The 70,649-nt window shown below is 44.7% G+C and overlaps 5 protein-coding genes and 1 non-coding gene across 11 annotated transcripts; 1 reads left to right on the top strand and 5 right to left on the bottom strand.

The window, feature by feature from the left end:
* Window positions 1-33,042: 33,042 nt before the first annotated feature.
* TRNAQ-UUG lies at window positions 33,043-33,114 on the bottom strand. The gene has a single exon. It is a non-coding gene; the product is annotated as a tRNA-Gln (tRNA).
* Window positions 33,115-35,201: 2,087 nt separating this feature from the next.
* On the bottom strand, window positions 35,202-36,692 carry LOC125522033 (NAC domain-containing protein 105-like). The gene is made up of 3 exons (XM_048687101.1): window positions 36,294-36,692; window positions 35,878-36,185; window positions 35,202-35,763 (listed from the first exon to the last, which is right to left on the bottom strand). Exons 1-3 carry the CDS (start codon window positions 36,457-36,459, stop codon window positions 35,299-35,301), a joined length of 939 nt encoding a protein of 312 aa, XP_048543058.1. The 5' UTR covers window positions 36,460-36,692; the 3' UTR covers window positions 35,202-35,298.
* Window positions 36,693-38,537: 1,845 nt separating this feature from the next.
* On the bottom strand, window positions 38,538-40,766 carry LOC125523970 (transmembrane protein 18-like). Its single transcript, XM_048689039.1, has 4 exons — window positions 40,494-40,766; window positions 39,821-39,926; window positions 39,069-39,217; window positions 38,538-38,961 (listed from the first exon to the last, which is right to left on the bottom strand). The coding sequence occupies exons 1-4, from the start codon at window positions 40,680-40,682 to the stop codon at window positions 38,866-38,868; spliced, it is 540 nt and encodes a 179-aa protein (XP_048544996.1). The 5' UTR covers window positions 40,683-40,766; the 3' UTR covers window positions 38,538-38,865.
* Window positions 40,767-43,838: 3,072 nt separating this feature from the next.
* Window positions 43,839-47,863, top strand: LOC125519708 (receptor homology region, transmembrane domain- and RING domain-containing protein 2-like). Of its 2 annotated transcripts, none has more exons than XM_048684449.1 (5): window positions 43,839-43,980; window positions 44,692-44,959; window positions 45,287-45,511; window positions 45,908-46,312; window positions 46,760-47,863. In XM_048684449.1, exons 2-5 carry the CDS (start codon window positions 44,815-44,817, stop codon window positions 47,530-47,532), a joined length of 1,548 nt encoding a protein of 515 aa, XP_048540406.1. In that variant the 5' UTR covers window positions 43,839-43,980; window positions 44,692-44,814; the 3' UTR covers window positions 47,533-47,863. The 2 variants fall into 2 exon arrangements, with proteins under 2 accessions (XP_048540406.1, XP_048540405.1); XM_048684448.1 differs by lacking the exon at window positions 43,839-43,980 and adding an exon at window positions 44,024-44,293.
* A 4,773-nt stretch (window positions 47,864-52,636) lies between these two features.
* On the bottom strand, window positions 52,637-53,280 carry LOC125521673 (SEED MATURATION PROTEIN 1). The gene has a single exon (XM_048686724.1). The coding sequence runs from the start codon at window positions 53,179-53,181 to the stop codon at window positions 52,879-52,881; it is 303 nt and encodes a 100-aa protein (XP_048542681.1). The 5' UTR covers window positions 53,182-53,280; the 3' UTR covers window positions 52,637-52,878.
* A 2,845-nt stretch (window positions 53,281-56,125) lies between these two features.
* Window positions 56,126-62,147, bottom strand: LOC125519937 (putative pentatricopeptide repeat-containing protein At5g52630). Of its 5 annotated transcripts, none has more exons than XM_048684717.1 (5): window positions 61,509-62,147; window positions 61,263-61,411; window positions 57,390-61,057; window positions 56,546-56,618; window positions 56,126-56,474 (listed from the first exon to the last, which is right to left on the bottom strand). In XM_048684717.1, the coding sequence occupies exons 3-5, from the start codon at window positions 59,333-59,335 to the stop codon at window positions 56,370-56,372; spliced, it is 2,124 nt and encodes a 707-aa protein (XP_048540674.1). In that variant the 5' UTR covers window positions 59,336-61,057; window positions 61,263-61,411; window positions 61,509-62,147; the 3' UTR covers window positions 56,126-56,369. The 5 variants fall into 5 exon arrangements, with proteins under 5 accessions (XP_048540674.1, XP_048540675.1, XP_048540672.1 ...); XM_048684718.1 differs by having other exon boundaries at window positions 57,390-60,436; XM_048684715.1 differs by having other exon boundaries at window positions 57,390-61,411.
* Between the last annotated feature and the right edge of the window lie 8,502 nt (window positions 62,148-70,649).

Raw genomic sequence — 70,649 nt, 5'->3', positions numbered from 1 at the left:
CAAATTTCTTCTTGTTCAGCTTCGCTGACTGTTGGGCAAACTGGAAGTTGCGCTTGAACAGATTGTCGTCACGACACCAGAGTAGTGACGACGGATGTGCATCATCAGGCTGTGGTCCTCGGACCATGCATGGGTAGAAGCCTTGAGCAATGGCTTCATCTCTGGTCCTGGGAACAAGGTTCTTGTATAAAATATCTCCCCATGGTCTTTTAATGGCGCTTTTCTCAGCATACTCCTGGGTGACGAAGCGGTATTTGAACCATTGTTCAGCCCAATAGCGTCGAATCCATTGGATTCGGGTCTTGCGCTGCCCATAACTCTCTTCTGGATCTGTTTTATACATTTCTGCCAGGTCTTCAGGCAGATCTTTGGAAGTTCCTTCACGTCTCTGTCTGCCCCCCTTCCTTGCTGCTGCTTCTGAAGCCATAAACTTTAACTTGAAAGGCTTCAAAACTTTCAAATGCTTCAAAGGCTTTCTTTTGCTGGACCAACAGGAACTGGCTTCAGGAGAGTTTATGTGATGCTGTAGGAATTCTGCAAATGAATGCAGACTATGAGAACCAAAGGATTCTCCCACGGACATGTACCTGTGACAGCATTAAGGTGCGAGGGAAGGGGAAGAGGTCATATGCATTCTCAGAAGGTTTTGAAGATTAATTAGTTTAGAAGACATTGACCTCATCGTGCGAAGACATTCACTCATAGATAAGAAGTTGGTTCCAGATTTGTACGAACCCACAGATCAGTACAAGTGAGGAATCTAACTACTTCATGAAGCACAAGTGAATATACTAGGCATGTTATGAGATGCAGATTGAGAGATCTAACTTGTGTGAAGATAAACTTCTTATGGTAGAAAGTGACAGAACCATGAGATCAAAAGGGGCTGTAAAAAGAGGTTTTATTTACCACACTTGGAACTGCTAGACGGAAGTGGGAGTTGATGCCGAGCAGTTCAGTCCTCCGTGCCCTAACTTGGCGATGGAAGACACCTACGGCGACGGCGGAGAGAACGATGTCCGCAGTCGGCATGAAGACGGCGTCGGAGAGGTTGCGGCAGCGAAGCGCTTCGTAGCCGGCGTCGTCGAGAGCTAGCGGTGGCGCTAGGGTTCGTGCTAGGGTGGAAGAAGGAGATAATGACCGTGGTAAGTGTGAATTTATAGGCTCAGGGGAGGCACTGTGCTATTACACAGGTGCCCCTGGCGATTCGCATCTGAGGAACGCGTGGCCTGTTTGCGGAAGTTTGGGGTTTGTTCCACGTCCCACGCACGCCTAGATTGTCGGGCGGTTGTTCCTGCTTCTCCGGATTTTATGTGGAGGAATGAGCATTGAAAGCGGACTTTATGGTTGTCTTTATATCTTCTGCTGACAAGGACGCAGTGAAGACATTCGACAGGTTCAATAGAATGCATATGACTTGGAGAGATAGAATTTGAGATAGAAAGCATAGAGAGATTAGGGTCCGATCACATTCACTTAGTTCAAAAGATTCAACCAAGAAGACATAGCTATAAGTGAATGCTGTAGAGGACAGAACACTAGTATGTATACATCTATATAGTCAACGTAGTGAAGATAATCATGAAGACATGTTGAGTTCGAAGCCAAATCAAATGTGAAGACATTGCAAGGTAACGCCATGAGTGAAACACTTCAAAATGGAACGTTTGGTGGTGGCGTTACCCACCGTATAGGAAGTATTAGACCCAGCCACGGCGCACAATTATCGTGGCGCTCCGAAGTCAAATTCCACATTAATGTATTCACACTTAGAATGTATGTCTTCATTGATTGAAGATATACTTTACTTTGTGCGTTGCACATCTAAGTCATCATATGCATAAGTGTTAGGATGTGTGCCTGATCACAGGACATTTGAGGATTCCAGGATATTTAGCTCACACCGTAACTTGCAAAATCTCTTCTCATCCAAGGGCTTGGTGAAGATATCTGCCAATTGTTCTTCAGTGTTGACGTGTATGATATCAATGTCTTCCTTCACAACATGATCTCTGAGAAAGTGATGACGAATTTCAATGTGCTTTGTCTTCGAGTGCTGAACTGGGTTGTTGGCAATCTTGATGGCGCTTTCGTTATCGCAGTAAAGTGGCACTTGCTTCAGATGAATGCCATAGTCCTTGAGTGTTTGCTTCATCCACAGAAGCTGAGCGCAGCAAGATCCAGCAGCAATGTATTCAGATTCAGCAGTGGAGAGAGATACACAGTTCTGCTTCTTTGAAGACCAACATACAAGTGATCGTCCCAAAAAGTGACATGTGCCTGATGTAGACTTGCGATCAACTTTGTCACCAGCATAATCAGCATCCGAAAATCCAACCAAATCAAACTCTGAGCCCTTTGGATACCATAATCCTAGAGTTGGGGTGTGAGCCAAATATCGAAGAATTCGCTTCACAGCTAAGTGATGCGACTCCTTTGGTGCCGCTTGAAATCGAGCACACATGCAAACACTAAGCATAATATCTGGCCTAGATGCACATAAATAAAACAAAGAACCAATCATGGAGCGGTATACCTTTTGATCGAACTCTTTACCATTGTCGTCAGGACCTAGATGATGTTTGGCTGGCATTGGTGTTGTGAAGCCTTTGCAGTCTTGCATACCGAACTTCTTCAGGAAATCTTTGAGATACTTCTCTTGAGATATGAAGATGCCATTCCGTTGTTGTCGTATTTGAAGACCAAGGAAGAACTTCAGCTCCCCCATCATGGACATCTGATATTGCTCTTGCATCATATATCCAAACTCTTCATTGTACTTCTGATTGGTGCAGCCGAAGATAATGTCATCCACATATATTTGGCACACAAACAGTTCACCATCATATGTCTTCGTGAAAAGAGTGGGATCCAGGGAACCAGGTATGAAGCCTTTGCTCTTCAGGAAGTATTTGAGTGTGTCATACCAGGCCCTAGGGGCTTGTTTGAGGCCATACAGTGCCTTGTTGAGCTTGTATACCATGTCAGGATGTTTTGGATCTTCAAAGCCAGGCGGTTGTGCAACATACACTTCTTCAATCTTGCCATTGAGAAAGGCACTTTTCACATCCATTTGATATAGAAGTATGTTATGATGATTTGCATAGGCCAGCAGAATGCGTATTTCTTCAAGCCTAGCCACGGGAGCAAATGTTTCATCGAAGTCAATGCCTTCCACTTGAGTATATCCTTGAGCAACAAGACGAGCTTTGTTTCTGACAACTTGACCATGCCCATCTTGTTTGTTGCGGTATATCCATTTGGTGCCTATTATGTTGTGCTTCCGTGGATCAGGATGCTTAACCAGTTCCCATACATTATTCAGCTCAAACTGTTGAAGCTCTTCTTGCATAGCTTGAATCCATTCAGGTTCCATGAAGGCTTCTTCAACTTTCTTGGGTTTTGATATTGATACGAATGCGAAGTGCCCACAGAAATTTGCTAGCTGAGTTGCCCTTGAACGAGTGAGTGGACCAGGTGCATTGATGTTGTCAATTATTCTGTCAATCTGCACTTCATTTGCAACACGAGGATGTACAGGGCGAAGACTTTGCTCTTGCTGATCTGTGTTGTTGTTGGGAGGAATGTCTTCAGGCTGAGCATTGTCTTCATGTTGATCAGGTGCTGAGATGATAAGTTCTTCTTCATGATGTGCTTCAGAAGGTATAATCTCTCCAGTTCCCATAAGCTTGATTGATTCACTAGCTGGGACTTCATCTAGCACATTTGGCAGTTGCTCTCTTTGTGAACCATTTGTCTCATCGAACCGCACATCCACTGTTTCAACCACTTTGTAATGAAAGAGATTGAAGACTCTGTAGGAGTGCGAATCCTTTCCATATCCAAGCATGAAGCCCTCATGTGCTTTTGGTGCAAACTTTGAGGTGTGGTGTGGGTCCTTGATCCAGCACCTTGCGCCAAATACTCTGAAGTAACTGACATTTGGCTTCTTGCCAGTTAGGAGTTCATAAGATGTCGTGTTCAGAAGCTTGTGAAGATAAACACGATTGATTGTATGACATGCAGTGTCAATGGCTTCAGTCCAGAATTTTCTTGGAGTCTTGTATTCATCTAGCATTGTTCTGGCCATCTCAATGAGTGTTCTGTTCTTGCGTTCGACGACGCCATTCTGCTGTGGCGTGTACGGAGCTGAGAATTCATGTGTGATGCCCAAGGTATCAAGATATGTATCAAGGCCAGTGTTCTTGAATTCAGTGCCATTGTCACTTCTGATGTGCTTTATCTTGGCGCCAAAATTGTTCATAGCTCGATTGGCGAAGCGTCTGAAGACATCCTGCACTTCAGTCTTGTAAAGGATTATGTGCACCCAAGTATATCTAGAGTAATCATCAACAATGACAAAGCCATAGAGGCAAGCAGAAGTAGTAAAAGTTGAGTAGTGAGTGGGACAGAAAAGATCCATGTGGAGCAGTTCGAAGGGTTGTGTAGTAGTCATAATTGTCTTCGAAGGATGTTTTGCCCTTGTCATCTTCCCTGCTTCACAGGCACCGCATAAGTGATCTTTCTTGAACTTGACGCCCTCGATGCCTATGACATGCTTCTTCTTCGCAAGGGTGTGGAGGTTCCTCATGCCAGCATGCCCAAGCCTCCGATGCCAAAGCCAGCATTCTGAAGCTTTTGCAAGAAGACATACTGCAAGTTGTGGCCCTGCTGAGAAATCTACCACATACAAATCATCTTTCCGATACCCTTCAAACACTAGAGACTTGTCAGATTCCATTAGTACTAGGCAACGATATTTTCCAAACATTACGATCATGTTTAAATCGCAAAGCATTGAGACAGACATTAAGTTGAAGCCAAGGGATTCAACAAGCATGACTTTATCCATGTGTTGATCCTTTGAGATTGCAACTCTACCTAGACCCAATACCTTACTTTTACCAGTGTTAGCAAATGTGATGTGGCTCTTGTCGGATGGGCGTAAGGTTGAGTCCATAAGAAGGCTTCTTTTGCCAGTCATGTGATTTGTACACCCACTGTCAATAATCCATTCTGAAGACTTTGAAGACGCTGGTGTCGTACCCTACAGTGCAGTTAGGGGGATAGGCTTCACGAAGAGAATTGTGAAGCAAAAACATTTGACGAACCAGTGGGTTATGAAAACTTAGATCCAGATTAGGACTAATAGGGAGAGTAGCATGCGATTCAGGAACGAAGTACATAATGATGCCATTCGGGCATTTTATCTTGCGCCCTACAAGATTTTTAAGGTCCCCAGCATTAGCGTCAGAAGATTTTGTTTTTCTGCTGGAGACCTTTCCCTGCAAAAGAGAGTTAAGCTTTCTTAACCACCCACATCTTCAAGGGTGGCTTAGAAGCAATAAGTCTAAGTGCAGCATCTGAGAATTTTGGCTTTGAAGCCTTAGCAAACAGTCTTGCAGGTGGACAATAATACTCATAGGAATAAGCAGAATAATTTTTGGTCATATGAACATGACGGTTCGATGAACCGCTCTCATATTCATATGCCTGAGTATGGTTTCCCTGCAAAACATTTGCGTTAGTGTGACTCAGGTGATTCCTTTGTTTGTATGAAGCCTTTGGACCGTATGAAGCTTTTGGTCTGAGGTTTGTCTTCTTCAAGTGAGGTGTCATGAAGACATTCACAGGAAGATTTTCCAGACACTTTTTTGGAACCCAGATCTTCTTCATAGGCGGTCCATTCCTGCAGTTAGTACCAATGTACCTGGCAAACACTTCACAATTCTGATTCTTAAACAGTTTATAGTTTGCATCAAAGGATTCATCAATGATAATGGGGTTAGCACAATTGAAGCCAGATAAATTGGATGGATCTGCTGAAAGTTCCTTTGTAGCAACCCATGTGGTTTTGGGGTACTGCTCAGGTTTCCAGTAAGAGCCATCTGCATTTATTTTCCTTACAAACCCAACACCCTCTTTCCTAGGGTTTCGGTTTAGAATCTGCTTCTTGAGGACATCACATAATGTCTGATGTCCTTTAAGACTTTTGTACATCCCTTTTTCAAGCAATGTCTTCAACCTAGCATTCTCATCAGCAATAGCAGTGGTATCCTCAGCAGAGGGGTTAGTTACCACATCAACAGTTGAAGATATTGCAACAGCAGCAGCAGTGGAACATTCAGCAACAGAATTAGCATTATCACGCTCAATGCATTTAAGACATGGTGGTTCAAATCCTTCCTGAGCGGAACTGATCTGTTTGGCGCGAAGTGACTCGTTTTCCTTTTGAAGATCTTCATGAGCCGCTCTCAATTTCTCAAGTTCTTGCTTCCTTTGAAGATAATCATAGGAAAGCTTTTCATGAGTTGTTGAGAGAGTATCAAGATGATCTTCAAGTTCCTGATACTTAATGTGAAGATTTTTTATGTCTTCAATTAAGGATTCAGATCGAGTCATTTCAGCACCCAATAGATCATCGCTTCTGTCTAACAGTTTTTGAATATGTTCCATAGCTTTTTGTTGTTCAGTTGCAATTTTAGCAAGTGTTTTGTAGCTGGGTTTTGAATCACAGTCAGAGTCATCGTCACTGGATGTTTGATAGCGAGTAGTGCGTGTGTTTACCTTGGCACCACGTGCCATGAAGCAGTAGGTAGGAGTGGAGTCGTTCTTGTCATTTGCATCGGTGTCGGTGATGAAGTCATTGTCTTCAGTGTTGAAGATGGACTTGGCGACATATGCTGTAGCCAGACTCGCAATGCCAGAATCAGACACCTCCTCAGACTCCACCTCTGCCTCCTCAGAAGCGGACTCCTCCTCTGAATCCATTTCCTTGCCAACAAACGCACGCGCCTTGCCAGATGAGCTCTTCTTGTGTGATGAAGACTTTGAGGAAGACTTGGAAGAAGACTTTGAGTATTTCTTCTTCTTCTTGTCGTCAGAATCATATTCCTTGCTCTTCTTCTTTCTTCTGTTCTCATTGTCCCACTGTGGACACTCAGAGATGAAGTGTCCAGTTTTCTTGCACTTGTGACACGTTTTCTTCTAGTAGTCATGAGCAGAAGCTTCATCATTCCTTGAGCTTGATCGTGAAGATTTTCTGAAGTCTTTCTTCTTGGTGAATTTTTGGAACTTCTTCACTAGCATTGCAAGTTCCCTTCCAATGTCTTCAGGATCATCAGAACTGCTGTCAGATTCTTCTTCAGATGAGGAAACAGCTTTTGCCTTCAAGGCACGAGTTCGCCCATAGTTTGGACCATAGATGTCTCTTTTCTCAGAAAGCTGAAACTCATGTGTGTTGAGCCTCTCAAGTATGTCAGACGGATCGAGTGTCTTGAAATCAGGACGTTCTTGAATCATCAGGGCTAGAATGTCAAATGAACTATCAAGTGATCTCAGCAGCGTCTTGACGATTTCATGTTTGGTGATCTCAGTGGCGCCGAGGGCTTGAAGCTCATTTGTGATGTCAGTGAGCCGGTCAAATGTGTGTTGGACATTCTCATTGTCATTTCGCTTGAAGCGGTTGAAGAGGTTGCGAAGAACACTGATTCTCTGATCTCTCTGGGTTGAGATGCCTTCATTGACTTTGGAGAGCCAGTCCCAGACCAGCTTGGATGTCTTCAAGGCACTCACACGGCCATACTGTCCTTTCGTCAGATGACCACAGATGATTTTTTTGGCAGTAGAGTCCAGTTCAGTGAACTTCTTGACATCAGCAGCAGTGACACCTTCCCCAGCCTTGGGAACGCCATTCTCGACGACATACCATAGGTCGACGTCAATGGCTTCAAGATGCATGCGCATCTTATTCTTCCAGTAGGGATATTCAGTTCCATCGAAGACGGGGCACACAGCAGAGACTTTGATTATCCCTGCAGTCGACATAGCTAAAACTCCAGGTGGTTAAACCGAATCACACAGAACAAGGGAGCACCTTGCTCTGATACCAATTGAAAGTGCGTTATATCGACTAGAGGGGGGTGAATAGGCGATTTTTATGAAAGTCTTCAAAACATGGGAGTTATGAAGACAAACAGCGAAGATTATGCCTATTACTATGCAGCGGAAGTTAGATTACACTAGGCCAGCCATGGTCAAGTATTCAATAGAGTGAAAGCACAATGACAAATAGCTGTAGTGTAATAAGGATCAGGAAGGAAGAAGTTATGAAGCCAAACAGATCATACATTCATGTTGTGAAGACAAAAGATAGAGCAAGCATGCAATGGCTTCACAAAGAGTAACAGTAAGAAAAAGGAAGTGAAGATGAAACCAGTGACTCGTTGAAGACAATGATGTGTTGGACCAGTTCCAGTTGCTGTGACAACTGTACGTCTGGTTGGAGCGGCTAGGTATTTAAACCTTAGGACACACAGTCCCGGACACACAGTCCTGAACACGCAGCTCGGGACACCAAGTCCTCACCATATTCTCCTTGAGCTAAGGTCACATAGTCCTCGCCCAATCACTCTGGTAAGTCTTCAAGGTAGACTCCCAAACCTTCACAAACTTCGTTCACTGGCAATCCACAATGTCTCTTGGATGCTCTGAACGCGACGCCTAACCGTCTGGAGGATTCACAGTCCTCAAGTGTAATAAGTCTTCAGATCACACAGACAAGAAGACTTAAGTGATGCCCAATGTTCTCTGGCTCTGGGTGGTTAGGGCTTTTCTCCTCGCTAGGAATTTTCTCTCAAAGGCTTCGAGGTGGGTTGCTCTCAAACGACAAAAGCCGTGCACTGAAATCTGAGCAGCCAACCGTTTATGGTTGTAGGGGGTGGGCTATTTATAGCCACTTGGCAACCCGACCTGATTTGTCCGAAATGACCCTGGGTCACTAAGGAACTGACACGTGTCTCAACGGTCGGATTTCAAACTCTCATGGCAACTTTACTTGGGCTACAAGCAAAGCTGACTTGTCCGGCTCTGGTCAAGATTCGCTCTCATTGTCTTCACTCGAAGACATAGGTTTTTGGTTTAGGCATCACTTCGGTCATTCTGACTGGTTCTCCTAGACCCCACTTAACAGTACGGTGGTTCCTATGACTCAACACAAAAGAAAAAGAACTACGAAAGATCTAAGTCTTCGAGCTCCATAGGCTTCATAACGTGTCTTCATTTGTCATAGTCTTCAATGTGAATATCTTCATATACCACCTTTGGCTTCAATGTCTTCATACATTTTTAGGGGTCATCTCTGGTAGTAAAACCGAATCAATGAGGGACTTCTACCTGTGTTATCCTGCAATTCTCACAAACACATTAGTCCCTCAACTAGGTTTGTCGTCAATACTCCAAAACCAACTAGGGGTGGCACTAGATGCACTTACAATCACACCTCCCTACTTGCTGTTCGTGCGCCAAGGGGGACTCCTGAGCATCGCGACTCAGGAGCCTAACTTGTCACGTAGCCCCTCACTCCTTGGTCCCGTCCTGGTTTCCAGTCGGGACTATTGCTGGGTGAGGTACGCGCGGGGCCGGGCTCTGCCGGCGTAGAACCTAAGGAAGTAGGAAGGAAAAGCGCAAATTTCAAGGAGTTCAAAAGCAAATATTACAGTCCACACTGTTATCTCGATGCCCAACGCAAGTTTAAACGCCTCCCCGAGGCATGATACATGTGCAGGAACTAAAAGCAGGACAGGAGCCGCGACGGAGTCACTTATCAGCGGTGGAGCAGCGCGGATCGGGTTCGCCTCACGGAGCAGCGGGGTCGGCAGCACCTTGCTCCGGCTTGGTGCTGAAGGCCCGGAACTTCCCCAACCGAGCCTCCGCGCGACCCTTCACGGCCTCGGCAGCGGCAGCGGCACGCTCACCACTCACTGGCTCCAGTAGGCCGTCGAGGTCGACACCGGGATCGCGAAGGTAGATGTGGGTGAGGACCCGCGTCAGTGCTGCAGAAGACAGGACACGCGCCTCGGCCTCGGCCGTGGGGCCAAGGCCAAGGGCGACATCTTCAAGAGTGTGAACCAGGAAGGGAAGCAGCTTGGCGGGGCCGTCCTCGGGGCCAGCCAGTGGTCTCTCCAGGCCGCTGTCGTAAAGCGTCCTCAGTGAGGAGCGAGCCCTCGCTTCCATCTCCGTGAAGGCCACGCGGTCCTCGGCAAGAACCAGGGCCTCGTCGTCCAGCTTGGCCTTCCTCGCCCCCAACTCCTGCTCCAGCGCGCCTAGGCGGTCGCGGCGCTTCCTGAGCTTGGCCTCCCGGCCCTCGACGGCCACCTCGCGAGCCTTCACGCCTTCTTCCTGCTCTTGGCGAAGGCGGACCTCTTTCGCGAGCTGATCCCGCAGGCCTTGCAGCTCCTCCTCCAGCGCCTTGCAGCGACCACGGACGTCGACCACCTCCCCCAGGGCTGCATCACGAGCAGCCTTCGCCTCCAGGACGGCCTGCTTCTCCTCGTCGCATGCCGTTGAGGCCTGGACCAGCGTTGCCCGAATCGAGGCGTCGGAGCGAACCCATCCTGAAGCCAGCTCCAAGCGCCCGGCCACCAAGCGGGGGTCGGCGCCAAGAAGATCCTGACGCAGTCGGTCCAGCTCAGCAACAGCACGATCCAGAACGGCAGAGGGAGTCGGAGAGACAGCGGCCGGTGGAGTAGGAGGAGAAGGCGGCAGCGCAGCCATGGCATCCTGAGGCGGAGTCTGCCGCGCCCCAACAGCTGTAGTGGCAGCGGCAGGCAAGAGCACCTCGGGATCCACTTGGGCCGTGGGGGCTGAGCTCGCCCCAGCCGGCTCAGCCAGGCCTCGCGAGGACGACCGGGCAGGAGAAGCCTGTGCGTCGCGGTCACCCTCCTTCGCGGGCAGAAGCGCCGCCATGGATGGAACCTCGGGAGCCCCCTTCAGCTTCTTTGCTGCGGGCGCCAGCCTATCCAAAAGAATGCGGACGTCAAGCCTCAGAAGCAGAGCAAGAGATAAAGACAAGAATCGAATGCTTACGGGTCGTCGCCAGTGAGCTCAAGCGGCCTCCGGCCAAATTTGAAGCCTGAAAGCCGGCTGGAAGGGTCAACCTCGGGAAGCTTGGAGGCGGAAGGTGCGTCTGCGGTTCGCCCCGGTGCCGGGGGAGACCCGCGGGAAATCATCCCGGTCCTGTCCTTCTTCGGGATCGAGGGCGAGCTCCCGCCGTCCTGCTCGTCGTTGTCCTCGTCGTTGTCTTTGCCGTCATCCTCATCGTCATCGCTCGGAGAGAGGCGGAGAGCGCGGGACCTGCGCCGGGGGAGGGGAGCCCTCGACTCTCCGTCAGTCGCCTCAGAGTCAGGCCCTTTTCCCCGCTCCCCTCCTTCCTCCTCTTCGCTGGAGTCGTCGGAGGGCACGTCCACCGGTCCCTCAGGAGCTTCCAGGGGCACAGGCCCCTCCCCGTTGAATACGGGCATGGACTTCACCACCCGCTCCCAGTCGTCGCGAAGAAACAAGGGCGTAGGAGCGCCCTCCAACCTTGCCACATTGCCCCCGACCAGAGATTGGAGAACCGCAGCCAGGTCTCCGTCGGCCAAGGCCGCGGGGCTCAGACGGGGCCTCCACATTGGAAGTGAGTACTGCTGAAGCGGAGCCAGCTGGTGCTCCAGGAACTCCCTCAGCAGCGACGCGCCGGTCAGCTTCGCCGCCGCCATGTCGGTCGGCCTCAGATCCGCGTCCATCTTCTCCAACACCATCTTCGCGCGGGGATCCGCAAGCTCCACTCGACCCCAGTCGCTGGAGCTCGTGGGCTGCTCTGTGGGCAAGATCAGCCGAGGGTGGATGCGCCCAGCATCCACCAAGATCCACATGCTCCTGAAGCCCTCAATCCTTTTCCCAGGATTCGAGATAGCAATGGCGCCACCGTACGCGATGAAGCTCGCGCACGCGGAAGTAGGACCGCGAGAGGTCCAGAGGTAGAAGTAGTGGCGCAGCAAGGCCATTGAGGGCTGCACCCCAACGTGGGCCTCGCAATAATAAGCAAAGATTGCCAGGAGAAGGACGGAGTTGGGATGGAGATGCAGGGCCTGTAGCTTGTAATGGCGGAGGACAGAGAAGAAGAACTCGGAGAAGGGAGGCACCCGGCCAGCAACAATGGCACTTACAAAGAGCAGATAGAAGGTGCTCCTTTGACCCTCAGGGGTGGCGGAGCCGGCCTTGAACACCTTCGCCCCGTCGATGCCCCGTGCCGTCGCCATCCGGCGCAACCGGGCAAGGCTCGCCTCCGACACATTCGGCGGGTCCAGGGCAGACGAGTACCAAGCTGCGGCCGGGGGCTGGCGAGGCGCCATGGCTTCCTAGGTCGCACGTGAAGGAAATATGCCCTAGAGGCAATAATAAAGTTATTATTTATTTCCTTATGATCATGATAAATGTTTATTATTCATGCTAGAATTGTATTAACCAGAAACATAATACATGTGTGAATACATAGACAAACAAAGTGTCACTAGTATGCCTCTACTTGACTAGCTCGTTAATCAAAGATGGTTATGTTTCCTAACCATGAACAATGAGTTGTTATTTGATTAACGGGATCACATCATTAAGAGAATGATCTGATTGACATGACCCATTCCATTAGCTTAGCACCCGATCGTTTAGTATGTTGCTACTGCTTTCTTCATGACTTATACATGTTCCTATAACTATGAGATTATGCAACTCCCGTTTACCGGAGGAACACTTTGGGTACTACCAAACGTCACAACGTAACTGGGTGATTATAAAGGAGTACTACAGGTGTCTCCAAAGGTACATGTTGGGTTGGCGTATTTCGAGATTAGGTTTTGTCACTCTGATTGTCGGAGAGGTATCTCTGGGCCCTCTCGGTAATGCACATCACTTAAGCCTTGCAAGCATTGCAACTAAATGAGTTAGTTGCGGGATGATGTATTACAGAACGAGTAAAGAGACTTGCCGGTAACGAGATTGAACTAGGTATTGGATACCGACGATCGAATCTCGGGCAAGTAACATACCGATGACAAAGGGAACAACGTATGTTGTTATGCGGTCTGACCGATAAAGATCTTCGTAGAATATGTAGGAGCCAATATGGGCATCCAGGTCCCGCTATTGGTTATTGACCGGAGACATGTCTCGGTCATGTCTACATTATTCTCGAACCCGTTGGGTCCGCACGCTTAAGGTTACGATGACAGTTATATTATGAGTTTATGCATTTTGATGTGCCGAAGGTTGTTCGGAGTCCCGGATGTGATCACGGACATGACGAGGAGTCTCGAAATGGTCGAGACATAAAGATTGATATATTGGAAGCCTATGTTTGGATATCGGAAGTGTTCCGGGTGAAATCGGGATTTTACCGGAGTACCGGGAGGTTACCGAAACCCCCCGGGGAGCTATATGGGCCTTAGTGGGCCTTAGTGGAAAAGAGAAGGGGCTGCCCTAGATGGGCTGCGCGCCACCCTCCCTCCCCTAGTCCTATTAGGACAAGGAGAGGTGGCCGGCCCCCCTCTCTCTTTTCCCCCTCCGCGAATCCTATTCCAACTAGGATTGGGGGGGGAATCCTACTCCCAGAGGGAGTAGGACTCTCCTGGCACGCCAAGCTTGGTCGGCCAGCCTCCCCCCCTCTAGTCCTTTATATACTGAGGCAGAGGCACCCCAGAAACACACAAGTTGATCCACGTGATCTATTCCTTAGCCGTGTGCGGTGCCCCTAGCCACCATATTCCTCGATAATACTGTAGCGGAGTTTAGGCGAAGCCCTGCTGCTGTAGTGCATCAAGATCGTCACCACGCCGTCGTGCTGACGAAACTCTTCCCCGACACTTTGCTGGATCGGAGTCCGGGGATCGTCATCGAGCTGAACGTGTGCTCGAACTCAGAGGTGCCGTAGTTTCGGTGCTTGATCGGTCGGATCGGGAAGACATATGACTACTTCCTCTACGTTGCATCAACGCTTCCGCAGTCGGTCTGCGTGGGTACGTAGACAACACTCTCCCCACTCGTTGCTATGCATCACATGATCTTGCGTGTGCGTAGGAAATTTTTTGAAATTACTACGAAACCCAACAGTGGTATCAGAGCCTAGGTTATTTATGTTGATGTTATATGCACGAGTAGAACACAAGTGAGTTGTGGGCGATATAAGTCATACTGCCTACCAGCATGTCATACTTTCGTTCGGCAGCATTGTTGGACGAGACGACCCGGACCAACATTACGCGTACGCTTACGCGAGACCGGTTCCCCCGACGTGCTTTGCACATAGGTGGCTTGCGGGCGACAGTCTCTCCAACTTTAGTTGAACCAAGTGTGGCTACGCCCGGTCCTTGCGAAGGTTAAAACGGAGTCTATTTGACAAACTATCGTTGTGGTTTTGATGCATAGGTGAGATTGGTTCTTGCTTAAGCCCGTAGCAGCCACGTAAAACTTGCAACAACAAAGTAGAGGACGTCTAACTTGTTTTTGCAGGGCATGTTGTGATGTGATATGGTCAAGGCATGATGCTGAATTTTATTGTATGAGATGATCATGTTTTGTAACTGAGTTATCGGCAACTGGCAGGAGCCATATGGTTGTCGTTTTATTGTATGCAATGTAATCGCGATGTAATGCTTTACTTTTATCACTAAGCGGTAGCGATAGTCGTAGAAGCATAAACTTGGCGAGACGACAACGATGCTACGATGGAGATCAAGGTGTCACGCCGGTGACGATGGTGATCATGACGGTGCTTCGGAGATGGAGATCACAAGCACAAGATGATGGTGGCCATATCATATCACTTATATTGATTGCATGTGATGTTTATCCTTTTATGCATCTTATCTTGCTTTGATTGACGGTAGCATTATAAGATGATCTCTCACTAAATTATCAAGAAGTGTTCTCCCTGAGTATGCACCGTTGCGAAAGTTCTTCGTGCTGAGACACCACGTGATGATCGGGTGTGATAGGTTCTACGTTCAAATACAACGGGTGCAAAACAGTTGCACACGCGGAATACTCAGGTTATACTTGACGAGCCAAGCATATACAGATATGGCCTCGGAACACGGAGACCGAAAGGTCAAGCGTGAATCATATAGTAGATATGATCAACATAATGATGTTCACCAATGAAACTACTCCATCTCACGTGATGATCGGACATGGTTTAGTTGATTTGGATCACGTGATCACTTAGAAGATTAGAGGGATGTCTATCTAAGTGGGAGTTCTTAAGTAATATGATTAATTGAACTTAAATTTATCATGAACTTAGTCCTGGTAGTATTTTGCAAATTATGTTGTAGATCAATAGCTTGCGTTGTTGTTTTCATATGTTTATTTTGATATGTTCCTAGAGAAAAATTGTGTTGAAAGATGTTAGTAGCAATGATGCGGATTGGATCCGTGATCTGAGGTTTATCCTCATTGCTGCACAGAAGAATTATGTCCTTGATGCACCGCTAGGTGACAGACCTATTGCAGGAGCAGATGCAGACGTTATGAACGTTTGGCTGGCTCAATATGATGACTACTTGATAGTTTAGTGCACCATGCTTAACGGCTTAGAATCGGGACTTCAAAGACGTTTTGAACGTCATGGACCATATGAGATGTTCCAGGAATTGAAGTTAATATTTCAAGCAAATACCCGAGTTGAGAGATATGAAGTCTCCAACAAGTTCTATAGCTAAAAGATGGAGGAGAATCGCTCAACTAGTGAGCATGTGCTCAGATTGTCTGGGTACTACAATCACTTGAATCAAGTGGGAGTTAATCTTCCAGATAAAATAGTGATTGACATAATTCTCTAGTCACCATCACCAAGTTAGTAGAACTTCGTGATGAACTATAATATGCAAGGGATGACTAAAGTGATTCCCAAGCTCTTCGTGATGTTGAAATCGACGAAGGTAGAAAGAGCATCAAGTGTTGATGGTAGACAAGACCACTAGTTTCAATAAAAGGGCAAAGGGAAGAAGGGGAACTTCAAGAAGAACGGCAAGCAAGTTGCTGCTCAAGTGAAGAAGCCCAAGTCTGGTCCTAAGCCTGAGACTAAGTGTTTCTACTGCAAAGGGACTGGTCACTGGAAGCGGAACTACCCCAAGTAATTGGCAGATAAGAAGGATGGCAAAGTGAACATAAGTATATTTGATATACATGTTATTGATGTGTACTTTACTAGTGTTTATAGCAACCCCTCAGTATTTGATACTAGTTCAGTTGCTAAGATTAGTAACTCGAAACGGGAGTTGCAGAATAAACAGAGACTAGTTAAGGGAGAAGTGACGATGTGTGTTGGAAGTGGTTCCAAGATTGATATGATCATCATCGCACACTCCCCTATACTTTCGGGATTAGTGTTGAACCTAAATAAGTGTTATTTGGTTTTTGCGTTGAGCATGAATATGATTTGATCATGTTCATTGCAATTCGGTTATTCATTAAAGTCAGAGAATAATTGTTGTTCTGTTTACATGAATAAAACCTTCGATGGTCATACACCCAATGAAACAAGTTCATTGGATCTCGATCGTAGTGATACACATATTCATAATATTGAAACCAAAAGATGCAAAGTTAATAATGATAGTGCAACTTATTTGTAGCACTGCCGTTTAGGTTATATTGGTGTAAAGCGCATGAAGAAACTCCATGCTGATGGAATTTTGGAATCACTTGATTATGAATCACTTGATGCTTGCGAACCATGCCTCATGGGCAAGATGACTAAGACTCCATTCTCCGGAGCGAGCAACTGACTTATTGGAAATAATACATACTGATGTATGCGGTCCGATGAGTGTTAAGGCTCACGGCAAGTATCGTTATTTTTTGAACTTCACAGATGATTTGAGCAGATATGGGTATATCTACTTGATGAAACATAAGTCTGAAACATTTGAAAAGTTCAAAGAATTTCAGAGTGAAGTGGAAAATCATTGTGACAAGAAAATAAAGTTTCTACGATCTGATCGCGGAGACAAATATTTGAGTTACGAGTTTGGTCTTCAATTAAAACAATGCGGAATAGTTTCACAAACTCATGCCACATGGAACACCACAGCATAATGGTGTGTCCGAACGTCATAACCGTACTTTATTGGGTATAGTGCAATCTATGATGTCTCTTACCGATCTACCACTATCATTTTGGGGTTATGCATTAGAGACAGCTACATTCACGTTAAATAGGGCACCATCTAAATCCGTTGAGACAACACCATGTGAACTATGGTTTGGCAAGAAACCAAAGTTGTCATTTCTGAAAGTTTGGGGCTGCGATGCTTATGTGAAAAAGCTTCAACCTGATAAGCTCGAACCCAAATCGGAGAAATGTGTCTTCATAGGATATCCAAAGGAAACTATTGGATACACCTTCTATCACAGATCCGAAGGCAAGATTTTTGTTGCTAAATTCGGAAACTTTCTAGAGAAGGAGTTTCTCTCGAAAGAAGTGAGTGGGAGGAAAGTAGAACTTGACGAGGTAAATGTACCTGCTCCCTTATTGGAATGTAGTACATCACAGAAAACTGTTTCTGTGACACCTACACCAGTTAGTGAGGAAGCTAATGATGATGATCATGAAACTTCAGAACAAGATACTACTGAACCTCGTAGATCGACCAGAATAAGATCCGCACCAGAGTGGTACGGTAATCCCGTTCTGGAAGTCATGATGCTAGATCATGGTGAACCTACGAACTATGAAGAAGTGATGGTGAGCCCAGATTCCGCAAAGTGGCTTGAAGCCATGAAATCTGAGATATGATCCATGTATGAGAACAAAGTATGGACTTTGGTTGACTTGCCGATGATCGGCAAGCCATAGAAAATAAATGGATCTTCAAGAGGAAGACGGACGCTGATAGTAGTGTTACTATCTACAAAGCTAGAATTGTCGCAAAAGGTTTTCGACAAGTTCAAGGTGTTGACTACGATGAGACTTTCTCACCCGTAGCGATGCTTAAGTCTGTCCGAATCATGTTAGCAATTGCCGCATTTTATGATTATGAAATTTGGCAGATGGATGTCAAAAACTGCATTCCTGAATGGATTTCTGGAAGAAGAGCTGTATATGATGCAACCAGAAGGTTTTTGTCGATCCAAAGGGAGCTAACAAAGTGTGCAAGCTCCAGCGATCCATTTATGGACTGGTGCAAGCCTCTCGGAGTTGGAATAAACGTTTTGATAGTGTGATCAAAGCATTTGGTTTTATACAGACTTTTGGAGAAGCCTGTATTTACAAGAAAGTGAGTGGGAGCACTACAACATTTCTGATAAGTATATGTGAATGACATATTGTTGATCGGAAATAATGTAGAATTATTCTGCAAAGCATAAAGGAGTGTTTGAAAGGAGTTTTTCAAAGAAAGACCTCAGTGAAGCTGCTTACATATTAAGTATCAAGATCTATAGAGATAGATCAAGACACTTGATAAGTTTTTTCAATGAGTACATACCTTGACAAGATTTTGAAGTAGTTCAAAATGGAACAGTCAAAGAAAAGGTTTCTTGCCTGTGTTACAAGGTGTGAAGTTGAGTAAGACTCAAAGCCCGACCACGGCAGAAGATAGAAAGAGAATGAAAGTCATTCCCTATGCCTCAGTCATAGGTTCTATAAAGTATGCCATGCTGTATACCAGATCTATTGTATGCCCTACCATTGAGTTTGGCAAGGGAGTACGATAGTGATCTAGGAGTAGATCACTGGACAGCGGTCAAAATTATCCTTAGTGGAATAAGGATATGTTTCTCAATTATGGAAGTGGAAAAAAAAAGGTTCGTCGTAAAGGGTTACGCCGATGCAAGTTCTGACACTAATCTAGATGACTCTAAGTCTCAGTATAGATACATATTGAAAGTGGGAGCAATTAGCTAGAGTAGCTCCATGCAGAGCATTGTTGACATAGAAATTTGCAAAATACATGCGGATCTGAATGTGGCAGACCCGTTGACTAAGATTCTCTCACAAGCAAAACATGATCACACCTTAGTACTCCTTGGGTGTTAATCACATAGCGATGTGAACTAGATTACTGAATCTAGTAAACCCTTTGGGTGTTGGTCACATGGCGATGTGAACTATGGGTGTTAATCACATGATGATGTGAACTATTGATGTTAATCACATGGTGATGTGATCTAGATTATTGACTCTAGTGCAAGTGGGAGACTGAAGGAATATGCCCTAGAGGCAATAATAAAGTTATTATTTATTTCCTTATGATCATGATAAATGTTTATTATTCATGCTAGAATTGTATTAACCGAAAACATAATACATGTGTGAATACATAGACAAACAAAGTGTCACTAGTATGCCTCTACTTGACTAGCTCGTTAATCAAAGATGGTTATGTTTCCTAACCATGAACAATGAGTTGTTATTTGATTAATGGGATCACATCATTAAGAGAATGATCTTATTGACATGACCCATTCCATTAGCTTAGCACCCGATCGTTTAGTATGTTGCTATTGCTTTCTTCATGACTTATACATGTTCCTATAACTATGAGATTATGCAACTCCCATTTACCGGAGGAACACTTTGGGTACTACCAAACGTCACAACGTAACTGGGTGATTATAAAGGAGTACTACAGGTGTCTCCAAAGGTACATGTTGGGTTGGCGTATTTCGAGATTAGGTTTTGTCACTCCGATTATCGGAGAGGTATCTTTGGGCCCTCTCGGTAATGCACATCACTTAAGCCTTGCAAGCATTGCAACTAAATGAGTTAGTTGCGGGATGATGTATTACAGAACGAGTAAAGAGACTTGCCGGTAATGAGATTGAACTAGGTATTGGATACCAACGACCGAATCTCGGGCAAGTAACATACCGATGACAAAGGGAACAACGTATGTTGTTATGCGGTCTGACCGATAAAGATCTTCGTAGAATATGTAGGAGCCAATATGGGCATCCAGGTCCCACTATTGGTTATTGACCAGAGACATGTCTCGGTCATGTCTACATTGTTCTCGAACCCGTAGGGTCCGCACGCTTAAGGTTACGATGACAGTTATATTATGAGTTTATGCATTTTGATGTGCCGAAGGTTGTTCGGAGTCCCGGATGTGATCACGGACATGACGAGGAGTCTCGAAATGGTCGAGACATAAAGATTGATATATTGGAAGCCTATGTTTGGATATTAGAAGTTTTCCGGGTGAAATCGGGATTTTACCGGAGTACCGGGAGGTTACCGGAACCCCCCGGGGAGCTATATGGGCCTTAGTGGGCCTTAGTGGAAAAGAGAAGGGGCTGCCCTAGATGGGCTGCGCGCCACCCTCCCTCCCCTAGTCCTATTAGGACAAGGAGAGGTTGCCGGCCCCCCCCCTCTCTCTTTTCCCCCTCCGCGAATCCTATTCCAACTAGGATTGGGGGGGGGGGGAATCCTACTCCCATAGGGAGTAGGACTCTCCTGGCGCGCCAAGCTTGGCCGGCCAGCCTCCCCCCCTATAGTCCTTTATATACTGAGGCAGAGGCACCCCAGAAACACACAAGTTGATCCACGTGATCTATTCCTTAGCCGTGTGCGGTGCCCCAGCCACCATATTCCTCGATAATACTGTAGCGGAGTTTAGGCGAAGCCCTGCTGCTGTAGTGCATCAAGATCGTCACCACGCCGTCGTGCTGACGAAACTCTTCCCCGACACTTTGCTGGATCGGAGTCCGGGGATCGTCATCGAGCTGAACGTGTGCTCGAACTCGGAGGTGCCGTAGTTTCGGTGCTTGATCGGTCGGATCGGGAAGACGTACGACTACTTCCTCTACGTTGCGTCAACGCTTCTATAGTCGGTCTGCGTGGGTACGTAGACAACACTCTCCCCACTCATTGCTATGCATCACATGATCTTGCGTGTGCGTAGGAAATTTTTTGAAATTACTACGAAACCCAACAGCACGGTCAGAGCAGATCTGGAAATTTCGGAGGGAGGAAGGAGAGGCGCAAGAAAGGGGGATCTGAGCAGCAACCGGGGAAAGCAAGAAGCAGGGCCTAGACGGATGCCACTCCTTTATCAACTCGCGCGGTTGCTAAGGCGCCCACGTCTAGTCAACCGCCACGTGGCGCCCAAGGCCGCAGGCTGTTAGGGCCCTCGGCGCTTCGCTCTTGCCCTTCTGCCTCCCTGCACGGCCAAGTCCGGGCGCGCCTTGGGCCCGGGGGCTACTGTCGGTGTTCTAGGAACGGGGCTCCCCAGACTTGCCTACCTGCGGCCTGCGGCGTGGCTCAAAGGGGACCCCAGCACGGCCCATCTTCACCAACACAAACCCAAGACCCTCGCGAGGGGCCAAGCCTCGTGGGGCGGACGATGCGGAGCTTCCTCAGGCACGGCCTTGTCAGGCTGGCTCACAAGGAGGCGGAGAGATCAAGGCGGGGTACCTCACAAGGTGCCCGTGACGCAAGCCATGACGACTCAGGGCGCCAGGTGGGTGCCAGCCCGCGCAGCGTCCTCCTTTCCTCTTTGGTGCAAAGGGGGCAAGCGCAGCCGCGGAGTACCGAGGCATCAGGCAAAGGTTGCCATTTCGGTGCAACGAGACCAAGACCAGGAGGACTACGAGATGGAGGTCACCGTGGAGCCCAAGACGACGTCATCACCAGAGCTTTGCGCAGGCGAAGACTACTTTTGTCAGGATAGCTGATACTTGTTGTTCCCCTTCAAATTAGCCCGCCAATGTTGGCTCCTTTCCCGCTCGATATTTGGGAAGAGGACCAGGGCCTCTATAAATAGGACCAGCCACCCACATAGCAAGGGGGTTCGGTCGGTTGGAGGAAGCAGAGAGAGAGAGAGAGAGAAGGGTGATTGAACTCCTCCGAGCAGTTCATCGCCCTAGCCAAGAACAGACCCTCGCGAGGCTGTTCTTCCTTGTATTGTTCATCATCATCAGCCCAAGAGGCAATCCACCACACCACACACTGGAGTAGGGTATTACACCACAACGGTGGCCCGAACCAGTATAAACCCTGTGTCTCTTGTGTTGTTCTTTCCTTAGTTTTAGATCCTAGCATGGCGGAGGGGTGCAAGTAGGTAGGAGGCAAAATCTCCGCGCGCACCCCAGTGTTCGAACCTCAAGGGTCTGCCGGAACCCGAAATCCGACACAACCACCCTTCCACGGGCACCCCTCCACCGTCTACTGTTCATCCAACCCTCCACACCACGGGGTCCTGTTCAACCACCCCTCCACGGGCACCCCTCCACCGTCTACTGTTCATCCAGTCCTCCACCACATCATGGGGTCTTGTTCATCCAGAGGCAACGCCACCGCTCACTGTTCATCCACCCCCCCCCCTCCTGCAACGCTCATTGTTCATCCAATCAATCAGCTTCAGTTAGCAGCAGTAGCGAAGGAATCGCTCGATCGGGTTCAGTTAACAGCCATCGATCGATCGCTCGGGTTCAGTAATGCGTAGCCTGCAGTGCAATCGCTCGGGTTCAGTTAGAGCCCAACGCCTCGCTCGGGTTCAGTTAGATCCAACGCCTCGCACACACGCGCGTACGTGTACGAGAGAAACGCACATCGCTCGGCCCCTGACCTCCCACTGTAACCGGGAACTCCCTGAAATTTTCCTCCCCCTCGCTTCTATCACGGTTTTTTCCGTCATGGAAGGCCCAAAGAATGTCATGCAGCTGCGTCTCCGGCCCGCCCAGGACGAAAAGCCCATTTTCTGTCATGATTTTTTGTCATAGAAGTAGGAGCCCACCACATCTATGATGATACCGGGGTTTGTCACAATTATCGTCATAGAAGTGTCATATGTATGACAGAAAAAAATTTCGTTTGGCCCAAAATGTCATGGATGTGTCTTTTTTTGTAGTGATACATATTGAAAGTGGGAGCAATTAGCTAGAGTAGCTCCGTGCAGAGCATTGTAGACATAGAAATTTGGGAAATACATACAGATCTGAATGTTGCAGACCCGTAGACTAAACTTCTCTCACAAGCAAAACATGATCAATCTTTGTGTGTTAATCACATAGCAATGTGAACTAGATTATTGACTCTAGTAAACCCTTTGGGTATTAGTCACATGGAGATGTGAACTAATCACATAAAGATGTGAACTAGATTATTGACTCTAGTGCAAGTGGGAGATTGAAGGAAATATGCCCTAGAGGCAATAATAAAGTTAATATTTATTTCCTTATATCATGATAAATGTTTATTATTCATGCTAGAATTGTATTAACCGGAAACTTAGTACATGTGCAAATACATAGACAAACAGAGTGTCACTAATATGCATCTACTTGACTAGCTCGTTGAATCAAAGATGGTTAAGTTTCCTAGCCACAGACATGAGTTGTCATTTGATTAACGGGATCACATCATGAGAGAATGATGTGATTGACTTGACCGATTCCGTTAGCTTAGCACGATGATCGTTTAGTTTGTTGCTACTGCTTTCTTCATGATTTATACATGTTCCTCTGACTATGAGATTATGCAACTCCTGAATATCGGAGGAACACTTTGTGTGCTACCAAACGTCACAACGTAACTGGGTGATTATAAAGGTGCTCTACATGTGTCTCCGATGGTGTTTGTTGAGTTGGCATGGATCGAGATTAGGATTTGTCACTCCAATTGTCGAAGAGGTATCCCTGGGCCCTCTCGGTAATGCACATCACTATAAGCCTTGCGAGCAATGTGACTAATGAGTTAGTTACGGGATGTTGCATTACGGAACGAGAAAAGAGACTTGCCGGTAACGATATTGAACTAGGTATTGAGGTACCGACGATCGAATCTCAGGCAAGTAACATACCGATGACAAAGGGAACAACGTATACCGTTATGCGATTTGACCGATAAAGATCTTTGTAGAATATGTAGGAACCAATATGAGCATCCAGGTTCCGCTATTGGTTATTGACCGGAGATGAGTCTCGGTCATGTCTACATAGTTCTCGAACCTATAGGGTCCGCACGCTTAACATTCGGTGACGATCGGTATTATGAGTTTATGTGTTTTGATGTACCGAAGGTTGTTCAGAGTCCCGGATGAGATTAGGGACATGACGAGGAGTCTCGAAATGTTTGAGACGTAAAGATCGATATGTTGAAAGGCTATATTCGGACATCGGAAAGGTTCTGAGTGGTTTGGGTATTTATCGGAGTACCGGAGAGTTACGGAATTCGTCAGGGAATATATGGGCCTTATTGGGCTTTAGGGGAAAGAGAGAGAGGAGGCTGCGCACCCCCAAGGCCTAGTCCGAATTGGACTAGGGGGAGGGGTGGCGCCCCCTTCTTCCTTCTCTTCTCTTTTCCTTTTCCTTCTCTCCTACTCCGGTGGGAGTAGGACTCCCTAGGGTGCGCCATAGTAGAGGGCTGGCCCTCCCCCTCCTCCACTCCTTTATATACGGGGGAGGGGGACACCCCATGGATACACAAATTGATCAGTTGATCTTTTAGCCATGCGCGGTGCCCCCCTTCACCATAATCCACCTCGGTTATATCGTAGCGGTGCTTAGGTGAAGCCCTATTCCAGTAGCAACATCATCACCATCATCACGCCGTCGTGCTGACGAAACTCTCCCACGAAACTCTACTGGATTGTGAGTTTGCAGGACATCACCGAGCTGAACGTGCGCAAATCACGGAGGTGTCGTACATTCGGTACTAGGATCGGTCGATCGTGAAGACGTACGACTACATCAACCGCGTTGTCATAATGCTTCCACTTACGGTCTACAAGGGTATGTAGACGATACTCTCCCCTCTCGTTGCTATACATCACCATGATCTTGCGTGTGCGTAAGAAAACAGTTGAAATTACTGCGCTACCCAACAAACGACTCCGTGATTGACCTCGCCGAGACCATCATCGACCCCTAATACGCCAACATGAAAAAAGACAACGATACAAAGGACTTGAACACGTGGGAGGTACCTTTGAATCTAGCCTACATAACCTACGCGACCAAGGACACATACACATGCTACGACATGTACAGGCGGATCTTGGACATGAGGGCATGTCTGCTTCCCATAACTGACGAGTACATGGACAGTCGCAACGTCATGATCAAGCGTGCCAAGAAGGTCTAGATGTTGTACTTTATCTGTTTATAAGCACCTTTATCATCTGAGTGTTTCATGCATTAGCCTATGTGTCGTAATTATCTATTTTGTCTGAAATATTTTTTTAAGAACCCATTAATCTGTTTGCTTTTTTAGTGGCTATTTGCTTATATATGTAACTAGTTCACTTGTCCATTTTAAAAAAAACTAGTTCACTCGCCTGCCGTGCTTTGAATCTCCTTCCTCCCAACATATTCCCCTTCTCAAGTGGACCCAGCAGGTCTCGTACACAGATATATGGGACCAACCACCTATCCATTTATATTTCTTTATTTTGTTTAATCTTTCGTCCTCTTCCTATACAGCGGCCGGCCATTATAGCCTATGGCGTTGGCCAGGCCATCTCTCTACTCCCACACATTGTTCGGTGGTGGCAGCTCCACGAGCCCACCCTGCACCCGAACAAGTCAACCCTTGTACTCCCCTCCGCCTGCATCTTCCCTCGCTCCGATTCGTTCGGTTCGAGGTCTCGACGTCATCCTCTGCCTTGGTGTTCTCGTCGCGGTGCCGCCGTCTGTCATTCCCAACATGGTCAGCAAAACAAGAGGAATCGAAAGACAATTGTTCATCGAGAGGCTGACAGTCCCGGGCCCACCAGGTCCATGGCCTAGGTTTTGTTGTTTAACATGGGCAACCCACGACATGTTTCAACATTTTTTGGATCCAGCAGTATCAAGCGGCCTCTGGGCCTCCCGACCTAGCTTGTCTATAACATCAGTAGTCTAAGTTATATTTTTTTTTCAAGACGACGCACAGCTCAGTTCTATTTTTCTATAAGAATGCAAAACTGAATCTATGTTTTCTATAAGAATGCAAAACTGAACCTATATTTATATTTTATTTTATTACATATATATATATGTATAATAGAAACAACACAAGGTTCCGTTAAACCTGTCGTTCGTACAACCATTTTATAGACCATCCCACTTCCTTTATTTTTCGTTTTCATTAATCCTATATCTGAATTTTCTCCCATTTTCTTTTTCAATGTAAACTGAGTTTTCTTCCAATACTTTTTCCTAAAACCAACTCAAGTGTCCCATGTCTAACCTAAAAAATAATAATACCCCACATCCTATTAACTCATCAAATTAAAATGATATTTTATTTCGTAAATTGAAAGTTTTTACAAAATAATAATAATAATTGTTTATATATAACTTGGCAAGTTAACTCCTAGTGATTGTGTACATAAGCTTGCAAAGATTTTACTGACCGATGCAGTAATAGACGTGCAATCATGTGTTTATGTTTTTATAACATTTCTCCGTCCAGCCCAACAGGATATTTTCACCCAGCCCAGCAAGTTCGCGGATTTCAAGAAAAATACAAATGGGTTTTAAATTCTACCATATATATAAACGGGCTACATAGATGCTACATCATTGTTTCACCCAGCCCACCAAATAGACTAAAAACAAATAGACTGGCTGACATGTGGGCCAGTAGGTCAAAGCCTAAGCAAGGCATTGGATTTACATCCAACGGCCGGCATTCTTCTTTAATCTCTCGTCTTCTTCCCCCAGCGCTGTCGGGACCTCCTGCTACAGCCTCCCGCGTCCAGCGGCGTTGTTTTGTGCGCCTCAGCGAAACGCTACCCCGCCGACGGCCAGGCCATCCCTCCACTCCGCACCTCCTCTTATTCTCTACCGAGTGTAGGACCACCCCGCACCCGAACCAATCAAGTTCCCACTCCTCTCCGTCTGCGACTCCATTGCCGCGTCTTCCCCATCTCCGGGTCGTTCCAGTCTGGGGCCTCGCCGTCGTCCACCACCTCGCTGCGCTCGGCGCGGGGTGGTCAACAAACGAGAGTCATCGGAAGAGGACTGTACGTGGAGAGCCTGACGGCTGGGACCCACGAGGTCCATGGTCGCATGTAAGGAAAGTTCCTCCTTATTAAGTTGTTTCCTCCCCCTGACAGCTGGGACCCATCGGCTGTACCTTTGCACGGAAGGAAGTGCCTCCTTGTTATGCGAGAAAAACCATTCCTCCCGATGACAGCTGGGACCCGACAGATTTGGTGGCTGACTTGTGGGCCTACTAAGCAGACGTGTACACGGGGCTTTATCAACTTAATCAACAAATGATTCTAGCAGCTGGACCATTGGATGTTAATCCAACAACCGTGCTCCTTCTTCAACCTCTGTTCTTGCTCCTGTCTCCTGTGGGTGGCAGTGCTGCCGCGCACCCGAACCAGTCAAGTTTCCCACTCCTCTCCATCTACGACTCCACTATCGCGTCTTCCCCATCTCTGGGTCATTCCAGTCTGGGGCCTCGCCGTCGTCCATCGGCCTTGGTGCGCTCGGCACGGTGTGGTCAATGTGGTCAACAACCAAGAGTCATCGGAAGATGACTGTACGTGAGAGGCTGACAGTGGGGACGCACCACGCCCATGGACGCATGCATGCAACTGCATCCTTTTTACCCTGAAAATAATGTTTTCTCCCCCTAACTGCTGGGACCCACCAGTTACATCTTCGCACGCAAGGAAGTGCGTCCTTATTACGGGCAAAAAAATCCCCCCTGACAGTTAGGACCCAGCAGCTATATCTTCGCACGTAAGGAAGTGTGTCCTTATCCTCCCTGACAACTGGGACCCACCCGGTCGAAGCGTACGTACCGTTGTCTGTCTTGTCGGAACATGTACGTACATACTGGTCGATCGGTGTCTCTAGAAGTATGAACCGTGGCCGAGTAAGTAGCGGCACATGTCATAGTAGATCCCCTACGTAGCAGTTCAGGTTGTCCCGTCTAAACCGTGTACACGTGCATACAGCCACACGCCAAAAAATACGGCCACGTATGTACAACATACGGGCGAGGTCTCGAACGCCTACTCGCGCATACGTACGGCCAGGGCTCGTATACATGACTGGGTTGGAACGGAGAAACTGCGTCGCCGTCGTGTTCATGGGGAGGCAATGGAATGCGTCATGTTCATCGGGAGGCAACGGAACGCGTGCTGTTCATCGGGAGCCAACTAGCTTGGATGGAACAACCAATGCAAACGAGGCATGTCGTACTGCAGAACGGAGGAAACAGCCTTGTGTTTAACCGGCCACGGTCGAGACAGGATCATGTTCATCGGGAGGGGTCTGGCGTACCGCAAAACGGAGGAAACGGACTTCTCTTGGACCTCCTATGGTGGAAACGGGGTCCTGTTGATCAGGAGGGGTGTGGCGTACCGCAAAAAGGAGGAAACCAACTTGTGCTGGAGTGCTACGGTTGAAACGGGGGTCCTGGACATCGGGAGGGGTGTGGCGTACCGCAAAACGGGACTCCACGTGATACTGTTCATCTCCATCGTCGACTGCCTCCACGGGCTACTGTTCATCCACCGTCAACCTCCTCCAGCCTCCACCTGCGACTGTTCATCCACGGGCTCCTGTTCATCCAGTCTCCATTACGCGCTCCTTCACCGGCTACTGTTCAACCAGCCCTCTCCACGGGGTCCTGTTCAACCACCCCTCCGCGGGTACTGTTCATCCAGCCCTCCACCGGCTACTGTTCAACTAGCCCTCCACGGGGTCCTGTTCATCTAGCCCTCCACGAGGTCCTGTTCATCCACCCCCCAACCGGCTCGATCGACCGGGGTCCTGTTCATCCAGCGGCAACACCAGGGGTCATGTTGATCCAACCCCCCACCGGGAACTGTTCATCCAACCCCCCCCCCCAACAACGCCCACTGTTCATCCAGGGAAGGAGGTAGCACAGTTCGATCGGCTTCAGTTAGCAGCGGTAGCGAAGGAATCACTCGGGTTCAGTTAACAGTAAGGGATCGATCGATCGCTCGAATTTAGTAACGCGTAGCCTGCAGTGCAATCGCTCGGGTTCAGTTAGAGCTCAATGCCTCGCTCGGGTTCAGTTAGAGCGCAACGCCTCGCACACACGCGTATACGTATGAGAGAAACGCGCATCGCTCGGCCCACGACCACCCACCGTAACTGGGAACTCCCTCGATATTTTCCTCGCCCTCGCTTCTACCATAGTTTTTTCTGTCATGGACGGCCCAAATAATGTCATGCAGCTGCGTCTCTGGCCTGCCCAAGACGAAAAGCCCATTTTCTGTCATGGATTTTTGTCATAGAAGTAGGACCACACCACATCTATGATGATACCGGGTTTTGTCAAAATTATCGTCATAAAAGTGTCATAAGCATGATAGAATTTTTTTTCGTTTGGTCCAAAATGTCACGGATGTGTCTTTTTTTTGTAGTGGACCCCCGTGCCTACGGGGTCTAACCCCCCGTGTGCACGGGGTACACCGGAACTTTCTGCCTTGATTTGTTCAACTCCTCTGCCACCGGAACTTTCCCAAGGAAGAGTGAACTTGGGGATAAAATCCGCGTCCTCGCCTCACTTGTGGTTAATCCTTTCCCTCATTTTACTTTGCCTTTATGCTCGTTGGCTTGCTAATTAGATTGTTGCCTAGCATATTTTGCTTTAAGCTTGCTTGTCATATATGTTGTGTTCACCTAGTTGCATATCTAGTGAACCCTATTTATCCATTAAATCTTAAAATTGACAAGAAAGATTAAAATTGGCAGTCTCCTATTCACGGTGGGCTACGGTTTTCTGTGTGCGTGGTAATGGCAGTCAATGCAATGGACTAACTGGACGACGCGGGCATGAACCGCTCGATTTTACCATGCGCACAAATGTGAATCGACTACCACGTTATTTCATGAACGACCGTCGTCAGCATCGCTATAGGGACAAAAATATATCGAGCGAACGAGCCGCTTCGCCCTGCTTCACTCGGGCCCAAACAACCCGGTCCGACCTGGTCGTTAATGGAGGGCCATCTAGCCTGTCGTCAGTTCGCGGTTTGCCATGTCAAAACAAGTTTATTTTTTGGCTCAGGCTTAGTTTGGCAGCACTGTTTTTTAAAAACCATAATAATCCAAAACCTCAGTTTTTAAATGCATGGGCAATGAATACTTCGGTTTCTAAAAATCATAGTATTCCTCAGTTTTCACAAAAGCACCAATGAGTTTGGCAAGTCATGTTTTGACTCGCTGTGCATGTACGTGCGCCTATATGCGCTTAGAATTGATTGTGTAGCCAGCTTTAACCTGCTGCGTACGAGTGCTCCAACGACCAATCGTTATACTCCACGAGCAAGTTTGTTTGAATCCCGCGATTACTCGTGTATTTAGCAGCCAGTGATCGGATAGAAGCTTGCAAGATCGCCAGAAGAACGTAATTAACATGCGCGTCCTCTCCGTAGACAAACTAACAACCAAACCTGAAACGCCTAATAATCAGGAGCACTCTATTGAAAAGACAATAGATAGAGGAATCGGAGACGGCAATCGCATTTAATCATCTTTGGACGTAGACGAGCAGGCAACGAATTCTCTCAGTTCAGTTTAGAAAAAAGAGGTCCCGACCTCTTTTTTAGATACCGTCAAAAAACCACAGTATGGCAGATATCTTGGTATCTGAAACTACATTATTTATTTTATCCAAACACTTCAAAGTATTTAATACCAAAGTTTTTTCAAAAACCACAGTATTTTCAAAAAACTGTAAAAAATACTTTACATCCAAACGCACCCTCAGTGTTTTTTCCTACTGTCAAATTTTGATACGGTGCAAAGTGCACCAATTTGAAAAGTGGTGGTTTTGTACTAATTGAGACACAAATGTGGTGGTTCTGTGGATTTAACTCACGCACGGAGCTATTGCAATTTCCTGTTTTCTATTATTTGGCAATGGCTTCACAATCTAGGGACCTAGTGCCAAAGCCCCAAAAATGAATTTGGCATACATTGCGCCTGCCCTAAGGGCCTCGTTGGGCAACAACTTCCTATCTAAAAAAGCATAAATTAACTGTAAATGATTTTCAGTAGCAGCACTAACCGTACAAGTTCACAGGGTGAAACAAGAGGACATGCAAATCAACGATTTCTTTATTATTCATCAGGATTTGGCATTGGCGCATGGAGCTATCCTGATTCCCTGTTTTTTTATTTGGCAATGACTTCACAATGTAGGGAACTAGTGCCAAGGCCCAAATAACGAATTTGGCATACAATGTGGTGTCCTAAAGGCCTCATTCTAAAGTCAAGCAACAACTTTGTATCTAAAAAAGCATAAACAAACTGTAAATACTTTTCATTAGCAGCACTAACAGTACAAGTTCATGGAGTATTCGATTCCTTTTTTTTTTGGCAATGGCTTCACAATGTTAGGAACTAGTGCAAAAATGAATTTGGCATATATTGTGGGCGCGCTAAGGGCCTCATTCTAAAGTCGAGCGATAACTTCCTATCTAAAAATTGTATCTTTTATTTGGCAATGGCTTCACAATGTTAGAAACTAGTGCCAAAGCCCAAAAAATGAATCTGAAATACATTGTGGGGTGCCCTAAGGGCCTCATTCTAAAATCGAACGACAGCTTCCTATCTAAAAAGAGCATTCATTAGCAGCACTAAAAGTACGAGTCCATGGGGCGAAACAGTGCCAAAAAGAAAGTGAAAAAGATGGAAGTCATGTGAAAAACAAGAGATAAAATATAGAATGAGGCCCTTAGGGCACCCACAATGGCATATATTTGGCAATGGCTTCACAATGTTAGAAACTAGTGCCAAAGCCTAAAAAATGAATCTGAAATATATTATGGGTGCCCTAAGGGCCTCATTCTAAAGTCGAGCGATAACTTCCTATCTAAAAATTGTATCTTTTATTTGGCAATGGCTTCACAATGTTAGAAACTAGTGCCAAAGCCCAAAAAATGAATCTGAAATACATTGTGGGGTGCCCTAAGGGCCTCATTCTAAAATCGAACGACAGCTTCCTATCTAAAAAGAGCATTCATTAGCAGCACTAAAAGCACGAGTCCATGGGGCGAAACAGTGCCAAAAAGAAAGTGAAAAAGATGAAAGTCATGTGAAAAACAAGAGATAAAATATAGAATGAGGCCCTTAGGGCACCCACAATGGCATATATTTGGTAATGGCTTCACAATGTTAGAAACTAGTGCCAAAGCCCAAAAAATGAATCTGAAATACATTGTGGGTGCCCTAAGGGCCTCATTCTAAAGTCGAGCGATAACTTCCTATCTAAAAATTGTATCTTTTATTTGGCAATGGCTTCACAATGTTAGAAACTAGTGCCAAAGCCCAAAAAATGAATCTAAAATACATTGTGGGGTGCCCTAAGGGCCTCATTCTAAAATCGAACGACAGCTTCCTATCTAAAAAGAGCATCCATTAGCAGCACTAAAAGTACGAGTCCATGGGGCGAAACAGTGCCAAAAAGAAAGTGAAAAAGATGGAAGTCATGTGAAAAACAAGAGATAAAGTATAGAATGAGGCCCTTAGGGCACCCACAATGGCATATATTTGGCAATGGCTTCACAATGTTAGAAACTAGTGCCAAAGCCCAAAAAAATGAATCTGAAATACATTGTGGGTGCCCTAAGGGCCTCATTCTAAAATCGAACGACAGCTTCCTATCTAAAAAGAGCATTCATTAGCAGCACTAAAAGTACAAGTCCATGGGGCGAAACAGTGCCAAAAAGAAAGTGAAAAAGATGGAAGTCATGTGAAAAACAAGAGATAAAGTATAGAATGAGGCCCTTAGGGCACCCACAATGGCATATATTTGGCAATGGCTTCACAATGTTAGAAACTAGTGCCAAAGCCCAAAAAATGAATCTGAAATACATTGTGGGTGCCCTAAGGGCCTCATTCTAAAATCGAACGACAGCTTCCTATCTAAAAAGAGCATTCATTAGCAGCACTAAAAGTACAAGTCCATGGGGCGAAACAGTGCCAAAAAGAAAGTGAAAAAGATGGAAGTCATGTGAAAAACAAGAGATAAAGTATAGAATGAGGCCCTTAGGGCACCCACAATGGCATATATTTGGCAATGGCTTCACAATGTTAGAAACTAGTGTCAAAGCCCAAAAAATGAATCTGAAATACATTGTGGGTGCCCTAAGGGCCTCATTCTAAAATCGAACGACAGCTTCCTATCTAAAAAGAGCATCCATTAGCAGCACTAAAAGTACGAGTCCATGAGGCGAAACAGTGCCAAAAAAAAAGTGAAAAAGATGGAAGTCATGAGAAAAACAAGAGATAAAGTATAGAGAAAAAAGGTCCTACCGGGATTCGAACCCAGGTCGCCAGATTCAAAGTCTGGAGTGCTAACCACTACACCATAGAACCTGTTTAATTAATTGGAATTTTTAGCCTATTAGTACGGAATGTTCATCAGAAGTATTGGTTGCACACGCCCAAGCATCCTTGCACTAAGCTGATTATGGCTCTAACTTACCGACAAAAACAAATACTGATCTTGTGTTTGCTTCTTGTTCTTAATAATTTGTCTTCTATATTCTAGAGTAGATGAATTTTTTTTGTCTCACACTATTTTCTTGTGAAAAAACTTCCGATCTATTTTTCATCAATCACGACAGTACAACAAATATCACAAGTAACAAAAATTACATCAAGATCTCTCTGAAATTTTTTAAAGAGAAAGGAAACTGAAAATATAAAATTATGAAAATAGATAAAGCCAGCTGTGATTCATGATTGGAATTCTTCTTTATCAGTTCTCTTACTTCACTCTCAATACTCTGCCTTAGGAAGTTTGACCGTCACTTGTATGATTCTTCTAAAATGGTAGAGCCATGCAACTGGAAATTAGTACTTTTGAGTGATGGGTCCTGTATAAATCAACACATGAATCACGGAAGATCAAAATCGATCATTGCAGACCATCTGGTGTTATGATTAGTGGATGTTGCTATCGCGGCCGCTCCAATCTCTCAAGTCACGCAATATGCAAACTAGACTGATTACTCGTGCACTTGCACGGCTAGGTTCTGCGTACCATACGGACAAGGACATGCATAGACATCCAAGAATATATATATATATATATATATATATATATATATATATATATATATATATATATATATATATATATATATATATATATATTTAGATTAGATGATGGAATAGAAATCATCTACCTCCCTTATAGGCTTAAGGTGCACACGACACAAGCACTCGGATATGCAATGCAAGATGATGTACTTATGTGTTGTAAGCCTTTTTTTTCTTCTAAAAAAGAACGGCTAGTTTACCCCATCCTCAGAAGATACACATAAACACATATTATCAAGTTCAGAGTATCAAGCATGCATACATATTCATCTACAAAATACAACCGGATTCACTCATTACAATGACAATTAATTTCAAATGGAGTTTCAATTCACTCATTTCGACGGTTAATTCCAAACATGGGGAGTAGTATCACTCATGTAACTAGATAAATAAAGCTGAAAGCTCGAAGCAACCAGGCTCCAACAAGATATAAAATAACTTAATCACATATTCCATAGGTGGATCTCCAAACTGTTGCGCCCAAAGTTCATGGATCCTCTGTCCTCCATACAAATGCTATTTAAGCTACGCAAACAACTTAATAGTACATATGCGGAAGATCAATATAAGTCTGCGGCACACGGGAGCGCGCGCTCCTGGTTTTTAAAATATGTTATAAACGTATTTTGAAATGTTAAAAAATTTCAAACAAAAATTTGGCGCGTACATCTCGATATTGTACATGCTCACAAAATCGTTTCGCGAAAAACCGGCAAGTTATGTGTAACGTGTAAAAAAGACAAAATCTGGTGTTAAAAAGTGCTTTTCACAAGACATATTTTTGTCTTTTTTACACAAGCCACAGAAAATGACGATTTTCTTCAAAACTTGACATGCACAGATATAATGTCAAGATGTATGCACCAAATTTTTGTCTCGGATTTTTTCACACTTTGAAGTATTTTTTCTGGTGGCAGGAGCGCGCGCTCCGCTCCCGTGTGCCAAAGCGAATTTCTGCGCAATAGTATATATAAGTTGACCGAATTTGTAATTTTCATAAGTCAATTTTAAGGGAGAAGGAACGGTTAAAGAAGGGGGGAAACAGGAGTAAGAAGAAAGAAAGAAAGACAATATATAAGTCTTACTGTGTTGACAAAATTCCAAACAACTGAATAAAATCGCTCTTTACGTGCCAACGCAAGTATACAATGATGTAGTGATGTGAGCTTCATATGGAGAAATTGACATGACAAAGGAAATACTAGTTAGCTAACTAGGGTTGATCAATCCTGAGTTCCAAATCCCATTACTGAAATTACATATATATGTTGATGTATTGTAAGTATATTTGTATATATCATCCTATGCCCTAGAATCAAAGTGGAAACTAATTAGCCACATGTAAAAATGGCAAGTAGTCGTCAAACATACATACTCCGTCGTATGATCAAATTGTCAACAATTAATCATCAGTCAAGATAATCTGGATCCTCCGGCTCAAATATTATGTCGTTAAGTGTTCTTGGAGGAGCTCGAATTGGCTGCCGGCGGCGGCGTCATTGTCTGGCCGTGGAAGAGCTGTGGCGCCGTGGACGGCAGCAAGCTGCTCCACAGGTTCCAGTCGATCGTCCCAGCAGCAGCCGCCAGCTGCTGATCCGCACTGCTACACCCACCGCTGATCTGCGAGATGTCGCCCTCGCCCTCGCCGTCGAAGGTCGGGCTCTGGAGTGGCGGCGGCAGGTCGGAGGGGAACAGCTGCACCTGCTGCTTGGACTCCGCCGCCAGAACATGCTGATCATGTGGCGGACCCCCGCCGGCGACCATCAGGCGCGCGTTAGGGTTGTCGTAGTAGTAGTAATTGGAGGCGGAGCTGTAGCTGCCGTTCATCGTCGGGTACCCGCCGCCGCCGTAGGACAGCCTGTGCTGCTGGCTGGTCACCGGCTTCACGAACGCGCGGCACACCACCCACCCTTCCTCCTGAACGATCAAATCAGCCCACAAAATTAATTAGCACTGCAATTGAACAACAAAATTCGTTGCATGCATGCATGGAGATGAATCTTGAATCTGCATGGATGGAGATTTGCATGCCTGTGTGGGCGCGTGCTCGTTGGACTGGAGGCGGTACTCATGGATGATCCAGTCGGTCTTGCGGCCGTTGGGGGCGCGGCCGCGGTAGAAGACAAGCGTCTTTCTCATGCCGATCACGGCCGCGGGAGACGACGAGGACGAGGAGAGCACCGGCTTGTCCCTCCCGGTGGCCTTCCAGAAGCCGGCGGCCGTGGCGCGGTTGGTGCGCGTGCCGCTGGGGTACTTGCGGTCCTTGTAGCTAAAGAAGTAGTACTCCGTCGTCGGATCTTCCTGCCCTCCTCCGCCGCCGCCGTACTTGCCGCACCTCTCTGCCATCAACCAACACACACAGCTCGGTCAGCCTCCATTAACCGCTGCAAAAGCAAACCATCGAGCTCTACAGGGTCGGCGATCGAAGTGGCGAACGAATTACGTACCTTGAAGATCCCACGGCTCGATCCGGTAGAGGTCGACCTCCTGGATGATGTCGAGGTCGATCTTGTGGGAGGAGACCTTCCGGGCGAGGTAGTAGCCGACGAGCTCCTCCTCCGTGGGGTGGAACCTGAACCCCGGGGGCACCGTGTTGCAAGAGGACTCCTCCATTGCCAGACCACCCCGATCCCTCGATCAGACGACGATGCTAGCGCTCTGCTCTAGAACATGCAAAAGCTAGCGGGTTCAGGTCTGAGCGAGCATGTGCATGTGTATCTGAATGGGCCAGGCAGGGAGAGAAAAGGTCCTAGAAATAGGGAGGCATGCACTGCACTCCTCATGCAATGGGATTCAGGATGGCATAGCACGCCGACCTAATTAGTTGTTGCACCACACCTAAAGGAGTCGTACCCGTACATACAATACAATACAATACAGACAGACAGACATCATTCTTTTAGGAGAAAAATCTAGGTACTGGCTATCTAGACAATCCGTGTATTGTACAGTACTGTACCACCTAATAGCTACTATTTCGGTTTCGGACATGAGACATGGACTGGTCAGTTAATTAGGACGGCAGGCTCGATCAGCTTGTGCCATACCAAAGCAGGAACGGAATTTAGTGCAAATCCAAAGTGGTACTAGTTTTTGGACGGTGTGTGTAGTGAAGTGAAGCTTTTTGGAAGGTAGAGAGAGGGTCTCCTATAGCTAGCTAGCTTGGAGTGCACTTCAGGGCTGATCTCACTCACATCCACCATCCAGATATACTAGCAGATAGTACTGACCCTTCTCTGTCACCTACAGCCTTCAGGACCTCCCACATAACATAATACCTGTACCAATAAAAAGGGACTATGTATGGCTGCCATGCATACACCGCAGGTTGATGGATCGGACATGAGATATGAGATATGATTATGACAGATGTTGCAACAAACGATCAGACCATGACTATAACAAAACAAAGGCATGTTTTGTACTTATTGGGTATATATATTTAAGCTCGTCGAATTAAGATACTCGTTGATGCTTGGCCTGGTTGCTGGAGGAGCTTTTAAAAAAAAATGAACTAGAGGAGCTTGTGAGAGACAGATGTGGTCAAGAACTTGAACCTGATGTAAACATGAGGTCCGCATGTTACAGGCACGCGTGGAGCGGAGATCTGCAACTAGCAGCTACAGCGCGTGTAGAATCTATCTATCTATCTAAAGAGAGACAGAGATCGATGGAGAGAGAGAAGCTTGCTTAGTCGGTTAATAAGTCGTCAACAAGCGACCACCCCCACCATCATTGTGAAAGGGACGCACATTTTTCCCAGTTGAGAGTTGAGCAAATTTGAGTGTACATATATATGTGCAAGCAATTACCTTTTCCCGAAAAGGAAGGGGGTTGTGTTCTAACCCAAGCCACCCCCGCTCTCCCCTCATCACCATCCTACCTATTGCCCCGATTTTTCTTGGGCCGTGGTGTTGCAAGGGTCGTGCCAACTTTGGGGATCTATGGGTTGTGCCGTCCTCGGCAGTGTAATATATTTGTGCTTAATGAATTACAGTTTTGCTAAAGCACATCTAGATGTGCCATAAGTATTGCATATCTAAGTCATATGTTATTGATTTTACATTAAGATTCGTGTGAATATTTTCTTTCTTTTTTTTATACTTGATTCACTCACTTAGATGTGCAATAACTAGAGCACATCTAGATGTGCCCTAGACACACCCAAATGAATTACATGCATCTCCCGCGCTCTCGTTCATGGTTTGAAAAAAGAGAGATAAGGGAGTGCTCTTGGCCTCTACAACCGTTTTTATTGAAATTGTTTATTACGAAATATCAAAGTCATGCAGTTACTATTTGTTTTCTTTTTCCTTCTCTATCTATATTGGAAAGCTAGGGAGCGAACGTTTCGATTTTGTGCTCAGGGCGCGATGTTTTATAGGGAGGAGATGAGCAGTGGATAAGTAGGCAAGGAAAAGGAAGGGGCTGACAAATAAGGTGGAGGGTCAGTAGCGATGCCAACGTCGCAGAGCTTGATCAGGAGACAACGGTAGATCAAAGGAGAAAGACAGAAGGGGGGAGGGGAGCACAAGGGACGAGGAAAGGAGGGGTTCATGAATGGACTCCACGCAACATCAACTCAAACCAAATCACTATATATGTCCCAACCAAACTGCCGTCTCAAGTAACTGAAAAAAACTAAAACAATCAGAGAACAAATGAAACCGAGGTATTGGAGAGCTAGACCATCAATCAAAATCAAGGACCAATTAACCTGCAGTCATCCAAATAACATTCATCCAAAGCAATGCATATACGATGAACTTGGCTCCTGCAGCCATCCAAATAACATTCAGAGCTCCCTACACAAACATATCCCTTAAATTTGACGAACAGCAGCTAATACATGTGTAAAACCGTGTGCTTCGGTACCAGAGACGAAAAGCTAGACCATCAATCAAAATCAAGGACTAATTAATCTTCCACTTTACTGTTCCAATCAAACTTCTCCGTTAGATCAGCAGCTTAATCGCCTACCGCACAACAGATCCGCAGTTCAAGGGCATGTCAGCAGCATCACTCCTGCTTGCTGCGGGCCTCACGAGCGCGGTGCTTGAGCTCGGCCCTTTTCCACCTTACCATCAGCATGCAGAGTGTCACAAGGGTGTTCACCTGCAGAACAAGCGCACAGCAAACGCACAGGAGGCAGTTGCGCATAAGCAAAGCGGAAGGGGATGCAGACTGACACCAGTGAATGAGACGGCAGGCGATGCGCTTACCAGAATAAGTATCGTAATCAGAAGCAGGGGGCCAGACCACATGACCGAGATGAAGAGGCCTTGGGGATCAAAGTAATTCTGGCTTGAGAAGCTCTTCCAGTTTTGTCCTAGGAACGTGTTTAGTTTCTCGGCAAGGAATACACCAGAAACTGCAATGAGTCGAGTACATCAGGTAAGCAAAGGGGGTAATCTAGCGTATTACAAAAGCTATTGCTTTGCTGGCGCTTTGCCTCTAAATCCCGACTTGCATTGGAATGGAAAGAGGAAACATTATCTCTCAATGTCAAGGTTACATTTACTAATTACTTGTTGAAATATTCAAACTACTTGTGTGGTTAAATTTTACACCGATGTAAAATAACAGGCACAATAGCAAAGAAGGTGAAGGTCTTCTCATCTCACGTACAGTACACATTTAGAAACCGGAGAGAAAAACGCTACACTGAAACCTCGCTGACATGATTAAACCAACATTTATGAAGAAGTTGGAAGTTGCCAGTGCCGCTGCAAATTAGATAAGCTTTACAGAGTTGACATGTGCAGTGTGATTATTTTGACGGTTTCAAGGCGACACAATACATAAAACTGCTAAGCTCAGCAATCATAAAAAAATATCGATACTTTATGGTCGGTATAGCATGACATTCGGAACTAGTATGACATGAATGATGTACACATTCTACAAAACTAGCTAACGGTACTAGGAGTCTGAAGGCCAAATAAATGAACAATGATAGGAAAGTAATACTCACATGTTAAGGCTGACAAGATAAGTTGGAAATTGATGTTCCTCCTGGAGATGATGGTTACCAGTAGCAGAATGGCATGGAAACTTATCATGCCGATCAACCAAGGTTCCTGAAGACACAGATGGAGCAGATTAGTCAAGGTAAGAACAGGGACGACGATTACTCATCAGATGAGGCGAAGTTGATTATTTTTACACAATAAAACATGAACCGACATGCAGCGGTCGATTCAAGAAAACAATGGTATATGACTACACAGAACTACAGAAGTACTAGTTACTGAGTATCATGTGGTAAACCATCAACATGGAAGCTCCGAAATTGGAGTAATCACAAGCGGCATTATGTAACTTGCACCCTGTTGCGGACTTCATTCTTAGATGCACAGCGGTGTTGTTCCATTGATTTACTAGTTCACAGGAATGAGGAGGCAGTGGAATCGCGCGGAGATGAACCACATGAAATTGTTCGTCCTACATAGCATAACTACCCAGACAATCGCTGCCTCTCAAGAGAGATCCAGGCGAGGCCGGCGGTGAAAAATCACAGCGTCCGTTGGATTTAGTCGGCAACGAGCACACTGACGTCGGCGGTTGCGGCAGCGGCTTCTGCTTCCCGGTGGACTAAATCCTAGGGTCAAGCGAGCGAAGCAGGGGGTGAGGGAGAAAAGACGCACCTTCCAGTCGACGGCGTGGAAGAAGCCGACGAAAGTGTCGACGGCGGGGCCGAACCCGCCGCGGAGCTCGGTGGAGACGCGGCCGAAGAGCTCCGCCACCACGTCGGCGTGCTCGTTCAGCGCCGAACGCACCTCCTCGACCGCTCGCCCAACCGCCGCCGCCGCTGGGGAGGAGGAGGACGCCGCCATCTCGTCTCGTGATCTGATCTCCTCCTGCACTGCTCTCCTCCTTTCTCTGCAAGAGACGCAAAGGCAAAAGGCCGTTCCCTCTGCTAATTCGGGACCACACGTCAGTGACTTTAAACGCTGGAAACACTTGGGCCGAGTTCTTCCTTAACTGGGCTGGGCTTGTTTAAGCATCTCGTGCCCATTCTGCTTGCACCTCGTTTGATTTCCTTCCCTCAAAAAAGAAACCTCGTTTGATTTCCAATAATCGAATACGATTCAATCAATTTCATTCAAAATCTAATTCCACTAGAATTTCAACTTTAAAATTAAAAATAAATATTATATGTAATACCATATTTTTATTGATGTTGCAAAAATGCAAACTAGTTAATTTGTAAAATTTTGGTATCTAGAATTTTAATCCCTTGTACACAATTTAAAAAGTTGCTCCAAACTAGTTGGAACTTGACCAGCATTATCCACGTGGAAAGGAGGTACATTGATCTTATTTGGAGACCGAACCATGCCAGAGTGTCTCGGCAAGCTATGTACTCATTGGATCCAGTTTGTGCTCCACTGAGGAGGAGAGGATGACGAGCACGTGTGGGCACCAATGCGCCCTTTGATTTCGCCAATGCCACCGGGCTGGGAGCGTCCTCTAGCGGCAACAGCGACGCAGGGGTTGGGCGGATGTGGAAGGCCGCCGAGCAGCGACGAGGGGTGCGGCTTGATGGCGAACCACGTGCGGGCGGGCAACACCGCTGGCGAGGGCGTTGTCCAAGCTGTTAAAACTGCAAGTGTTTTCGCAATGTGGGAGAAAAGTGTGAAGGAGGCGTTTAGGTCGCGATAAGGATAGCGGTGAAGTGGCGCCCCATGCAAATGCGTGGCAATCGCTCAACGCGATGGACGCAACCTGATTATTAGTCGATTGAAGCCAATTATTTTTCTTTTCGTAAACTTTTGGTTTCACAAAAAATTCGAGGTATGGCATGGGACACGTCCAACATATGCGTAGGCCTGATAAGTGTGTGAGAGTGAGACTCATGAACTAATTTTTTTCCAAATTTTTACAATAGAAATCTGTTTAGACTTCGTTTGATGTAGACACTGTGCTCAAGGAACTGGAGTGGGGTCCATTACCAAATCAATCATGATATTGAAGTGGGCTTCAATTCGAATTAGTGTGCTTGTTTCCATGGCATGTGAAACTGTAAATTGAACCGGAAACAAATATCATTTCCAAGGAATGTAATGTCACTCCTCTTGCCTTTGGTGCATTCTTCCTTTTAGGGCCAGATGTTTGCCCAACATGAAGCAAAGGATAATTGGTATTGTCTAAGTCATAATGCGGAGCTACTTGACCATCATGAATGTGTTTTAAAAGATGCATCACAATGAAACAACCAAGGTAGTCAGATTACGGACTCGACTCATAAAATCCTATGATGTCACGACTCTACAGAAGCATGTCGATTCGAGACCCACTATGAATCTGGATCAGGTAGAATCTATGTTGAGTCGTGATCCAAATCATAGAATCCCGTACAAAATTGCAGAATCCCAACTATGCTATGGACTATATCCGATGCTACTAATTTATTTAAGTCATTTTTAAATTCTAGCAGAATAGTATGCCATGATCCAAACCATTTTTCACATGCCTCATGGCCCTTTATTCCCTTCCCAAGCCTAAATAGACCGAAACTAAGAATTGACGTGACGCCAAGGTTGATTGTAGAAGAAAAGCAAGACTCTTGAAGTTTAAGTACTGCGGGTTAGCTATACAAGTGATTGGCTATTCATAAACTCTAAAAAAATCTTTTAAGTAAATTTCATGCATTGAAGATTTAAATTTTCTATATATTTCCTCTCATGTGTGTTACATACATGCAAGTTAGATAGTAGGTTAGCCATGAAAAGAAGTGGAATACAAGTACCATTGATGTGTACGGTTTTTGCTCTACATTCGGTGTTAAGAATCTATAGAATATATATAAATTTTTGGCGTAGGTATAAATTTTTTTACTATTTGAGTATTTCTAGTAGACTCCTCAGTTTCACAACTTGATACTATGAATCGATTTTGTCTAAGGAAAAACGGTCCGACTCCGAATTCTAACTCTGACTACCTTGAAAACAACCATCCTAAAATTGATCTAAAAATGCACATGAAAAAACATGTGTATCTAGGTCCGAAATTTCATCAAACATGACGAGGGCATGCCCAGTATCGGTGATTCCTGACATTCTCCGTGACCGTTGGAGTTGTGGTGACTCGTAAGCCGTGTCCTCGACGTCGTCCTCCTGGCCTCTTTCGTCCGTGTCCGGACATCAGACATGCCCAACCATTATGTGGCCGAAACGATGTCGGGTACAATCATGGACGAGTGTAGGTACCTTCTCGCCGGCGAGGCAGATGACATGTGCAGCAAAGTCGAGGTCTATGGCCTCCTTCAACGCAACTCCCTTCACTGCTACTATGCGGACGCTTCGCTCCCTTCGGGCGATGGTCTCCGCCTTTCTCACGAGGGTTGGGGCCCCCACGAACTCCGTCGAGCCATCGTCCATGGTGGTGGTGTTAGTCGTCGACATTTGGCACGGGGGTGAAAACGTGGAGCAAGGGTGAAGGAGGGTAACAACTCGAAGGTTGGAAAGGAAGGACGAACACGGGAGGGCAGTGGATTTGATGGGCCTTATCATTTTGGAGGAACTTGAAGTATGTCTAGCCTATCGGGTACGGCATGATGATAACTTCTATGACAGTCACAAATCCACCTCACATATGAACCGCGTTTGAGGATGCTGGACAGGCCAGACATATGGTCTGACTTTAGGGTTTCAGTTGACGTATGAGCTGACTTTATGGTTTCGTTGAATGATGTTTTCTAGTCCAGACGATGCCGGGAGTCTCCGGACTGTCCGCCCAAACATTTAGGTAGAAATGGGTCCGGTTGTGGATGCTCTGATAGATGCCCACACGTGTGTGAATTTCCTCCCACACCTCCCATCAGCTCGCCGCTGGCCTGAATGTTCCGGATGAGACGATAGATAATACCGCGTCGGTGGCTTCGTTCGACAACGCTTGTGATCAATTCAGAGCCGCAAAAATCATCAGCGTCATAAACATACCACGAAGCCGACGTGAGGCAAAAGAAGAAAAACCCATTGGACGAAACCAGAAGAGGAGAAGTGCAACAAGATTCTTGCAGGGCCACCAGTGACAGACATCTAGCTAGCTGGAGCGGCACACAGATTAATCCCTAGAGGCACCGCCGCCGCCGCTGGTTCTGGATCCAGGACGAGGATGCCGACAGCCATGGTAAAATAGTTAAAAATCCCCACGGATAGAGATGGATGGGCGGAAAACATTACACACTGAAAAATCGGATCGAGCGGGGCACCAAACCTGCGATTTCAATTCCCAATCTCGACTTCTCCTCTGCCCCTCCCTCCGCCTGTCCCCCCCCCACTGAATTCGCCGTCAATCTCGCCACCTATGCGTAATCCCACGGCCGGTTCCCCCCGTCCCGCCCCTCCCATGGCAGCCGACGTCTCCATCCTTCTGGTCTCCTCACAGCCGCGCGCCCAGTAACACCGCCGATTCTCGCCCCCTTCGTCTTCTCTGTTTCCAGGTGAAAAATCCCTCCTTTTTAAAGATTAGATTCGAAAGCCAGGCTAAATTTGGTCAAGTTTTTGTAGCCGAGTCGCGAGATGCCACCGCTATTAGTTTCTTTTCAGCTCAATTCCAGCTAAAAGTGCCATCCTTTGGCCGAATTGCTTTTCTCTCTAAGTTATTGGGTGCTGATTTCACACCCACGGATTGATAGGATTCTGTTCTTCTCCGCATAATTTTGGAGTCTACCGAGGTTTTGGGGCAGGTTGCGTCCTCCCATGAAAACATCTTCTTTTGTCTAATAAATAAATTTTAGAGGTTTCTCCTTTGTGTGCTACATTTGAATGAATGCTATAAAAGATATGTACAGTTACTGGTTATTAGTTTGATGGCTCATTTTTTGGAATGCAATTGCAGGGCTAGTAGAGGATCGGTGCTTTGGAGCGAGAGAGTGTTGTCTCACAGGTTTTGAGTTCTCATTTGGCGGGTCGGTGTTTGCTCTTCTCTTGGTTGGCACCAAAGGAAAGGAGGTCTGACAAGATGAACCGTGCAAGAAGAGGAGGGAGATCATTTTCCCTCTGGTTATGTGCAGTGGTTTGTCTCATGGCTCAGCCGGGAGCTTGCAGTGTGGTGCTGATGGCGAATAACACAACCTTGTCTTTCAGTGATGTCGAGGCAACATTTAGTGAGTGCTATAATAAATTAACCAATTCCCCTCTGTTTCAGTACCAATCAATTATCAACTCACTACTATTTCGTTTCGTTGTTACTGTACATTTGTTTTTATTATCCTGAATCCATAATTCGAGTCATCACTGATGAATGGACTGATTGCTTGTCGTGCGTCCTGGTAGTTAGACTAGTATTTGGCAGTGCTGCTTTTATTACCTCTTGTATGGCAATTTGCACATGCTTTATAATGTTATTACCTCTTGTATGGCAATTTCCACATGCTTTATAATGTGCAAAGCTAAGTTAAAGAAGAACTTATTGGTATTTCAACATTTTGCAGCTCCAGAAGTGAAAGGTTCAGGTTTAAACGGTGTAATTTACACCGTCGAACCTCTTGATGCTTGCAGTCCTCTGACAAAGAAAGCAGTCGAAGGGCCTGCATCACCATTTGCATTGATTTTAAGAGGCGGCTGCCAATTTGATGATAAAGTCAGAAATGCTCAGGATGCCGGATTCAAGGCTGTGATAGTATATGATAACAAAGACCACGGTGTCCTTGTTTCAAGTAATGTTCCTTGACTTCTCCTTTTGGTCCTGACATTATTTGTTTTTCTTTTAGTCTGTATATCTTTAATAACGTGTCGCTCATGATCACCGCATATAAGATGGGTGATTCATGATGCTTTGGTAGCTAAACATTAGAGAGGTCAGAGGAATAACAAGTAGGTATACAAATATCTGATCCTGTATCATGAAATTTAAATGGTTAGACGCACCTGTGACCTTTTTCAGACTACACCTCGCTAAGAAAAAAAGAAGCAGAAATCAATTGTAAACTTGATCTGGCATAAAAATGTTATGACAATTGACATGTGTTTTTTTCAATAGCCTTTTGTTTTCTCCAATATTATCTATTCTGTGCACATATTTTCAACAGTATTTAACTAGGAAGTGTTAACAGTGGCTGGAAGCTCATCCGGTATCGACATATATGCGGTCTTCATCTCTAAGACGTCAGGAGAGGTGTTGAAACTATATTCAGGTCAAAGTGATGCTCAGGTGTGGATAATATCAACGCGTGATAACTCAGCTTTGTCAATCATGGCAATATCTTTCACAGCACTGCTTGCTATGTCTGCTGTTCTGGCCACTTGTTTCTTTGTGAGAAGACACCAGATGAGAAGGGACAGGGCTCGAATACCTGCAGCACGAGAATTTCATGGAATGAGCAGTCAGTTAGTCAAGGCAATGCCGAGTCTTATTTTTACAAAAGTCCAGGAAGACAATTGTACTTCGTCAACATGTGCCATTTGCTTGGAAGACTACAGTGTTGGTGAAAAGATAAGGGTGCTGCCTTGTCGTCACAGTATGTTCTTCTCACATTTAAATATCACAATTATTTTCTAGTTATTGCATAATAGGATCTGATGGTCTGAGATCTCGATGCCTGTGCAATTTATGTACAACCAGATTAATCTGTCTACTAGTCATTGCTGATTTGAAGTTGGGAATTAGAATATACTTGCTGCATTACTACCAGAATAGTAGCAAGAGAATGGTGTCATTGATCAAAACTTACATCATAATCACAATAACTCCACGTAATATCCCTTTGTATGTTTGATACAAACTCAATTGAATATGGTCTTGCTAGATTTCATTTGTTTCCTGGTCGCTTAATGTAGATAAATCTACACTACGAATTCTACACTATAGATCTGAAAATTAAGTATTGCAGTGCTACCGAACCCTCTGTTATGTGAAGCTTTTTTTTTCAACCAGTGCACTGATACTTGGCTGTTTCATCTTACAGAGTTCCATGCTGCTTGCGTGGACCTGTGGCTCACATCATGGAGGACATTCTGCCCTGTATGCAAGCGAGATGCAAATGCTGGAATGTCAAATCTCCCTCCATCAGAGTCTACCCCTTTGCTTTCTTCTGCTATTCCCTTACCAGCTGAATCGACAGCTTTGTCTTCTTTTCGTTCAATGGTAGCAGCATCTCCTCCAAGGACAATAAGCCGGCATCCTTCATGGCAGTCCATGTCCCGCACTAACTCCAATTCCAGTATCCTCCACACCCGTAACCCATGCAGATGTTTTTCCAACTCACCTGCTATCAGTACAAGTAGGAGCAGTGTAGACCTTGCAAACATGTCATCGCCATGGTCTAACACTCCGCACCTTGCATCCGCGCACTCCCTGGGTGGAGGGCATTTTTCTCCGCCGATCAGCATCGGATACACATCACCACATGTCTCCCCTTTCGGCTACAGATTCTCTGGACAGTTTGTAGGTTCACCCCACATCCCCCGTTCTGAGAACGGGCCTCCAAGTTATTATCCTGGCTCTTCAGGGCAGCAGTACCCTTACCTGAGGCATCGCACAGAGTCAGGGTCAAGCTTATTTACCATGGTGCCCCAGTCGCCACAACAGATCCTGCTGCAGGATGGTGGCGACTCGGCAACGAGTCTATCAGCTTCAGCATCGACCCAGTCGCTCCGTCAGGCCTACCTGCAGCATTGCCCTGATTCTGATGTGAGCTTATCTGCTGCAACATCGGCTCAGTCGCTGCCAGGGTGCTGATTGCCCTTACAGGTTCACCATTGAAGTCCAGTTAGACCTGTTACAATAGAATAAGCTCTCCATGAGGCGTTCAGCGGCGGCCACCATTGTGAAGCGGATTTGAATGAGCAATAGGAAGCTGCCTGGGTAGAGCCGGTGACCTTTAATCTGACCAACTAGCAAGGATTGTCTTGAGGCGTGTGTGCTACTGATGATGCCAGGAGTGTATATTATTGCAGTTTAATAGGGATCTACTGTTAGTTGCAGTCAGAAATGCCTTGTGCTAGTAAGATGACGTATATATTCTGTTCATGAATGCTTCAGAGAAATATATTAATCTTGTTCGTTCTCACTCTGGTTTGAAGGGTTTACCAGTGCCTATGGCGGACCTGTAATCATGTTTATACTGCTTGTATGTTTTTTGTTATTGGTTTTTGGTCTGGCTTTTAGTTATTTGTTCTGGGTCTGGTTTTTGGTTGCCTTCGCATACATAAAGAACGCAATGCAGTACAAAATACAACTAGAGAAGTATATACCGCAGAAGAAGAGGTACACCTAAGACTGTAAAAAGATATAAAATAGAAAAAGAGATTGGGGCAACCGAAGCTTCCCCCGCCTACAGAGATCACTTCCAAGAAGAAGAGCCCGTACTTCAATTAGTAGAGAATTGTTCAAATCCTAGTTGTAATCCTTTTTGAAATCTTAGATCAAATCGTTGTTGAAAGAAAAACTTTCATTGGTGTGGGGAATGAAGATGTCTTCTAGCCATTGATGAACAATTCCCACATGGATTTCTTGAGGCAGCCAATATGGCGATTCTGACTTTGCACTTTGCCTCGACGGCCTGCACAATGCATATGGAACGCGCCATATGCAAGGCTACTATTATGGCAACTCTACTAGAGTTGCTCTAAGCATGTCGGTTTTCCTTAAAAAAGAAAAAAAAAAGGGGGGGGGGGGCTACTAGAGTTGCTCTTAGCGTGTCAGTTTTCCTAAAAAAAGGAGTTGGGGGGGCAGCTAGACTCGGTTTATCTTTTCGGTTTAGGATAGTTTTCTGATAGCTGTCATGTATGTTTTGTGGTGTGCAGTGGGCGTGGTCCGTGCTGCCTCAGGGTGGCTCAGTTGTGGAGATGGTCACTTGTGCACTGGCCCGGGGCCCATTCGCTCCATCGATGGAGCTAGGTCGCCACGGTATCCGGCAACGGAGCGGAAGCAAAAAGTGGTGTGGCGGGCCGAGGGTGGATGGGGACGGTCCTAGTGGTGGCATGGGTGCTCAGGCATTTGTGATGGCTGTAGAATTCAGTTGTGGTGGTGTTATGCCTATGTGTGGACTTGCCTCCAAGATGTCATCATGGCTCGATCAAAGACTCAAATTTGGCGGCCATGGTCTGCTACTCTTAGTGTGATGCAGGAAATGTCTCACTTTCAATTGGCAGTGGCTTGGCCCTTGGGGCTTGGGTAGGTGGAAGGCTTAGGTATCTAGGCAAAAACCTTGTTTTTCGATGGGGATCGATTGGTACCGACGATGATGGTGGTGGCACCCTCTTCCTTTGGAGCACCTGAAGGTGTCTCCTCTTCACTAGACCTTGATTAGCCGTTTCTAGGTTTGTCATTGTGGCTTTTGATGTGGTCGGCTTTTTCCCAATGCTTACAGTCTTCGATGAGGTTTTACGCCGGTGATGATAATGTCTACATGCTTCATTTTTCTTTTTTGAAGGTGTCTACAAAGAGCTTGTTTATTTCTCTTTGGGTTGTGGCATGTTAACTAGGATGTTAATTTTATCCATGGGTTTTAATATCCAGGCATGTGTACGATGTTTTATCGAAAGACAAAATCATGGGTAACCTGGTTAGTCATGGGTCGGAGTATGGATAGTACTTCTTGTGCATGGGTTGGAGCATGGATAGTACTTCTTGCCCATGGCTCGCCCAATTAATATTTAAATAAGTAAATAAATATTTCTTTATTACATGTGCTTTGTGGACCACAGAAGATGTATAACACACATAATTGTATACTCTAATTCCTAATTGTAATACCCTGTAGTTGTGGTATAAGTAATTCGTTAAGCTTATTTTCTATTCCATGGCTTACCCATGGTTTAGGAAATTCAGAAACATAATTTAAATATATCATTACATTTTTAAATTCCTAACCTTTTCTTCATAATTATGAACATTTACTAAAACATTGAAGATTTTTCAAATAAAAATATTCATTTAAATCAATGAACATTTAATTAGCAATCAAATTTTAAAAATCTTGTACAACTATAAAACTTATGATTTTTTAGAATTCATGAATATTTTTCAAATATTTTAAAAGAATGTTTTAAATATACGAACATTGTTTAGATACTCGATTTTTTTTGAAACATTGTGAACATTTTTTAAAATTCACAAAAAAATAAAATTTGTGTGTTTATTTAATTATTTAAAAAGTGCTTTAATGAAATGTCAGTTCCTAGTTCCTATACTGTCCTGCGAGACACATGATTTGGCTAGACCCGTAGGCCTCCTTTGGTTTGTAGATATTTTGTAGAAACTCTATAGGATAGGATTTGCAAAGGAAAAATTTCTTTGAAGCCCTTTGATTTATAGGAATGGAGTCCTATTTCTATGTAGGATAGGAATCAATCCTTCACATTTTAGAGGAAAAAAACATTAGCCTAGACTCAATGAAAAATTCCTATCCTATCAATCAAATGACATCTCTTTTTTTATAGGAATTAAGATGCATGTCATTTCACTTCCTATAATTTTTCTATTTCTGTAAAATTCTTATCCTATGAACCAAAGAAGGCCTTAGGGTCTACTTAAAAAAAACCTTAAAGTCCCTAGTTTATTCTAGAGGCTCAATATAATTTTATTTCAAGTCTACTATCAGTTAACAACCGTTAATTAGTAGCCTTTAAAAAATTTAACCCTTAATTGTTAAGTATTTAAATAAAATTTTAGTACGGGCTTCTAGAATAACTTGGGAAAAAAGGCAACTTATTTCCATAGCTGACAATAAGCTAAAAAAGAGACTGAAAGGAGGCAACTTATTTTAACAACTGACAATAGCCCCAAAAGAATTGACCCTTATCAATTACAAGGATAGTGTGAGGCAATTAAGTCCTTTATTTCTAGAGCATAATAATCATATAAAATAGCCGATAGCAACCAGACATTCATGTTGAGCTTAGTAATTACTTCAAATACATTCATTTGAGATAAAACCGATAAAGTATATAAGGATAGCCTGGAGCAACCAGGCATTCAAGCTGCACAATGAATGCTAGAGAGCTTAGTAATTGTGTACGCTAGGCTTTTAGGCTGCATAAAAATATGCTAGGCTGCATCCTACATTGGAGAGCGAGCCTAGTAATTGTGCACACTAAAGATCTTAGTACTCCCTCCTTTTCGGTTTATAAGGCTCAATTCAAAAATCTCACCAACCAAGGTAGATGATGAGTGGTGAAATATTTTTTGCAGTTTGCAAAAGCACTCAATTAATGCTCTTGTTTTCCTCAAAAAATTATGTTTACGAATGCATTAATTGCAATGCATGCATGCATAAAATGCATGCATTGGTCAGTTTTCTCTTAATACTTGTATGCAATGATTTAATGCACCTTAAAGTCTGAATATGTGATAGGAAACAATCAAATTGAGCCTTATAAAATGAAAAAACTAAAATTTTGAGATAAACCCTATAAACCGGAAAGGAGGGAGTACTAGAGAGCGAGCTTAGTAATTGTGTATGCTAGAGAGCTTAGTAATTATAATTGTGTATCCTAGGCTGCACAAAAATATACTAAGCTGAAGCCTACATTGGACGCTAGAGAGCGCTCGCATCCTTATCGTCGTGTATATCTTTTTCTGTTTTGGGGGGCCCGATTCTGTACATCCTTCCCGTAGTATAAAATGACATCCTTATTCTGGTGTATATCTTTTTTTGTTGTTGGGGGCTTGACTCTGTACATTCTTTCCGTAGTGTAAAATGGCATAGCTTTGTGCCTCTTTCCTGTAGAGTAAATGCGTTTCTGACGGACCTGGCTGAGAGTGTTGTAAATTTCGTGCAAGCCAATTTCTACATGCAACTCAGACAATCAAATTGCTCAGCATTTAGCCGTCAAAGTTTGGTTAGACTTGATACAGCCTAACTTAGTTAGGCTTGATGCAGCCTAAGCCTATCAAACGCCTCATAGGCTGCACAAGAACATGTAACACATTGGAAGAGAACATTTCGTTCGAAAACTACTTTAATCATTTAAAACATTGTTAATAATATAGCCAGTTACTGGTTATATGATGTTGGATAATGTCATGTCATATATAATCATCTATAGTCATTCATATAAATATCTATAGTCATTCATGTAAATCATTTAGAGAATTCAAAATCTCTTTTAACTATTTAAGCATGATTAATAATACAACCAGTTGCTTGCTATATGATATTATCATGTTATAAGTATATGGTTATCTTTTATAGTCACTTATGAAACAAGGTTGAGTACTACTCTCTCTATAAATTAATATAAAAGCATAGTGATCTAAACACTCTTATATTAGTTTACAGAGGAGTACTTTATTTCAGCTTTCTTCATATTTATTATAGCTGTCATACTTTGTTTCACCTTCTATCCATCTCTTTCGTGCTTTCTTCATATCTATTATAGCTGTCATACTTTGTTTCACCTTCTATCCACCTCTTTTGTTTCATATTTATTGTATTTTTTCTTCATTTTTATTGCATTTTCTTCTCTCTATCTCATTTTTCATACTTATTCATTAATTTTTCTTCATATGTATTGCATTTTCTTCTCTCTTATCTCTTTTTTCATACTTACTGATTTTCTTTTTTGTACTTACTCCAACTATTTTTGCCCACTTCCACCGACGGAAGTTATGTAAGCAGGCTATAAGTCCATTATTATATTCGCTCTTCATCATTTTCTTATGTCTCTGCTCCACATAGACATCATTTTCTTATGCCTCTTCTCCACATAGAGGAAAATATCGTGCAAGTGTAAGTAAGCTATAAGTCAATTATTGTACTCGCTCTCAGGGCGATTTACTTACACTTGACTTATGTCTCTGCTCCACATAGACATCATTTTCTTACTTGCTATCTCTATAAGGAAATAAAGATGATAAGTCCAGCTAATTGATCACCAACACTGTGGTTCATTTATCTTCTACAGCTCCTCTTATGCAGGGTGAAACTTATGACAAAAGCAGCTAGCTGGTGCTTCTCACACGGTTGACATCAGATGGTACATAAAACATACAACAGCGGCCGTCCGGCCGGCCGGCGGCCTCGGTAACTTTATTTCTAGGTAGCTCTACATCGCCGTGGTACTACGGCTAGCTAGCCAGCTACTGGCGCCCGAGCTGACGTCCACCGGCGCCCATCCCCTGCCGCGCCTGCGCCCGCGGCTCCTCCGCCCCGGCCTTCCTCCCTTCCTCCTCCCCCAGATCACGCCGCGGCTGCTGCTGCTGCTGGTGCGGCGAGGCGTCGGCCACGTGCCGCGCCTGGGCGAAGAGGTCGACGGGGTCGGAGTCGGCGATCTTGCCGCCCTCCAGCGGCGAGCCATTGAAGTAGCCGGTCCTGAGCTCGTCGTCCACGGTCAACCTCGCCTGGGCCGTGCCGTGCTTGATGTCCTCCTTGCTCGTCGCCATGGCTCTCGCTGATGTGCCTCGCTACGGATGAGCTGAGTGCCTGGTGCGGGTGTGTCTCTGTCTCTCCGATCCGTGTACGCCTCGTCGTCCTTGCGGTGCACTGCGCTGTTATAAGTGAGGTAAGCTGGCGGTGAAGCTCGCGTGAAGAGGACACGCCGCACCGTGACGTGGCTGCATGCATGCCATGCTAGCTCGCTCTCGAACCCTCTACAGCATGGCCCGCATGAAGCCCATTGAACGACTGATAATGGCATTCCCAAGCTTGTACGAATTCAAACTTTCAAAAATAAATGGCACGCTACAGATAAATAATACTCCCTCTGTTCTAAAATATAAGATATATCATTATTTTAAGTCAAACTTTGTCCAAATTTATAGAAGAAAACATCATTATCACTAGATTCCTCATGAAATACAGATTCTAAGATTTTAATCCTTATCACTAGATTCGACATGAAATACATATTTAAAGATTTTATTTATTTTGTATTGTAGTTCTTGACATATTTTGCTATAAACTCGGTCAAACAAGGTGGACTTTTGAAAAAAAATCAACACACCTTATATTTAGGAGCGAATTAAGTAGTATAGGTACCTTTTAATGTAACTAGTAATCCTATTTTACCCAATATGATTTGAACTTTTGAATCCATAAATCTAATATCATGTATTTTCCTCAAATATGGAACTTCTAGGTTCAGAAACTTACTTCTGCAAAAGTAAATCTATGAAACAGAAAAAAAGAAGATTATCACAATGGAAATATTTCTAAACTTGTGAATATTGTATGCATATTATTCACCACTTGTACATCTTGCATTCATAATTATTTCACAGCGTGTTTGTTTCGCGGGAGTTTGTATCGGGGAATGGGAGTTCCTGCGGCGCCTGACTTAAAATCCCTTGCATGATTGGAGGACATGAGAATTAAAGAAGGCGGGGGAATAAAGGGAATTAAGGGGTGCAACACCCCCATATCCGGCTTGCCTGCTCCCTTTCCGTGCTCCCATCCGTGCTCCCACCTCATCCAACGGCTGTTTTTTTTTCTTTTTTCTTTCTAATCTAATCATCTCCCCCCCTGATTTTAAGGGATGGGGCCGGACCTTATTTTGTTCCAATCAAATCAAGCCACGTATGCGGGAGCACGGATGGGCACACGGGAAGGGAGCAGGCAAGTCTCGTCCATATCTCTTCCCTGATGGGGGGCTGCTAATTGAGTTGGGGAATGGAAAGTGAGAAAATTGTTTGTTGTCCACGCCCCGCAAGCAACGATACTAATTAATCCTCTCTTAAATTCCCACAAACTATCCTCATCCATACCAAACGTGGGCATGGGACTAATAAACCACTTCCCAAATCTAATCCCTCAACCAACTCCCTCTCATAAATTCTCATTTCTTTTTCCTTAAACCACCAAACACGCTGTCAGAAGGTTATGATTCCCACCCAGATCCAAACAACTACATATAGAAGAAGAAAAAAATCTCAGCACCACATAGATCAAAGATCAATTATTCAGGCCTCTAACCAACCGCAACGTAGAGTCAGAGGAGTTGAGAAGCTGGAGGGCTCCCTAACACGTCCTAAGTCCCCTAAGAAAATTGTACAACGATTTTTCTGGGCTGGGAATGGTGCGCCCCCAACCACACACACACACACATGAAATAATTTGATTGTCGAGCTACACAAAATTTTTTATGGACTTTGAGAATGAAAATGCATGTGTTGAAAAAGCACAGATTTTTTTTGTGTGTGTACTTCTCATTTTAGTGTATTTCATCATGGAAATTTATGCAAATGTACATTTTGTATCTGGGTATATTATTTTTTCAAAAAATAGAAACGTAAAAGTATGATTTTGTATCTGGGTACTTTATTGAGGAAGGAGGTGCTACAAGAGTACTAGAATGACCATGTGCACCTTCTCACAGTATTTAACTGCATGAAAGCATGCATCGTATGGTTGTTGCACCACATGATATTGAATGTAAACGTACAGTCTTTTATTTAGGTGGTGTTTGGTTCTCTAGTCCTAGGACTTTTTCTAGTCCCAACTAAAAAGTCTCTAGTCCCTAAAAAGTCCCTCCCTGTTTGTTTTCAGAGACTAAAAAGTCCCTCCCTGTTTGTGTAGGGATTAGAAAAAGTCCCTGGAAACAAACACCCCCTTAAGCACACGAAGAGAGATGACGCAAGATTATAATCTCAAAGAAACGATCCTGTGTACCTAAGGGCAAGCAAGGAGTAGAGCTCGATTGTTTCTATGTTCATATCAAAATACATCACGTATGCAGTGTACCACATAAATTTTTCAGCTAGTTGGAAACTTGGAATTGCTTTTGAATGCTGTAGAAACCCACAGACATCCTAGGAATTGGAAGCATCAGGATTTGCGACTACACATGACTCAAATCGTACACGATGTGGCATCACCGTGATGGTTAGAGGGAGACGGGTTGTTCTTCTTGCTTACGTCCTGAAACTGGCACACTTGGGTGGGATAGCATCCGAGTTACATAATGTTTTTAGTTGAAGTCATGGTACTAGTACATTTCATAGGGCCTAGTGCTAAGAATGACCCAGATGGCTGCGATTCACAGTCTTCTAGGTGGAGATTCAAGTTGATTGCCTCATGCTATTTCATGAACTGATTACGTTCAGGTTGTTCGATGACGGGAGACAGGTTGTTCTTCTCTTATTGTCCTGAAGCTTTGTCCTTTGAATGTGAACAAACAATACTGTAGCCACGAATCCAAGCAGTTGTAGGCCCTTGGATGAAGCTCACAGAAAGACTGATATGCATTCCGAAGCTTGTATTCAAACTTTCAAAACCGGCAGACTACAATAAGCGTACATGCATCTTTTACTGAAACTAGCAAACTTTACCCAATAGATGATGTGAATTTTTTTTATCCATAAATCTACTGTCATGTATCTGCCTCAAATATGAAATTTCTAGATCTCAAAAAAAAAATCTAGGTTCAGAAACTTACTTTTGCAACAGTGCACTTGTGAAATACAAGAAGATTATCACAATGCAAAATATTTCTTAACTCGTGAATACTGTATGCATATTATTCACCTTGTAAACAGCTACATATAAACAATTTTCTCTAGCACAACATCGATCACAGATCCATTATATGTTAATAACCAGTCCTCAACAAATCCCAAACTTCTGTATGTTCATCTTATTTTCCTCTCATCCGCCTTTCCAATGATTGTTTACACTGCGTATATGGTTGCAGAATACTTTGTTCCAGTGTGGAAGACATCAAGCTCGAAAAGACCTGAAACTAATGGTCATACCATATCATTTTAATAAATAAAAAGGACATTACTAATTACCATGGAAAAAATTATGTACCTTCGTGTAAAGAAATCGTTGGGGATGTAAAGCTTGGAGCTTTAAACATTTTTGGGCAACAACAAATATAGCACTGCAAAAAGATTATTGAAAAATAGAGCTTGAAATCACTGTAAACTATTCAGCTAGTAACTGATTATTTACTTGCATAAATGAAAAATAGTCTACTGCATATTGAGTGATAAAGTAAAAGAAAACAGCCAAAAATATATATTGAAGCAGCATACTTTCAAATCTAGCAAAGAATTATGTTGCCCTCGAAACAACGAAGATTGTTATTTCCAGTTTTGTCAATAATCAGAAACTTTATGATATGCCTTCTCATTTTCTCCTAAAGTCTTGGAAGAGCTTAGACCCAAGATATCATGTACTCCCTCCGTCCCAAAATATAAGAACATTTTTAACACTAGCATAGTGTCAAAAACGTTCTTATATTCTGGGACAGAGGGAGTAATTTCTAACAGCATACCAAACCTATCGTATACACGACCTTCTCAAGAAAATTTGCCAATTTTTTCTTAGCAATTCTTCAAGTAAATGCAATCGTAATGACAGATGTAAACATATTATTAATATGCAGCAAGAAAATATTGACCAAATGTACAAAGGGTCAAAGGGATAAATATGTACTCCACAGGTGTTGCAGTCCAAGTTGTCAAGGGGCTTCTGAGTAATCTAGTTGTCGAAGGAAACCTCAAGACATGTTACACTTCTGTTGTATGCTAGGCAGTACTAGATGATTATATCAATGTTACAATGCATTATTGGAGTATAACAGAATAATTTACTGATCCATCACCAATAATCAACACATGAACAAGCCCCGTTATAGAAATGATGAAACCTGTGGTTGTCTCTCAGTACTATTTTTCTTCCTGTGACGAGGGAGAAGTATTTGTATGCAGAATGGCAATCACCACAAACACGGAGGTTCTTCATGATGCGGAGTGTGTCTCCAGAAGGAGAAGCCAAATCCCCAAAAGCAAAGGCCAGCTTTTCGCAGTGATAACGTAGTGATTCTTCTCTTCTGTCTTTTTCTGTGCTGTGTGTGGCAAAACTGGTATCAGGCACATAACCTGCAGCCTTGATACTACCTATCAACCTATCCAAATTCCTATATATCTCCTCGGAGATGGGGTGTGAACGGTCATCAACACCAAATCTATGTGTCGTTTGGCCCATTTCGATCCAACTAAAGGCATCATCCCCATCTATACCTCTCTTTTCCATCAAACTTCTAACCTTTTCTGCTTCTGTCCACCTTCCTAATCTTGCACAGATGTTACCAAGTAGTATATAATTTGTTGGCTCATAAGGTTCCATCTCAAACAGCATTTCTGCAATCTTGATGCCCGTTTCAATGTCACCGTGTTTGCTACAAGCACCAAGAACAATCCTCCATAAGGATGTTTCAGCTTCAAAGGGCATTTCCTTAATTGTTTTCATGGATTCCTCGATTTCTCCTGATCGAGCCAGCATGTCGATAACACAGGCATAATGTTGATACGTCAGTTTTATGCCCTCCATATCCAACATGGAATCGAATAAATGCAAACCTTCATGAATAAGACCAGCATGGTTGAAAGCGGAAAGAAGATTCAGTAAGGTGACCTCATCAGGTATCAAGCCAGAAAACTTCATCCGCTTGAAAAGTTCAACTGCTTCTTTCGGGCGTGCATGCTGCCCAAGAGCCAAAATCATTGAATTGTAGGATATTACATCCAAAACGTCGTTCGAATTGAAGACTCTCCATGCATCATCAATGCATCCACAATCAGAGTACATGGTTAAAAGTGCATTTGTCATGGCGGCATCCTTGTCAGTTATGTTCTTCAGGCTGTGGGCATGAACTTGCCTGCCCGTCTCCAGCATCGACATGCTCCCGCAGATGGCAAACAGGCTGGAGTAGACAAACTGCCTCGGCTTAATATCTTGGCACAACATCTTGTAGAATGTAAGGAGAGCAGCTTCTTCCTCCTTGCAGTTGACATACGCGGAGATCATAGAAGACCAGACAACCGGGTCCAAAGTATCCACATCATCAAAGACGGCCTTCACATCTTCCAGTGCTCCTGTAGCCGCGTACATAGAAACGAGGGAAGCACCCACAAAGGGATCCTTGTCCAGCCCGGATTTGACTACCTGCGCGTGCACGGCTCCCCCGAGTTCTTGCACGCAGCCGCCACCACGGTTCCTGCCAATGCCGGACAGCAGCGCCGGGAACGTGTACTTGTCGGGGGCGACACGGTCCTGCCTCCTCATGCAGCGGAACAGCGCCAGCGCCTCGTCCCGGCGGCCCGCCTGCGCGTACCCTTTGATGAGCGCGTTCCAGGTGACGGCGTTCCTGCGTGCCATCCTGTCGAACACCTGGCGCGCAAGGTCGGGCTCCCGGCATGAGGCGTAGAAGTTGAGGATGGCGGTGGAGAGGATGGTGTTATCCCCGTCGCCCAAGAAGCCACGCACCACGGCCTGCGCGTGGAGCTGCGCACCCAGGGAGTGGGAGGGGGAGGAGGATGAGGCGGCCTTGAAAAGCGCGGAGAATGCGCGGGGCGTGGGGGCGTTGGCGATGAGGGCCGGGGCGGCGGACAAGGCCGATGAAGAGGACGCGGTGGTGACACTGATGCGGCAGCGTTGGCGGCGCGTTGTCGGCTTTCGGTTCCGGTGAGGAATGGCGTCGCCGGCGGGGAGGGAGGTCGAATTGGCAGCGCACGGGGTTGGAGGAAGAAGAATTGGCGGCATTGGTGAAGGAAGGCTACCGGCTGAGCAGAGCCAAACGAGTGGACAAAACATTCGCAAGTTCGCTACGGGGAAAATATGCAGTGATCAAGCCCGTGCGGTGATACGATGCTCCGGGGCCTCTATATATGCATATGTACACAAATGCCCGTGCGTTGCCACGGATATAGGTTACAATGTATTTTAATTCATGTAAATATTTCACCTCTTAACCAGAGTGATATGGTGAATGTTACAAATGATGTTTGATCAAGCAGGAGATAGAGCTGCCGAGCTAGAGATGCAGGCTCGCCCTGCAGCACGAGCAGGAGCTACGAGCTGGGGGTCCTGTTCATCTTAACATATGTCCAGCAGAAACCTCATTGTCCAAAAGAGAGCCTTATTGGTAGTGTATTTGTATTAATAAATTAGCAAGGTATTCTTTTTTATTTTTAGGAAAGTGTTTTTGCATGGAACTGCCTTGGCATGCATTCAGTAATTCACCACCATGCGAAATTTCAGACTCCAATACTAGGTGACCATGAAATATTTAGAACATATGAAATATTGTCTTGAAGGACAACATGAAGAATATCATCTTACAGTGGTTCTGCTTTAACATGTATTTCATTCCATAAAAAAGCTCACTCCAGCAACACAGACCGCATTGTCAATCAGATGTTCTATAATAATTAAAATAATTGCATCGGTAGCCGCCACTATTGTCCTGGAATAACTCTTCACATTGCAAATCTACATTCTTCCACATAACACAGAAAACAAAGAAACGTAACTTTTAGAGTTAACTCAATGTGATGGCATCACTGACAATTAACTCAACAATCGAATATCCTTGGAAAAAACATCAAGAAATAGACCAATAATGGTGAAACTCACTTATGTACCATCGTATACACAAACACATAAGAAAATTGGGAACAGTTGGGTTCAGTCTCATGGAAAGGAATTTGAGGGTTCACATAACATGAGAGAATACTATACTGCCCATGCGTTACATTCTGTCAAAGATCCATGACTCTGATGATACTGCATGGACCAGCGCACTGATAAAGAACGCAGAATATTAATAAGGCGAAAGAATTTTGCTAGGGACTTACCACGTTCCTCGAACTGATCAAATCCTAAACTACAGAGAAGGTTCGCTGATCCAATCACCTGCAGCAGGGAAGTTACACGATGAGGGAGTTAATGATTCTTCAGTTGAGGCAGCTGTTACCTTATCAAAAAACATCTAAAGCAAGATGCAACAGTTTCGTTCAAGACAATACATTCGGCCTCTAAGTACCGTTAAAACGGCAAACCAATTTGAAACTCACAACCGAAACTATATAGTTTCAGGAAGATCTCACAAAGTTAACTGAAACGGATAGCAATGTTAAATTACTCCTTGTAGACGCAATAAAAAATAGTACTTACATCCTCTGTGGAAAGATCAAACAATGAATTATATCTATGTTAACTGTACTCTAGACAGATATTTTAAAATGCCTCTCAAATCTCAATACAGAAAACAGTAACTGTCAGAAGTTCAGAACAGAACTCGCAATGGACAGCAGCATTCAGAAGGTTGTATCTTTCACTATACTCAGCGAAAATTTGAGAAAACATTCTCCATGGAAATTTCAAACCAAATACTGAAAATACATCCATAGCCCCATGGAAAGATTCAGCCTTGAAGTTACTTTGAAACGCCGCGCAAAATAGGAAGTCATGCCTAAAACTGCAGTCTGACGAAAACTGACAGTAACTTCAGATAGGCATTATCTCCTAGAATACCTGACGAAAAATTGCAAATAAATATTCGTTGGAAAGGTCTTGAAAAGATATACAACTTTTATTTTAATGGCCCGGTCATATTCGACACCTAGAACCCTCAAAACGCAATCGATCAGTTACTGCACGCACTGCAAATAGAGTTGTGCAAAACAGACTTGCGAAAACAAACAGCGGGACAGGAAGGATTACTTCACTTCATACTTACAACAGATCACGCCCCTGCCCTCTCTATTTCGCTCTTTCTATCTCTTCCCTGCAGCAAACCTTCTTTCAAGCTGCCTCAAACACCATAGATTTGGATTGGTGTCCTCCTGAATACTCTGGCCCCTGAGGCTTTCTTCTCCTTCTCAGAATCTGAACTTATCAAAATCACGCTAATTAGTGGAAAAGGATGCGGATTGACCTCTCACTAACACAGCCACGTGTGCCAACAAATATTTTAACCACTCACCCGGCTCATTCATTGGTACAGAAAAATCACAACATAATTAAGCATATTATGCACCAGTCGAGAGAGCCGAATTAAGTGATCGGTGGCACAGCGGGATAGGCGCCCCCCGTGTGGAACCGCCCGACTCTGGAACCAACGACCAGAGCTCCGACGACAGGCGCCCTCCACGGCAGGACGGCGGGCCGAGCAGGGCGCGGCCACCACCGGGATCGCATTAGGCTCAGAGAAGTCGGTCAGGGTGGAGGACGTATCCGTGAAGGCTGCAGGACGCGACGTCGTCTGTGGTGGAAGGGCAGAAGGAGGCGCGCACGGGCGTGGGAGGGCGCTGGTAGCCCCTACGCCCCATGGACGGGGCCTGCCCGCTAGACAAGCGGGGCGGCGGCGGCGGCAGGGGAGACGGAGGCCCGCGGGTGTGGGAGCCGGCAACGGCCGCGGCGTCGAGTGTCGCCGACGGTAGAACGCCGCGGGCGTGGGGGGCAGTTGGGGTAGGGGTAGGAGTCCCGACGGGGTAGGCAGTGGCGGCGCGCTGCGGCGGGGCTGGGGTCGTCGGCTCGCGGCAGGGGGTAGCGCCGTAGCGGCACGCTGGAGACCGTGATGCGATTTGGAGTTTTTTTTTTCTAATCGCTCGTCGGGTTGACCTCATCAGGACTGCGGGTTGATTCATACTAACTTCAGGGGCTTTTATGCAAAAGTACTAATGACGGACGATCAGAAGCATTAGCTGCTTTATTAATATTAAAAATTAAATAAAATTAGGGAAAGACTTCCTCCATAAACTAATATAAAAACATTTAAAACATTACTTTAATGATCTAAACGCTCTTATGCTGAATTCCCACTACAACACGGTGAATAATTGGAGGCATAATCTTAGTGGCGTTTTCTGAAACGCCTTGTAACCTGTTGTACGAAGGCGTTTTTAGGGATCGCCTTAAAATACAGAGTATACGAGGCAGAACGCCTCCGAATCCATGTGCAACAGAGGCTTAACTGCAAAACGCCGTTGTTAGGCCGTGCCTATGAAGGCGGATCAGTAGAACACCGTGGTTAGATTTTGTTCAGCGGCATCTTGCAGAACGCCCTCCCGTATTATTTGCGGCGTTTAGAGGCAAAACGCCTAGCTGTAGAGATCTAATCAGCAAACAGCGGCAGAAGTTTTTCCTCTTCAGATTAACTAGCGGCACTTTCTGAAAATACCAGCGAGCTTTCGAAGGCGTTTTCTAAAAGTGCCGTGGAATGTCTAACTTTCGGAGGCGTTATGTTAAAACGCCTTAATTAGGCTTTGCCTTCGTGACTATCTCTAGCATTCTTTCTAAGCGCCGTCAAACAGATTTGAAGGCATTCTGAACGCTTTTGGAGGCGAAAGCTAAATAAACTCGCTTCATGTCTGGTGGGCAACAGTCCGAAACAATCCGAAACATTTTTAAAATACATTATTTACGAAATAATTTACAAAATTCCAAAAACATTATTTAAAAAATGTAAGACAATTTTAAAAATACAAAATATTTTTCATAGCATGTGAAAAACTGTTGGAATTCTGAACATTTTTTGATAAATGTGATTTTTTTGAAATGCTAATAGAGTTGATTTTGTGCGAAACACGAAATTCCAAACAGTTTTTAAAAACACAAAACGAATTGAATTGGTGCAAAAAATAGAAAACAGAAACATTTTTAACTTTTGAGCAATTTTAGAAATGTGCGCACATTTTTTTAAACCTCACGAATTCTTGTTGTGTTATAGTGGGCCGACCCAAATTCTAGTCCGTGAGAGTAGCTGAAATCCCGGCCGGGATTGTAATCTTCTCAGTGTGCCAAACTGGTCTACGATCCAAAATAGACTGAGATTACAAGTTTAGAGTACCAATTTCCGAGATTCAAAGTTCAGGGTTTAATTTAGCTTTCGTCTACAACTTCAAGATTTATTTTGAATTTTTCCCTTTTTTAACGCCTCGTAACACCGGCCGTCTTGTAGTGTCCATACGCACCAGCATGTACAGTCCCTCGATGTTCTATTTTGGAACGGAGGGAGTATATATTGCATGCATATATAGAAACCAAATCAGGCAAGCATGATGTGTGAGATAACCAAGAAAAGTAACTTGCCTGACTCTGAAAAGGTAATCAACAAAATACAAACACTGAAGACAGCATGTGCGTTGATGGATTTTCGTAAGCAGCAGCGTAGAGTAAAGTATATTATGATGGATGTTGCAAAATCTCATTTCACCAAACACTTTCTACACAAGCAAGCAGCACTGTTTTATTTCTGCCAAGTTCCAAAACACTAGAACAAAAGGTAATATCATCGAGAGTCATAAAACTTGCGCTCAATGTTCAGATTGGTGCTAAAACATTGAAAATACGGATTTGTGATCATTCAACTTACGTTCTCGTGCAAATACGGTGCTTCTGCTCGTATGCAGCCATATGGCCTGCTCACATGGCGTGCTAGCCTGGCAGAGGCCCACCTGTCAGTGGCTAGGAGTGCACAAGGCGTTGGGTGACCCTTGCAGGCTAGATTTTTTTATAGAAAACCCCCTCAAAATTTATTTAATTACATGCAAAAGGCCTCAATATGATGGGAAAAAGATGGTTCAGATGAGGTTCGAACCAACAACCCGTTAACAAAACACTCAAATGCAAATAAAAAATACACTCAAACGTACCTCCATCCACCATGGCCGATTGATGTTAAACATGCACAACTAAACTTTATTTAATTATAAACAAAAGCCAGAAGTTGGTAGGCGCATGGATAAACTAGCAAAAAAAAGGAAGCATCAGAACTGATCTCTAGACCTCAAGGGTGGAAGCGCAAGGGGTAATCACTACACCAAGTATTTGCACGAGAATGCAAGTTTTTTTTTGAGGGACACGAGAATGCAAGTTTTTTTTGAGGGATGCACGAGAATGCAAGTTGGATGACCATAAATCCGTATTTTTAAAATTTTAGCACCAAACTGAATATCGAGCACATGTTCTGTGACTTTCGGTGATATTATGATCACTTAGCACTACTTTGAACTGAAAGGCCATTCTCAAGAAATGTTCAGAGAAACCAAGGTAAACTGCTAATCGATGTTCGGCCATCACTATACTGTCAAATTGAGGGCATGTTGATGGTACTATCCATTGGTGGAGTTCTTGGTTGATTCTATCCTTTTTTCATTCAGCATCAAGATCTCGAAACCGTAGTCGGTCGTGCCCTGGAAGGCTGGAACCAAGTGATAGAGGTGAGAGGTTAGAACAGTAATCAGAATAATCCAAGTCATATGCTCAAGAGGTGGTGCAAAGAAGATGACCACTCATAGACTATGATATAACGCTATTTTCATCAAGCCATAATTGTTTCTTGTATTAGTATAAGGTATATCTATAGATTATCATATAACACTATTCAACATTCCGTTTAGATCTATATATATACACTGGCTAGTTGGATACCTCCGACTGCTAGCAAACTTTAAACTAGTAGTAGTGCATCACAATATTATGCAATCACATTATAACTCCCATGTATTTTCCAGTTGAGCATTTGAAATATCACATGCTACCAACATAGTTACAAACTCAACATATCAGATGAACAATATGAATAGTACAATTATAAGATCTAGCTCCTTCCGATCATCACTGTATCCGGCACTGTTCAAGATATCTTCTGATATTCTGATAAATCGGCCGATTTATCTCTTACTGGTGTCTGATCGATAAGAGAAATCAGCTGATAAATCAACCGATATGGCGATAAATCGGCCGATATGCCGATAAAATGGCCGATTTACCCCTTATCTTGGGTTGACCGATAAGTTTCCGATAAGCGATATCCCTAACATTGGTATCCGGATAGTCTTTCTAATATAAATAATATATTGTATTCAACTAATAATCGACCAGCTTCCTTAAGCATATAACCTAAGTGTGTTCCAACAAGTGATAATTTCATGATAATCATGTAAAGTAATTTCATGTATAAATACATATATAATTCCAAAACAAGGTATTTTGAATATTAGTAATTTCTAGTAATTTAAATATAGTTACAGGACACGTAATTCCAACAGTCTCCACGCTCGCCCTGATCACGTCGAATCTTCCCAAGAGCAACATGTTCGTGAAAAAAAGAATATATCCAGCTCACTATGCAGAGCACGGGGTTGGAGGAAGAAGAGTTGGCGGCATTGGTGAAGGAAGGCTACCGGCTGAGCAGAGCCAAACCGAGTGGACAAAACATTCGCAAGTTTGCTTCGGGAAAATATCCAGTGCTCAGCCCGTGGGGTGATACGATGCTCCGGGGCCTCTAGGTGCATGTGTACATATACTAATCACAACCTGATGGATTTCATACGCAACAGTAGTAAAGTAAAGTATATATTGCCAGCATATTAGAAACCAAATCGGGCAAGCATGATGTGTGAGATAACCAAGAAAATTAGCTTTCGTGACTCTGAAAAGGTAATCAGCAAAATACACACACTGAAGACAACATGTGCGTTGATGTATTTTCGTAAGCAACAGCGTAGAGTAGAGTATATTATGATGGACGTTGCAAAATCTCATTTCACCAACCACTTTCTACACAAGCAAGAAGCACTGTTTTATTCCTGCCAAGTTCCAAAACACTAGAACAAACAACATTGTCTCCCTACAAATATGAAGTTCCACAGAAGGGTTGATCACTTAGCACTACTATAAACTGAATGGCCATTCTCAAGGAAACTGTATACAATTGTATGAAATGTTCAAAGAAACCAAGGTAAACTGCTAATCGATGTTCGGCCATCACTCTACTGTCAAATCAAGGGCATGTTGATGGTACTATCCAGTGGTAGAATCCTTGGTTGATCCTATCCTTTTTCTTTATTCAGGATCAAGATCTCGAACCGGCAGTCGGTCGTGCCCTGGAAGGCTGGAACCAAGTGACAGAGGTGAGAGGTTAGAACAATAATTAAAATAATCCAAGTCATATGCTCAAGAGGCGGTGCAAAGAAGATGATCACTGTTAGATTATCATATAACGCTATTTTCATCAGAAAATAATTGATTTTGTATCAGTATAAAGTCGATGTATAGATTATCATATAATGATATTCAACATTCCGTTTACATCTATATCTATACACTGGCTAGTTGGATACTTTTGACTGCTAGCAAACTTTAAACTAGTACATCACAATATTATGCAATCACATTAGACAAACTCAACATATCAGATGAACAATATGGATAGTATGATCTTAATTTACAAACTGTATACCTAAGAGAACATGTGTAGTTCTATCCTCCAACAGCAGAATAAACAATCAGAGTATGATTATCACCTGGTATGCCAACTGTAAACATCATGATTTCTTTCTACACAGTGGACAGATAAAATCAAGAATTGGAGCAATATAAAGAAACTTTTGGGAAAACCATACATAATTAAACATGAGAAATGTGTCAACACTTTTTGTGGTGCCAAATAGCCTTCATGCTTGTCATAGAAGACCATGATCTTTCATGTTTCTGGAACCACAAGACCATGTAAAAAAAATCATAATGTTGAATATCGATATCATGACATGCTCACAACAAACTGACTTATATTCACCTTCCTTTTCTTTTTTCTACTGATTGTTGGCTCTGAACCATGATTCATCTTTGCGCCACTTTCGTGTGACACGAAAACTTCGAATGGCATGAACTAGTATGTTAATTTGGCACGAACCAGCGGCGGAGCTATGTGTAGTTCTAAGGGGGGCATTTGCCCCCCCCCCAATTGCATATTTTCTCTTTGGCACCCCTTCGATTCTCCTCAAGCTCCGCTAGTGGCACGAACAATTGGTAGTCTCGCTGATCAGTGGTTGACCAACTTGCACTTGGCCCTGGTTGGGCAGGCGGCTCCGGTCAAAGGGTTGATTTACCACTTGGTCACCGCAACTGCGAAATCAGCGAAAAACAGAGTATTGTTGCTCCTGAATTGGTTCACCACCCTGGCCAGCGACTACGTGTCGTTGCCGCTGTAGAGCTCCTGGTACGAGTGGAGCAGACCGCGTCGGACAGCGAGGTTCTGGTAGTAGCTGGACGTTGGCCTCCTTGTAGACACGGTCCTGGAAGTTCCGGCATTGCGCGAAACCAACGGTGTGCGCGGCCATCTCGCGCAGCGTGAGGCCCTTCCTGCCGAACACCGCAATGAGGCCGCTGATGTTGGCGGACGGCGGCGGGAGGTCCACGTTCTCTAGGTTGAGGCTAGCGTTGGTGGAATCTCGTCGGTCAAGTGGCACCGCCCACGTTAGCCCGCCGAGCAGGACGGAGCCGTCCCCTGCGGCGAGCGTGAGGATGTCGGCACAGGAGACGACGCCGGGGCACGCGGCCTCTGTTAGTAATTGTTAGGGTTTGTGTTCTCCCCCTATTCCTCTACGTTTATCTGTGATGCCGCTCACAATTGGCAATACTGAGCTTAGGGTGTAGGGACCTTCTTGTATTGTCTTTGCAAAGAGTCCACCTCTTATACATATAAGATTCCTAGTATTTTCAACTAGTTTACCAGGATAGACTCCAGATCAAATTACCAATCACGATCTAATTTGTCTGTTAACGAATTCTACTAGTTGTGTCCCCGGAGCACGCACGTGTGAGCAACCCGTCATTGTTGGGATCTACGGTAGGGTGCGTTGACTGCAGATTAAAATTTCCTACGCGCAGAACAACCAAGAACATGCTACGAGAGATGAATCATAGTTCGTTACCACTAGACGCGCAGTGCCGTGCAGCGGAAGAAGAGTTGGGGCAGCGCATCCGCATGGATCGTTTCCTCCTCGTCCGATCTCCCTCGTACAACCGGTGGTCGGTTCCCACGTACAGGTTCGCCAGAGCGACACAAGTGCACCGCCTCTAACGGTATCCGCGCGTGCAAGAGGAACATCGTGCGGCGGACTGCTAGGTCCGATCACACAACCAGCGGCGAGTGGAGGTGTCTATTCGCAACACATGCAAACCCTAGTGACAGCGCCGAAGCGATCAACTGCGTGAGTGTCCGGCACCTCCACTATATATATAGGCGTCCGTCACGGGCTCAACACTTGGGCCTCGCACGGACCCTAAAGCCCATAAGTCTACTCGGCCACAATCCGAATACAGTTCGGATCACATCCGACCAGTGTCCTCGGATCCGACCTCGTAGGTTCCTTCCCTTAAGCGCGCGACCCCTTAGGTTCAAGTTGGCTTGGTCGCAGTTCGGACCACCTCCGAACTGCACGGTTGGTAGTGGCCTCTAGCAAGGCATGCCGAACACCAAGCAGACTATGAAGCTGGTTAGCGAACCTGTACATCACACTTCCATTCCTTTTGCCACATGATATATGTTGTCAAGCTCAAGACGAGTCTGTCATCCTTGTGCTAGCCCAACCTCTTTCTCGTTCCAGTGATGCCGACCACTGTCCGGATTATCTCATAATGCTTGTCGCATGGCCATGCTTATCCTGGTCGGATCACATGAGGGGCCCAGAGTATATCTCTCCTGATCGGAGGGGCAAATCCCATCTTGCTCGACCACGTCTCGCAGCATGGTTCTGGACAAACCCGAAACCTATATTTATAACTACCCAGTTATGGAGTAGCGTTTGGTCGGCCCAAAGCAAGTCTGTCACCATCCCGAGTACATGCGTCAGCTCAGGTCTTAGGACATAGGTTCTATGTTGTACTAGAGACTCACAGATGACATATCGCTGCGTCTCATAGTTGGGTCTGTCCGACTTGGACCTTATCTCGACTCGGATCCGACTACGTCGAATCTGACCAGATCCTTCCAAGTCCATATTATCCGGTTAGCATCCAATGCTCCATGGCTAGTGAGACCAAGCCATCGACCGTGTCATATGCTAGTCTAGTTGGCTGCGCGTCCACACAGCCTTTTCGACTAGGGACCTTTTAGGACAGTCATCATACAATGCATAGTCCCACAAATAAGTCACGTACTTGCTGATACGCATCATTGATAATGTCCAAGGACTATCTTTATTCATAAACACATAGAAAATATCATCATACATGATTGCCTCTAGGGCATATCTCCAACAATCATAATATAGTGTAAACTTCTAATTATGTAGATCAACATTAGGACTGTAATCTAACTGTAAGATCTAGCTCCTTTTGATTATCACTATACCCGGGTAGTCTTTCCAATATAAATAGTATATTGTATTCCACTGATAATTAACCAACTTCCTTAAGCATATAACCCAAGTGCGTTCCAAGAAGTGAGAATTCCATGACAATCATGTAAAGTAATTCCATGCATAAATACATGTATAATTCCAAATTGAGGTATTCTAAATATTAGTAGTTCCTAGTAATTTGAATATAGTTGCAGGACACATAATTCCAACATCTCCCACTTATCCGAACGATCATTTAAATATCCGTAAACTCATAGCCTTAACATGCTTGCCAAATACCTCTTGACTAAGAGGCTTAGTCAAGGGATCAACAATCATATTTGTTAGAATAAATCTGAGGCGCTTCGTCGATTTATCGAGGACCAAGCAATCCAACGAGCACGACACCGAGATTTGTTAACGAGGTTCACCATCATGTCTACATCTCCGGGGCATGACTACGGGCGCTCCTCCCCGTGACACCGTCACAATACCGCACCCCGGCCGCCCGGGCGCCGGCACACGCCACCGGCTCCCCTGCGTGCCTGTGCCATTATGTTGGCATAGGTTACATCATGTGTCTACCCTCTATATATATGAGAGGCCTAGGATACAAGTGTCCTAATAGGACACAATTCCTACCCTGTCTACACACAGTCCAAAACTGTAACATCCCAAATTTTCAATTTGGAATGTTATACATAAGTCATTCATGCATATCATATTTTATTACATTTTTGCTCTACGATCCTCGAAATTCTAAGCAACTCAAGGACCTACGGAGAGAGTTGGAATTTCGTTATTTTCATATTTGAGTTTTCTCAAATTTTGAAAAGAGGATCATTTGGTTTTAATTATTTTTCCCTGAAAATATTTCATATTAAAATATATGAGAAGAGATAATATGACTTCTCCAAAATAAATGAAATATTAGAGGAAAAATATTAAAATCAAATAAGTTATTTTATTTGGATTTTGTTGCAATTTTATTTAAA

The sequence above is a fragment of the Triticum urartu genome, chromosome 7 (assembly GCF_003073215.2).
Source record: "Triticum urartu cultivar G1812 chromosome 7, Tu2.1, whole genome shotgun sequence".
Classification (NCBI taxonomy): Eukaryota; Viridiplantae; Streptophyta; class Magnoliopsida; order Poales; family Poaceae; genus Triticum; species Triticum urartu.
This window is presented reverse-complemented; position numbering and strand designations above follow the sequence as displayed.

What these genes read in the sequence shown, in the direction of transcription:
- LOC125519937 (XM_048684716.1), bottom strand. Translation starts at nt 59,335, where the DNA reads ATGTTTTGTCCACTCGTTTGGCTCTGCTCAGCCGGTAGCCTTCCTTCA. An exon ending in GTACTGAGAGACAACCACAG is followed by an intron (nt 56,619 to 57,389) that starts GTTTCATCATTT and finishes ATCTTTTTGCAG; the next exon opens with TGCTATATTTGTTGTTGCCC. An exon ending in AACGATTTCTTTACACGAAG is followed by an intron (nt 56,475 to 56,545) that starts GTACATAATTTT and finishes TATGACCATTAG; the next exon opens with TTTCAGGTCTTTTCGAGCTT.
- LOC125519708 (XM_048684449.1), top strand. Translation starts at nt 44,815, where the DNA reads ATGAACCGTGCAAGAAGAGGAGGGAGATCATTTTCCCTCTGGTTATGT. An exon ending in TGATGTCGAGGCAACATTTA is followed by an intron (nt 44,960 to 45,286) that starts GTGAGTGCTATA and finishes AACATTTTGCAG; the next exon opens with CTCCAGAAGTGAAAGGTTCA. An exon ending in CCACGGTGTCCTTGTTTCAA is followed by an intron (nt 45,512 to 45,907) that starts GTAATGTTCCTT and finishes AAGTGTTAACAG; the next exon opens with TGGCTGGAAGCTCATCCGGT.
- LOC125521673 (XM_048686724.1), bottom strand. Translation starts at nt 53,181, where the DNA reads ATGGCGACGAGCAAGGAGGACATCAAGCACGGCACGGCCCAGGCGAGG.
- LOC125523970 (XM_048689039.1), bottom strand. Translation starts at nt 40,682, where the DNA reads ATGGCGGCGTCCTCCTCCTCCCCAGCGGCGGCGGCGGTTGGGCGAGCG. An exon ending in TCCACGCCGTCGACTGGAAG is followed by an intron (nt 39,927 to 40,493) that starts GTGCGTCTTTTC and finishes CTGTGTCTTCAG; the next exon opens with GAACCTTGGTTGATCGGCAT. An exon ending in TATCTTGTCAGCCTTAACAT is followed by an intron (nt 39,218 to 39,820) that starts GTGAGTATTACT and finishes GACTCATTGCAG; the next exon opens with TTTCTGGTGTATTCCTTGCC.
- LOC125522033 (XM_048687101.1), bottom strand. Translation starts at nt 36,459, where the DNA reads ATGGAGGAGTCCTCTTGCAACACGGTGCCCCCGGGGTTCAGGTTCCAC. An exon ending in CGAGCCGTGGGATCTTCAAG is followed by an intron (nt 36,186 to 36,293) that starts GTACGTAATTCG and finishes GGTTGATGGCAG; the next exon opens with AGAGGTGCGGCAAGTACGGC. An exon ending in ACGAGCACGCGCCCACACAG is followed by an intron (nt 35,764 to 35,877) that starts GCATGCAAATCT and finishes TTGATCGTTCAG; the next exon opens with GAGGAAGGGTGGGTGGTGTG.